General features: G+C 46.9%; 2 protein-coding genes and 1 pseudogene across 2 annotated transcripts in view; 2 read left to right on the top strand and 1 right to left on the bottom strand.

The window, feature by feature from the left end:
- Positions 1 to 14,329: 14,329 nt before the first annotated feature.
- On the top strand, positions 14,330 to 30,062 carry Def8 (differentially expressed in FDCP 8 homolog). The gene is made up of 12 exons (XM_059262494.1): positions 14,330 to 14,523; positions 16,409 to 16,542; positions 17,509 to 17,606; positions 20,389 to 20,538; positions 21,690 to 21,831; positions 22,961 to 23,125; positions 23,830 to 23,957; positions 24,069 to 24,182; positions 25,966 to 26,046; positions 26,772 to 26,912; positions 27,068 to 27,177; positions 28,242 to 30,062. The coding sequence occupies exons 1-12, from the start codon at positions 14,516 to 14,518 to the stop codon at positions 28,342 to 28,344; spliced, it is 1,374 nt and encodes a 457-aa protein (XP_059118477.1). The 5' UTR covers positions 14,330 to 14,515; the 3' UTR covers positions 28,345 to 30,062.
- Positions 30,063 to 37,200: 7,138 nt separating this feature from the next.
- LOC131911610 (AFG3-like protein 1) overlaps positions 37,201 to 60,948 on the top strand; it is a 30,308-nt gene continuing 6,560 nt past the window's right edge. The window contains exons 1-12 of the mRNA XM_059263844.1: positions 37,201 to 37,535; positions 42,182 to 42,290; positions 43,115 to 43,189; positions 47,102 to 47,187; positions 48,533 to 48,682; positions 50,685 to 50,753; positions 52,029 to 52,153; positions 52,767 to 53,037; positions 55,982 to 56,119; positions 56,328 to 56,481; positions 58,084 to 58,191; positions 59,636 to 59,761. Coding sequence (XP_059119827.1) covers positions 37,419 to 37,535; positions 42,182 to 42,290; positions 43,115 to 43,189; positions 47,102 to 47,187; positions 48,533 to 48,682; positions 50,685 to 50,753; positions 52,029 to 52,153; positions 52,767 to 53,037; positions 55,982 to 56,119; positions 56,328 to 56,481; positions 58,084 to 58,191; positions 59,636 to 59,761 — 1,528 coding nt within the window. The 5' untranslated portion in view covers positions 37,201 to 37,418. The remainder of the gene's footprint in view (positions 37,536 to 42,181; positions 42,291 to 43,114; positions 43,190 to 47,101; positions 47,188 to 48,532; positions 48,683 to 50,684; positions 50,754 to 52,028; positions 52,154 to 52,766; positions 53,038 to 55,981; positions 56,120 to 56,327; positions 56,482 to 58,083; positions 58,192 to 59,635; positions 59,762 to 60,948) is intronic.
- Positions 54,012 to 54,112, bottom strand: LOC131912186 (U6 spliceosomal RNA; annotated as a pseudogene).

Below are 60,948 nucleotides of genomic sequence, written 5' to 3'. Positions count from 1 at the left end.
GGCTGCTTGACCTTGGAGTCCAGTCTGACAGCACTCTTGGTGTTCTTAAGTAAAACGTGGGGCAAGTCTAGAAATCAGCCCAAAGTTCATGTACAACCAGCAAAGGCCAGCAGACACTGCTGCTTTCTCTTCCTGTGGTGAATGTCGTAGAAATAGCAGGTAGCAAATCCTGGCCTGGAGCCTTCCCCATTTATGTCATTTCCAGTGGCAGGGTGATTTAGTGTGGTTAAAGTTAAAAAAAAAAAAAAGCAGTGTGATGATGCATGTCTTTAATTTCAGTACTTTGGAGAGAGAGAGAGAGAGGCAGGAGGATTTCTGTAAATCAAGGTCATCCTGGTCTACCTAGGGAATTCCAGGACATCCAGGAATATACAGACAGACCCTGTCTCAAAAATAAATAAACAAGCAAGCAAACAAACAAACAAACAAATAAAAAAGTTGCTCGTAGGTGCCTTTAATCCCAGCACTCTGAGACCTATCTCAAAAAGAAAAAAAAAAAAGAAAGAAAGAAAGGAAAGAAGAAACAGAAACAAAAGAAAAAGAAAACCAATTAAAGATGTGATTGCCTTCACTGGGCAGCTGCCCATCTGCAATAGGAAGAGCTATATGAGCTGAGGCAAAGGGGCCTAGCAGGAAAGGCTGCAGGAAGCAGAAATGAGCAAGCATCAGATTGGTCTTTGTTTCTGAGACAGAGTCTCACTATGTAGACCAGGCTGGCCTCGAACTCACAGAGATCCACCTGTCTCTGCCTCTCAAGTGCTGGGATCAAAGGTGTGCGCCACTGCTCTTGGCAGAGTGGTCTTTGAACATCCTCATCTTGCCGTGTGACTGGTGCTATAATTGTCCCATTTTGGAAAAACGACCTTTTTTGTGTGTGCATGTGTATATCTGATGGATATGTGCCTGTGTGTGATTGCACATGCATGTGTGGAGGCTAGACGTTGAAGTCAAGTGACTTCCTCCATTTTTTTTTTTTTTTTTTTTTTTTTTAGTGTGCATTGGTGTTTTGCCTGCATGTCTATCTGTATGAGGAAGCCAGACCTCCTGGAGATGGAGTTACAGACAGTTGTGAGCTGCCCTGTGGATGCTGAGAATTGAATCTGGGTCTTCTGGAAGAGCAGCCAGTACTCTTAACCACTGATCCATATCTCCAGCCCCATCTTCCTGCATTCTTTTAAATACATTTTATTTTCTGTGTATAGGTGTTTTGTCTACATGCATGTACATGCACCATGTGTGTGCCCTGTGGCCATGGAAATCCAGAAGAGAGCATTCGATCCCTTGCAACTGGAATTATACACGGTTATAAGCTGCCAGGTAGGTGCCAGGAATTGAACCCAGGTCCTCTGGAAGAGCAGCCAGGGCTCTTAACTGTTGAGCCATCTCTCTCCAGCTTCGGTTCTTTCCCGTTATTTCCTGAGACAGGATCTCTTGCTCAACCTGGGACTCAGTGGATGACTGGCTAGGCTGGCCGACCAGTGACGACTAGGGACCCGCCATCTCAGCAGCCCCAGCACTGGGTTATGAACCCACAGCAATGTCAGCTTTTCATGTGGGTGCTGGGGAGCAGTTCACGTCCTCCCTTTACCCACCGAGCCATCTCCTAGACAGTGGGCAACCAACCTGGTTTTTAGGTTCTGTTGGATTATGTGGTCCTTCACCATTGGCTCTGTTGTGTTCTTGTCTGTAGGAGCTTAGCCCAGAAGAATGTCTTCTTCCATTTGTTTTTTTTTTTTTTTTTGACATAGAGTCTTGCTTTGTTGCCCAGGGTGGTCAAGGGTCTCAGAGTTCCTTCTGTCTCAGCTTTCTCTCTCTCTCTCTCTCTCTCTCTCTCTCTCTCTCTCTCTCTCTCTCTCTCTCTCTCTCTCTCTCTCCAAGACAGGGTTTCTCTGTGTAACAGCTCTGGCTTTCCTGGAACTTGCTCTGTAGACCGAGCTGGCCTCGAACTCACAGAGATCCAACTGCCTCTGCCTCCCAAGTACTGGGATTACAGGTGTGCGCCACCACCCCGTTGTGTCTCAGCTTTCTGATTACTTGCTACTACAGGCAATAATCTCTTTTCAATTACAAAGAAGCAATGCTTTTAGATTTTGGGCCCTAAAGAAATAGACTGAGCTGGGCAGTGGTGGCTCACGACTTTAATCCCAGCATCCAGGAGGCAGAGGCAGGCAGACCTCTGAGTTCAAGGATAGCCAGGGCTACAGAGAGAAACCCTATCTCGAAAACGAAAGAAAGAAAGAAAGAAAGAAAGAAAGAAAGAAAGAAAGAAAGAAAGAAAGAAAGAAAGAAAGAAAGAAGCTGACCACAATTCCTTGATCAAGATAGAAGCTCCAAATAAAACTGGCAAAAAAAAAAAAAGAAAATGCAGCCGGGCAGTAGTGGCGCAAGGCTTTAATCCCAACACGGGAGGCAGAGGCAAGCAGATGTCGGAATTTGAGGCGAGGCTGGTCTACAGAGCGAATTCCAAGACAGCCTAGGCTACACAGAGAAACCCTCTCTGGAACAAACAAACGGGGGGCAGGGGCGGGGAGGAGGGAGGTCGAGAAGGAAGGAAGGACGAGAGCGGGGAAGGGTGAAGAGAAGGAGAGGAGAGAGGAGAGAGAAGAGAGAGAGAGGAGAGGTAAGTAAATTAGTTCCTGCAAGGTTTGCCAGGGCCGAGGTCCGCCCACAGCTTCTGCTCTTACTCAGGATTTGCTCCAGCCTCTACCCTGTAAGCCCGCCCTCGCTGGCTTGGGTCAACCCACTCTGCCGCCTCTGCTGGCCTCTTCCCACCCTAGCACCACCCGCTGGCCTCAGCACTCCGGTCTTTTGATTCGCTTTCCACAGACACGTGTCCAAACCCGGAAGGAGGCCGTTTGATTTGGTCTGCCCTGGGTTGCCTGGTGACCGGCCGCGATGGGTTTGTCTCAGCAGCATCTTTAGGAGTTAAGATGAACTGTAATGCCTTCAAGGGAAGGGGTGGCGCGTCTGTTGGCGCCTACACGCCGGTTCTAAGGGTCACTGGGAGTGCACTGACTGAGGCCAAGGAGGCCAGAGTTGTTGCAACAGAATCAACAGATAATTCCCTTAGAGCTGTGTTTGCACGAACTGAGCAGAATTACCTAGTAGTTTTGGAGAACACTAGTTCAAAGTTGGCGGAGGAGAGTGTCTACACCCAGAGTGACAAACTCCTACGATCTTTGCTAAGCTTCCTTCTAAGTTAAGAACAACCTTTCCACAAGCCTTGCTCCTTGCCAGGTGCTCTCCTTGAGGGCTCTACACATACATCTCATTAATCCTTCGTAACCACATTGCAGACATGTTGTAGAGATTCGCTTGACCTGATCATGGGGGGGACTTAGAAATTCCTTTTGCTAAACAATGGACTCCCAACACTCTGGAGGCAGAGGCAGTGAGATTGCTGAGTTGTTTTGAGAGATCACCCTGGTCTGCACAGTGAGTTCTAGGCTATACATATTGAGGCCCTGTTTCAACAACAAACACCCCCACCCCCACCCCCAGGAGCTCCTCATCTGGACCCATAAAGCAAGTAAGCTAAAGGCCTGGTATTCCTGTCTGATTTTTCACCTGCCTCCTTTGTCTTAAACATTTATGTCAGACATCTGCTTAACCCTTAGGTATCTTAGTCACTCCAGGAATATCTGTCTCCCAAAGGGGTTGGGGGTGTAGTTTAATTGACAGGGTGCTTATCTACTATGCAGGAAACCCTGGGTTCAAACCTAGATGATGCAAAACAAAACAACAACAACAAAAACAAAAACAAAAACAAAAAAACCAGATGTGCTGTACTCTCACTTCCCAGGAAGTGGAGGTAGGAGGATTAGAAATTCAAGGTTAACCTCAGCTACACATTTAGTTAAAGCCCAGCCTGGGCTACTTAAAACTGCATTAAAACAAAGAAAAATTAAAAAGGTGCTTGAAGCTCTCCAGTCATCGCTGCAAACCTGCACATCACCTTGAGCTCCAGCAGCAGCACTTCACGGATGCATCAGCCCAAGAAGAGAGCACCCTACGTAGGAGCCATTATTGCATGGGAACCAGACTGTCTCCTCAAGCAATAATCTTATCCTGCAGACCTAGAATTGGGGCAATGATCACCCAGACTACAGTTTAAGGAAGACCGTTTAGCATATCTCTTATCTCTGTTCCAATTCTTCCTTTGTGTAAACATAAAGCTTATGTCCACATTCCAAAGATGGGCTGAGGTGCTTCTAATTCTCTTACCTGTAGCTAGAGTTTTCCTGCCTTGCCCACAGTCAGGACAAATCTCTCTCACCCGCCAGTCCCACAGCCGCTCAGACCCAACCAAGTAAACACAGAGACTTATATTGCTTACAAACTGTATGGCTGTGGCAGGCTTCTTGCTAACTGTTCTTATAGCTTAAATTAATCCATTTCTATAAATCTATACCTTGCCACGTGGCTCGTGGCTTACCGGTGTCTTCACATGCTGCTTGTCATGGTGGCGGCTGGCAGTGTCTCCCTGACTCAGCCTTCCACTTCCCAGAATTCTCCTCTCTCCTTGTCCCACCTATACTTCCTGCCTGGCCACTAGCCAATCAGTGTTTTATTTATACAGAACGATATCTGGCCAATCAGAGCACATACAGACAATCCCACAGCACTTACCAACACAATTATATTAATTAAAATCCTTACCGCCCTTTTTTATTTAATTTTATTTTTGAGTCATGGTATCATATAGCACAGACTGGCCTTACACTCATGGCAGTCTACCTGTCTCAGCCTTTAGTGCGGGGACTGCAGATGTGAGCCACACAGCAGGAAGAAAGCTTGCTTGCTTATCTATCTATCTATCTATCTATCTATCTATCTATCTATCTATTTGAGAAAGGCTCTCATGATGTAGTCCTGGCTGGCCTGGAATTTGCAGAAATCTGCCTGCCTCTGCCTTCTTGGTGCTGGGATTAAAGGCGTGTATCACGCCTGGGCAAGGAAGACATTTCTGAAAAATGCCATACTCAGGGCAGACATAGTGGAGTGTGCAGCCCATTTGCATATGCTCCCATGCCTCCTGCTGTGCCCTTGACCTTGGGGTAGGGAAACAGAACCCCACTCAAAGCAAACTTCACCAGCAGAGGGTGGTTTTAGCTACAGATGGGTGGGAAGAGCTGGCAGACTCAGCTGGAAGAGGGAAGGGATCTAAGGGGAGTATGAATGGTGAATGGGGCTGGTGAGAAGGTGAGAGGGATCAGAGCCATGGATGTGGAAGCACCTGGCTCCAGGAGAGAAGATATCAATTGACTGTGTCACCTCTTCCCACTTGTCCTCATCCACCTCTGTTGGGTCCTGGAATAGTGCAAATAATGGGGAGCAGAACACCCGAGTCTAAAAATCAGAAGCAACATTTATTCTAAAACACTGCAGGAAAAGGAATTCTGACTAGTCAGGGCTACAGAGATAATTTGACTCTGTATTCCCAAGGAAGGTCTACAAGCTCCTTTTTATAGCCAAAGGTTATACACAGGGCAGAGAATACATATTGAGATTTATGGCATTTTGGGGGTATTGGTGTCCCGAGACTTGAGCTAGAACTTGGGCACCTCTGAGATCTCTGAGATAGGAGTGGGGATCCAGGATTTATGACCTCTGATTACAGGGTGTTAGTTTAAAATGTTTACATAATTGTGGGTTTATTTAAATTGCCTTTCCCCTGCCTGGGAGAATGCAGAGCAAAGCGTCAAAGCCACTCTCAGTCCTAATACACTCAGAAATACGTGTATAGGCTACAAGCGTACAATTTTTTTCATATTCCTGGGCTGCTTACTTCCACACTGCATCAGAGGGCTCTTTTGACAACAAAATCATAGTCAGACAAGATGGTTCACATGTCTGATCCCAGTATTTGGGAGGCTGAGACAGCCTGGGTTTGATAGTGAGTTCCAGACTAGCCTAGGCTACAGAGTGAGCCTCTGTCTCAAAAAACCAAACCAATCCAAATTCCAAACCAAAAAAAGATGTCTTACTCAGTCAGGTGGTGGTGGCACACATATTTTTTAATCCCAGCACTAGGGAGGCAGAAGTAGGAGGATCTCTGTGAGTTCGAGGCCAGCCTGATCTACAAAGCTAGTTCTAGGACAGCCAAGGCTGTACAGAGAAACTCTGGTTTGAAAAACGAAACAAGATGTTCAAAAGACAATGATACACCCAGTGATGTTTACACTAAGGGGTCACTGAATGCTAAAACTTTATGTGGTGGTTTGAATGAGAAAGACCCCCATAGGCTCACATATTTCAATGTTTGGTCCCAGTTAGTGGAATTGTTTGGGAAGAATTAGAAGGTGTGGCCTTGTTGGAGGAGGTGTGTCCCTGCATGTGAGCGTTGAGGTTTCAAAAGCCTAACCAGGCCCCATCTCACTCTGTGCCTGCAGCTTGTGGACCAGATGTGTGAGCTCTCAGCTACTGCTCCAGGGCCATGCCTGCCTGCCTGCCACTGTTCTACCCACCCTGATGGTCATAGATTGAAACTTTGAAACTGTAAGCAAGCCCCTCAATTTAATACTTTTTTTTTTTTTAATTCTAGACAAGGTTTCTCTGTGTAACTCTGGCTGTCCTGGAACTCACTCTGTAGACCAGGCTGGCCTTGAACTCACAGAAATCCACATGCCTCTGCCTCCTGAGTACTGGGATTAAAGATGTGAGTTGCCAACGCCAGACTAAGTGCTTTCTTTTATAAGTTGCCTTGGTCATGGTGTTTTATCACAGCAATAGAAAAGTAACTAAGACACCCTATCAGTAAGAATGTGAACTGACACAACACCATTTGTAAATAATAATAATAATAACAACAGTTTTCTAGAAAGTTAAACACAAGTTTACAATATGAGCTACCTGTTCTGCTGAGCGTTTGTCAGGAGAAATAAAAGCATGTCTCCACACGAAGGCGTGCACATAGACATTACAGCAGGTTTGTTTGTAATAACAAACACTGGAAACAGCCCAGACTGTGGTGGTATTGTGTTCCCCAAAATATTGTGTACCTTAATAAACTTATCTGGGGTCAGAGAACAGACAGCCACTAGATACAGAGGCTAGAAAATGGTGGTACTCACGCCTTTAATCCTAGCATTCCAGAGACAGAAATCCCTCTGGATCTCTGAGTTCAAGGCCACATTGGAAACAGCCAGGCATGGTGACTCAGGCCTTTAATCCCAGAAAGCAGCCTTTAATCCAAGGGAGTGGTGGTAGAAAGCAGAAAGGTTTATAAGGCGTGAGGACCAGAAATTAGGGGCATTTGGCTGGTTAAGCATTTGGCTGGTTAAGCTTTCAGGCTTTCTAGCAGCAGTTCAGCTGAGAGCCATTTGGTTATGAGGACACAGAGGCTTCCAGTCTGAGGAAACAAGACCAGCCGAGAAGTTGGCCAGGTGAGGTAGCTGTGGCTTGTTCTGTCTCTCTGATCTACCAGCATTGACCCCAATAACTGGCCTCAGGTTTGATTTTATTAGTAAGACTCTTTAAGATTCATGCTACACCAGATGTTCAACAGGTGAGTGCTATAGCTACACCATGAACTTGACAATAAAGAGCAAAGCTGGCCTAGCAAGTGCAAGGCCCTGGGTTCAATCCTCAGCTCTGGAAAAAAAAGAAAGGAAGGAAGAAGGGAGGGAAGGGAGGAAGGAAGGGGGGAGGGAAGAAGGAAGGAAGGGAGGAAGAAAGGGAGGGAGGGAGGGGAGGAAAGGAAGGGAGGGAGGGAGGGAAGGGAAGGAAGGGAGGGAGGGAGGGAGGGAGGGAGGGAGGGAGGGAGGAAAGCATTGCTACCTGTTACCATTTCAGACCCACTTCTAGGAATCCTGGCCAATAAGCAGATAATACCCCGGCCTGCCCAGCATCCTGACATCATCCTATGTTCCGTTCCCTTTAATAAAGGACTCCTTCCCCTTCACTCTCTCTCTTCCCCCTCTCGCCATGAGGTAGCCCGCCACCTCCCTCCCTATCTCTCTCTTCTCTTTCCCTCTCCCCTGTCTCTTCCCCCCACAAAATAAAACTCTCCACTGAGTGCTGTCTGCATGGTGTCTCTCACCCGCTGTGGGACACCTTGGCTCCACCCGCCAAATCCTCTCACAACACCACCTGCTATGATGTAGATGAGTGTCAATTATGTGGAGTGAAAGAAGGTGGAAAAATGAGTGCATACTACATGAATCCCTTTTTATAACCTTATAGACAGTCCAGCCTAATGGCCCGGATCGGTGGTTTTCTGGAGGCAGAGGGAAAGATGAGGGGAACTGGAAGATGGCATGATGAAGCATTAGAGGATGATGGATGGGTCTACTGTATTAATTACGGTTTTCTCATGTCTACACATATGTCAGCATTTGTCAAACTGCATACTTCAAGGATAATTTATTGTATGCCTATAGTATCTCAACAAAAAGTGTGAAGATAAAGAAAAGTTCTCATTTTACCACAATCGAAGTCAGCGTGGTTACAACTGGACCACAGTTCTCTACTTTCACATCTGTTTTTACCTCACCTTGGACCTAACTTTTAATTCTGTGGGTCAAATCCTCGAGGCCTCTGTGGAGTCTAACTTATTTCTTTCTTTTTATTTCTATCTTAGTCAGTGTTGTATTGCTGCAAAGAGACACTGTGGTGATTTGAATGAAAATGGCCCCCATAGACTCATATGGAGCAGCATTATTAGAGGTGTGGCCTGGTTAGAGTAGATTTGGCCTTGTTGAAGGAAATGTGTCTCTGGGAGCGGGCTTTGAGGTTTCAGGTGCTCAAGCCAGGCCCAGTGACTTTCTCTGCCTGTTGCCTGCGAATCTGGACGCAGAACTATCAGCTACTCTCCAGCACCATGTCTACCTGCATGCCGCCATGCTTCCTGCCCTGATGATGATGGACTAAACCTCTGAACTGTAAGCCAGCCCCCAGTGAAATATTTTCCTTTATAAAAGTTGCCGTGGCCACAGTGTCTCTTCACAGCAACAGAAACCCTGACTAAGACAGACACCATGACCATGGCAACTCATATAAAAGAAAGCATATTATGAGGCCTTACTTACAGTTTCAGAGGTTTAGTCCATTGTCATCATGGTGGGGAGCATGGTGGCACGCAGGTAGACATGGTGCTGGAGAGGTAGCTGAGAGTTCTACATTTGGATCCACAGGCAGCAGGAAGGGAGAGTGAGACGCTGGGCCTGGCTTGGGCTTTTGCAACCCCAAAGTCCACCCTCTGTGACACTTCCTCCAACAAGGCCACACCTCCTAATCCCTCTCAAGTAGTGCCATTTCCTGATGACCACGCATTCAATTTTATGAGTCTGGGGGGGCATTCTTATTCAAACCACCACAATTTTCCTTTTTTTCTCCCCTGAGACAGGGTCTCATGCACTCCAGAGTGGCCTTGAACTCTCATGTAACTAAGCCTAGCCTTGAACTTCCACTACTTCTACCACTACCTTCTGATCGTTGGGGTTACGGGCCTTACTGCCTGTGGTGGTTTGAATGAGAATGGCCCACAGGTTCATATATTTGAATTCCTAGACCCTGGATCATAGAACTTGTTTTGGGAAGAATTAGAAGGTTTTTGTCACTTGGGGTGTTTTTTGTGGTTTCAAAACCCCATGCCAGGCTCAGGCTGTCCATCTTTCTGTCTGTCTCTCTCTTCGTCTCTTCCTTTCTCCCTCTTTCCCTCTCTCTTGTCTCCAACTGTGAATCAGGGTGTAAGCTTTTTAGCTACTGCTCCAGCACTAAGCTTGCTTCTGAAACTGCAAGCAAGCAGCTTTCTTTTGTAAGCAAGAGCTGTCTTGGTCATGGTGTCTCTTCGCAGCAATAGCAAAATAACTATGACGCTGTCATCCCCTAAATCTCATTTTTTTAGATTATTTTATTTTATGTATATGAGTGCTCTATCTGCATCTATGCCTTTATGACAGAAGAGGGTATCAGAACCCACTACAGATGGCTGTGAGCCACTTTGTAGTTGCTGGGAATCGAACTCAGGACCTGTGGAAGAGCAGCCATGCTCTTAACTGCTGAGCCATCTCTCCAGCCCCCAAATCTCATTTTTTAAGGTGTTTCTCATGTTCTTTCCTTTCAAACCTGAAGTCAAACATCCAGCCTCCTCTGCAATCACAGGTACCACTTTATGAGGCTGTGTTTCCTTCTTGGTGCTCCACACTCACCTGACTGATTTACTTCTCTTATTTGTCTGTCTGGTCCCTGGGTGCTGCAACCTCATCGAGGCTTCTCTGTATCATTTTCTGGTGTTTTGCAAAAGCATGAGATGCATGGCATATAGTTGGTGCTCAATAAAAATGCTATTGAATCAATGGAGGAATAGTCAGCATCTATGGTAATTGAGAAGGAGGCAGACCTAGGTCCATCCTTGACTCTCTTTGAAGGAGAGGGATAGGTTCCACTGCCAGTGTGGACACTGGTTCATATCAGTAACTGTTACTAACTGGCTATGGAGTAGTCCACCTGCTAAGGAGACCATTTTCCACTCAGACCATCCTCGTTTGCGGATTCAATTGTTCCTGGGCCTGTGTGACTGGCACCTTTGGGTCCAAGCAGTGGTCTCGGCTTCCAGCACTGGAGAAGGAGTACAGAGTGCTTGCCTTTAGCTCTTAGCTTTGGGGATGAGGAACAGACAGAAAGTACAAATGTCAGAGGAGGGATTTCAGACAGTGATGAGTATGCTAGGGAAAGGGCCTTACCTTTCAGAGACCTCTGCTGACAACTGAGGATGGAGGCATTAGGGGAGACATTTGGCTGTCATTAGGAGAGAATGTTTCATAGAGACTGATCTGGACAGGGCCCCAAGTATGGACTTGGCCAGTTAGGGGCGAGGAAGGAGTCTAATGAGAGAGCCAGGAGAGCGAAGTCTGAGGCAGACTTCTTCCCCAGGACACTTCCAGTTGCTGGGCTGAGACTTGAAGGGAGCTGAGCATGGGGAGGCTACCATGGCTGTGGTGGTTACCATGGAGTGGGAGAGGACTGGCTAGTCCTGGGCATTGGCGGAAGTCAGGCCTGACAAAACATCTGGGGAATATGGTCAGGAATGCACTGAAGTTTGGCCTCAGGTGGGAATGATTCACCTGATATCAAAGAGAGGCTTGTGTGTGTGTGTGTGTGTGTGTGTGTGTGTGTGTGTGTGTGTGTGTGTGTATGTGTGTGTGTGTGTGGTGGTGGTGGTGTTGTTTTCTCAGAATTTTGGAGCTTGAGATGCACCTTAGGTGTCTACATGGTGGTGTCCTGGGGACAGTTGATTGTCAGAGTTGGAGTTGTGGGGACCTTGAGGGGTTGCTACTGTGGTTGCTCGAATGCAATTACTAGGAGAAGAAAATTTCTCAGAAGCGAGAAAAGACCCATGGCAAAGGCAAAGCACCCATGACCCTGAGGCGGAAGACTTGGAGGCACTCTAGTGAACCAGAGGGGCAACCGGTGTCATGAACCTCCTGGCCGGAGGCGGCAGCAGCGGGCGGCGGAGCCGGTACAATGTAGCAGCGACTACGGAGTACAGTGTAGCCAGCCGGTCCGGTACAATGTAGCGGCAGCCAGGTAAGCGGCGGAGCGACCTCCCCAGGCGACCCGTGGGTCTGGTGGGGAAGCAGGAGAGGGTACAGATCTCGGCACGCAATCGCCACTGGCCGGACTCCAGGATCCGGTTTCTGTCGCGCGCACCCAGGGCGCAGAACTGGCAGAGGCCTCCAGCAAGACGTCCAGCTCCCGGCTGCCGCCTGCTGGCTCTCCGCTGTGCGCAAGGCCTTGGTGACCTCATTGGTCCCCGCATTACGTGGGACAGAGCTTAGCATGCACAGATGGGGACCCCCGCCCCTCCAGCCCCCGGGTGGCAGTCAGAGGCTGTGTATGGGACTTCCGACATAAGGACCACAGGGCTGTCCGCCCTCTTGCCATGTTGGGCTTTTTTGAGCCTTCGGTTTCACAGTTCATGAAGTAAGTGAGGAGTGTCATACAGACCTGCCCCAGTGAGGACAGGAGCATCCTCACAATGAATTCGTATTGTAGTGGGTAGAAGTGTGAGCCGCGCTTCTGGGGTGGTTTCGCTGCTCCTGCTTGGGTAGTTGAGAATGGTTAACACTGGCCCTGATTAGCCCGTATTTCCCATCCATCCCTGCTACAGATAGGATGTACCTTGTACCTTCTCAGGCCCTCCTGTGGCCCTTGGACTAGCACTTTTTGGTGACTGAACCCACAGTAATACATGGGAGGCAGGCTCTTGATATCAGAAACACGTTCTGAACTCCCACCTAGTACCTCCATCTTTCCTCAGAGAGGGCTCTGCAGGGGCTTGATAGAATAGAGTTTTGTTTTTCCCCTTTCTTGAATCTTTTTTCTTGAGGCCAGCCATGAATTCTGGGTGCAGACCTCTGTGAGGTGGGTGGGGAAATAGGAGATGGTGTCATACTCAAAGCCCGCTGTTGCTTCCAGCAGCCTGTGCTGGGATGTTGTCTGTTTGTTCCCAGTTGTCAGGGCAATATGATTCTCCAAACTGGTTCCAGACAAACTAGGCTGACAGGTCAAATGGCTCCGTTGCTTAATTCATCCCCTGCTTTTGTTCCAGATCAGGTGATGGCAGTGTCACTCAGGAGATGGCTAAGGGAACCATTTTCTTGGAAAGGTAGCCCAGAGGAGAGTTGCTGGCTAGTATTCTTGCCAAGGTCTTTGGACCCCTCTGACTATGTTCTAAAACATCAGGAGATTTCCAGGGAAGGCTTCTGGGAGTGGCTCCTGCACCCTTTGAGATTGGGCTGGTCACCATAGGATGTCAGTGGCTGCTGAGCAGCAACTCCGGTTTCTGGTGTCACCAAACTACACAGTCATCCTTCCCTTCTACCTCAGACTACTCTCTTGACTTTAAGGCAAGAGAATAGTATAAAATAAATTTTATTTATTATTATTATTATTAATTATTTTGGTTTTTCAAGACAGGGCTTCTCTGTGTAACAGCTCTAGCTGTCTTGGAACTCACTTTGTAGACCAGGCTGCCTGCCTCTGCCTCCAGAGTGCTGGAATTGAAGGTATGCGCCACTGCTGCCCAGCTTGGAACTCTGTGTAGCTTTGCGCCTCTCCTGGAACTCACTTGGTAGCCCAGGCTGGCCTCGAACTCACAGAGATCTACCTGGCTCTGCCTCCCGAGTGCTGGGATTAAAGGTGTGCGCCACCACCGCCCGGTGGACCTTTTTATTAATGAATTTAATCATTACAACAATCCTGATGCTAGACCCCATGGATATTGTCTCGGTGGTTATGGAAATGAAACCAGCCTGTGTGTGAACTCTTAGGCAGAAGTTTTAATTGTAAAAGAGAGAATTTGAGAGAAAGGGAAGAGCTGGTTTTGAGAAGTTCATGCTGCCAACAGAGAAAAATGAAGGCATTTTATTGTTTTTGTTTGTTGGGGAAGGTAGGTTTATTAGTCATGAGACTTCCTTCTTTTTTAAACAGGGCCTCACCATGTTTCTCTGGCTGGCCTGCAACTTGTTATGTAGTATAGGTTGGCCTTGAACTCACAGAGCTCCATCTGCCTCCACTTCTTAAGAATATAATTTTATGCCAGGCGGTGGTGGCGCACTCCTTTAATCCCAGCACTCGGGAGGCAGAGCCAGGTGGATCTCTGTGAGTTCGAGGCCAGCCTGGGCTACAGAGCGAGTTCCAGGACAGGCCCAAAGCTACACAGAGAAACCCTGTCTTGAAAAAACAAAAAACAACAACAAAAAAGGTTGCCTCCCTAGTGCTGGGATTAAAGGCTTGTGCCACCACCGCCCGGAGTCTTTCTCATTGTTGAAGGGAATTTTCCCATGTAAGATAGAGATAGAGATGGAGATGGATGACTAGTTTGTTCTTGGAGACAGCCTGTCATTATTCTATGCCTGGTGGAATTTTGCAATAAGAGCATGGGCAATGGGCACATCCATAGAGTGCTAACAAGAGGGGGAGGAACTGGGTGAATAACAGGCTTTATAGATTAAGGGTACGAGGGTCTGTGTCGTTCACCCCCTCCCCCCGTGTTTATCCCTGTTACTGTTTAACCCTGCGTGGTACTATTACAATTCCTCTTTTGAGACATGAGAAATTGGGAGCAGAGAAAGGCTGTGAGGCTGGCGGAGCTCGCACTCAGGTTGAGGTTGTTCGTTTTGTCACCATGAGGTGACTGGAGTGGTCTATTAGAGTGTATTTTGACTGCAAGAAACAACTCTCCCTTCCAATAGCAGTAGAGTAAACAAGTTTGTTTCTGCCTTACGTGACTGAAACCTAGTGGTGAGCAGCTCTAGGCTTGGTGGGATTGCTTTTGATCTTGTTACTTGGCAGTCCTCATTTGTGGCTTCTGTCATAGCTCAAGGTGGTTCTGACAGCTTCCCCCCATGACATCTGCATTCCAGACAGAGGAGGAAGGGCGGAAGAAGGATTCTGAGAAGTCCCGAATGATCTTTCTGCTCCCGTTCTATTGATCGGAACAGTCATATTACCATGCCTAGGTGTAGGGAAGACTGGGCAATCGTGCGGCAATGATGACTCCTCACTCAGGATGAAAGGGTGAGTGAACACGGGCATAGTTTAATCTCTCCTGCACTCTGGCTAGTCCTTAGGATGCTTGGGAGGTGCTGGGCACTAGTCAGGGACCCCTGACTTTAGTACGCTGTGTGACTTAGCCAAAGTCATCAGCTCAGGGAACCTGCATCCCCTTAGGCAGTGGTTCTCAACTTTCCTGATACACTGGCTCTTTAATATAGTTCCTCCTGTTGTGATAACCCCCAACCAGAAAATCACTTTTGTTGCTACTTCATAACTGCAATTTTGCTGCTGTTATGAATCATAATGTAAATATCTGATATGTGACCCCTGTGAAAGGGTCATTCAACCCAACCCCAGAAGGGGACGAGACCCACAGGTTGAGAACCACTGCCTTGCACCTTCTGTTAGCAGCTGGTAGTTCTTATCAGACTATGGCCTTCTCCCTCAACAGAGGCAAAGCCAGCAGGATGAGGCCTCTAGGTATTCGGAGTCCCTGGCTCTAGAGAGGGCCCCTGCAGGTGTTGAGAGGAGCCATCAGTACAGGTTCCCACTCCAGAGTGAGGACTGAGCAGGGTCAGCCACTCTGGACTTAGTGCCTCTATTTTTCTTTTCTGTGAAAGAGCGGGGAAGGAGTCACAGATTGTCTCCTTTCTTTTTTTCATTTTTGTCTTTGTTTTATTTTGTTTTTTGAAACAGGGTTTCTCTGTGTAGTTTTGGTGCCTGTCCTAGAACTCACTCTGTAGCCCAGGCTGACCTTGAACTCACAGAGATCCGCCTGGCTTTGCCTCCCGAGTGCTGGGATTAAAGGCGTGTGCCACCACCGCCGGCCATTTTTGTCTTTTTTCACGACAAGGTTCCTTTGTGTACCCTGGCTATCCTGGCACTCACTTTGTAGACCAGGCTAGCCTGAACTCACAGAGATCCACCTGCCTCTGCCTCCCAAGCCCTGGGATCAAAGGTGTGCACCACCACACCTGTTTTGCTAAGTGTCTAGAACTAGTTTCACCAACCAGTGCCCCACCTCTGGGTGAGGAAACAGAGGCAGAGAGAAGCTATGGAATGTGGCCCAACTAGATAAGTGGAGAACTGCATTCCAACCGCTTTTGTTTCATTCAGATACAGCCCTTCCCTTTTTGCCAGGGGCCACCAGCTTTGTATTCCCAGTGTGGGCTGAGCTCTAGGGAGGGGAAAGAGTGCCTAGTGATCTTGACACTAAACACTTCCTGCTACATGGGATCCCAGGGCAGGAAGCTATAGGAATAACTCAGACCATGTGGTTCTGAAGCAGGACTGGAATGCAGGCTCAAGAGGTACGAGCCCACACTAGAACCTAGATGCATTGTTGGGGCCAGGGAAGAGTGCCTAGGTCCCCCTGCCGGGAGCAGGACAAGGATGGGCCTTGGATTTGGCTCCACCGGTGAACAGGGATGGTATTTTTGGGTGCTCTGCTTTATATGGAACACCCCAAGTAAGGGGACAGGAAGGAAGATCCAGTTCCAAGAGGTGTGTCTTGTAAGAACAGGCTAGCAGCAGGGGCCTGGCTGGCCTGGGGCCAAGTGAGAAACTTGCCATTTGAGGCCCATCAAAGAGCCAGTAGCCCCAGGGCTAGAGCCCTACGGCATCTGGGGTCAGAGGAGCTCCTGCACAGGAGCAGGCACCCTGGAATAAGCCTGTACCCCGGGCTAGCCCTCCTCACTGGGGGTTCTTCTGAGACAACACTGCCTGTGGAGCCTGGTTAGAGGTAGCTGAGGTGGCCTGTGGGAAGGAGAAGGATGCCCTTTGTGGAGTTGCCCTGCACTATCTCCCAGCCTCTGGGAAGTGAAAGAGACAGGGGACTGGAGAAAAGGGATGAGCCATGATGAGCTTGGGACTTGGCCACTCATCTCAGCCTTGCTGGGCCTTGCAGGTGGGATGCTATGGAATATGATGAGAAGCTGGCTCGGTTCCGGCAGGCCCACCTCAACCCTTTCAACAAGCCGCTTGGACCAAGACAACATGAACAGGAACCCAGTGAGAAGTCCCAAGAAGTCACTTCTGAAGGTGAGCCCTGCAGGGCGAGGGCTGTATAGACAGACAGACGGACACCTTACACCAGGCTCACCACTCTTTCTGCCTGTGGCCCTTCCCGTGGGGTGGGCATAGTCACTTTCTGCCTGACCAGAATGAACACTCTGGAGGGCAGGGATCTGAGTCTGGAGAATCACTGTTGAGTCCCAGGGCCTCACACGTATGTGCTTAGTGAACACTTGGAGAAAACTCAGAGCCAAGATCTAGGGAGAAGAGTCGAGTGAATGAAATGTCTGTGGAGAGACCTTCACCTTCTTGGGATCAGAAAGGGAGGAGGGCAGTCATTTTGGATAAGATAATTAGAGTCTTGGGACCAGAGTGGTTGTTTGGGTGGCCTGAAGTTCACACAGGACTTCATGAATTGTGTGATGTAGACAGTGAGTGGTTTTTCTTCAGTCACACAGGAAGCATCTGCCTTAGAAAGTGGGACAGTTTGTTTGTTTGTTTATTTGGAGACTGGGTCTCTATATAGGCAAGGTTGGTCTGAAACTGAAACTAGTGATTCTATTTCAGCTTCCCAAAGGCTGGCATTGCAGGCATGTATGGCCACACCCAGTTTGGGATGTTTCTATAATGCTACCTGTGGACCTCCCTGGGCACTACCAGTATTGGTTCACAAGTTTTTATTGTTGTTATTGTTGTTGTTTTAGCAAAGCACAAGAGTCAGACTTCCTACAAGGGGATCAGGACCTGGAATCTTTCACTTGTAACTTTGATTAGTGCTTTCTGGTTTTCACAATGAGACAAAGTCACTTACAAATGCCAACCGGACAGAAGCAGACAGCTGAGTGGTGCCTAGCTTTCCCCAGTACCCCCTTTCTGTGGGCTCCCCAACACCTCTGGCTCGATTCTATCCACCCCAGCTACCTTCCCAGGGAATGAGGAGAAAGAGCAGCAGGCAGACCTTTGCCACCGTTCATGCCTGTTTTCTTACTCCAGAGACTCTGCCTGAGCTGCCCACTGGGGAGCCCGAGTTCCACTACTCTGAGCGCGTGATGGATCTTGGCCTGTCTGAAGACCACTTTTCCCGCCCTGTGGTAAGGTTTGGAGTCTAGACCCTTACGTAGGTGTTATCCACATCACAGCACTTCCAGGTGGCTAGCGGTTCAGACACTCTCATGAGCTGGGGTGCAGTTTCCTTTCTAGATAGCCACTACTGTTGGGTTCAGTGGCTCCCAAGTCAGCCAAGTCTCCTGGGTTTCGAATCTGAAACATACATGGTACCTGACCCTCATCTTCAAAGTCTGAGGGTCTAGAGACAGCTTGGGGAAGGGAGGTGGAGCTCCTCATTCATTCATTCATTCATTCATCCATCCATGTATGTATGTATGTATGTATGTATGTATGTATGTATGTTAATTTTTATTTGAGACAGAGTCACACTGTATTACTCTGGCTGGCCTGGAATTCACTATGTAGACCAGGCTGGCCTTGAACTTAAAGAGATCTGCCTGCCTTTGCCTCCTGAGTGCTGGGATCAAAGGTGTGTGCTACCACGCTTAGCTCGTGTATGTATATAATTTTTATGTGTGTGTCTGTACACTAGAGATTAGACTCAGAGCCTCAGGAATGCTCAGGAATACAACTGAGCTGTATCCCCAGCCTCAAACCCCTCTTTTAAAAAAGATTTATTTATTTTTATTTTGTGTGTTTATGTGAGTGGCTGCATGTATGTATGTACACCACATGTGTGCCTGTGGGGCCAGAAGAGGGTATTTATCCCTCGGAGCTGGAATTATAGGCATCTGAGAACCACTTTGTGGGTACTGGGAACTGATTACTATCTCTGCAAGAGGAACAAGTGCTTTTTTTGGGGGGGGGTTTAAGACAGCATTTCTCTGTGTAGCCCTATCCTGGAACTTGCTCTGTAGACCAGGCTGGCCTCGAACTCACAGAGATCCACCTGCTTCTGCCTCCCAAGTGCTGGGACTAAAGGTGTGTGCTGTACCACCCAGGTAGGAGCAAGTGCTCTTAACTACTGAGCTGTCACTCCAGCCCTCATTTTTTAACTTTTTATTTTGAAATTAATTCTTCCTAAGTTTCTACGGCTAGCCTGAAACTTGCTTTGTAGCCCAGGCAGGTCTTGGATTTTTTAATGCCTCAGACTCTCAACTAGTTAGATTACATGCCCATGCCATCAGGCCCAGGGTGTTTTCTATCTTTTATAACATGTCTCACACTTCCTCTTAGCCTCAAAATGAGCTCCAAAGAGGAAGGAAGGGCACCACTACCTTTCTGCCTGGGTCTTTTGAAAGCCCGTCGTGTGGAAGGAGGAGCATGTCTCTTGAGGGCAGAGTCAGCTGACCCCCACCCCCACCCCCCACCCCCACATGCTCTGAGGTCTGAACCTGGAAGCAGAGCATTCTAGGTCTGGAGCCTTAGCTAGGCTCTGAGCTTCTGGGGCAGTAGAGGAGAGAGCACTCGGAAGTACTGAGTCTGGGGTGAGTGCACCTTCCGGCTGCTTCACTAGCTTCTTAGCCTTTAGGCCAGAGACCTCTTCCTCATTTTCTCAGCTTTCTTTTTAGAAATGAAACAGCATGGCTAAAAGGGCTACTGGATTTGGATTTCTAAAGAGGAAGTGTGTGTGTGTGTGTGTGTGTGTGTGTGTGTGTGTGTGTGTGTAATGTTGGGGGCCTCTGGCGTGTTAGATAAGCACTCTACTACTGACTAACACTCCCAGCTCTTAGACGTCATCCCCACTCCCCACCCCCATGAGACAGTGTTTCTCTCTAGATAACTTTGGCTGTTCTGGAACTGGCTCTGTAGACCAGCCTGGCCTGGAACTCAGAAATCCACCTTCTTCTGCCTCCCGAGTGCTGGATTAAAGGCCTGTGCCACCACGGCCTGGCATTTTTAAAAACATTTTCTTAATTGTGTGTTTGGTATATATGTCTGTACATGAGTACATGATATTTATTTATTTGTTTGTTTGTTTGGTTGGTTGGTTGTTTGAGATAGGGTCTCGCTATGTAGCCCTGCTGGCCTGGCATTCGCTAAGTAGATCAGACCGGCTTCTAATTCACAGAGATCCACCTGCCTCTGCCTCACCTGCTCCACCTTGTTTATCTATTTTGAGACAGAGTCTCACTGAACCTGGAGCTCACTTATTCAGCCAGCCCAGCTGACCAAGGAACACCGGGGATCATCCTGTTTCCATTTCCCCAGCACTAGGATTATAGACTTGTTCTGCCATACGCAGCATTTTATCTGTGTGCTGGGGTCCCCACTCAGGTCCTCATACTTGAATGGCAAGCACCTCACTGATTGTCCCCTTTCCAGCCCCTTGTTTTGTCTTTAGGACAGGTCCTCAAGTAGCCCAGGTTGGCCTCAAACTTGTTATGTAATTGCTCTGTAACTGAAGATGACTTTAACCCTTTTTTTTTTCTTTTCCCTGTTTTTGAGACAAGTCTCTAGCCCTGTCTGTCCTCCAATTTGTTATGTTTAACTCCTGATCTTCCTGCCTCCACCTCCTGTTTGGATTACAGACCAAGGGAGGTTTATTTGGTGCTGGGGACCGAACCCAGGACCTCGTGTATGCTAGGCAAGCACTTCATCAACCGAGCCAGCTGTGGAAGTTGTCTTTTGGAAAGTCTCCCGAATTAAATGTTTAGAGGCCCGTGGGTAGATCGTCCCAGCTAGGAGCAGGGAGCACGAGTGGATTCTTAAGTGTTGCTAACTCTCCTGGGCCTTGAGCAAGTCTTCACCTGGGTGAAGGAGCTGAGGTCTGCTATGTGCCTAAGTACTCATGAGGACAGGCCTACCTTCCATGGGGAGGGACTTCCAGGTGGTCATCTGACTGTGGCCTTCCAACCTGGGTAGGGTCTTTTCCTGGCCTCTGATGTCCAGCAGCTGCGGCAGGCAATTGAGGAGTGCAAGCAGGTGATTCTGGAGCTGCCAGAGCAGTCAGAGAAGCAGAAGGATGCTGTGGTGAGACTCATTCACCTCCGGCTGAAGCTCCAGGAGCTGCAGGTGGGTACGGACCTGCTCTGCCACAGACGTGCCTGGAGCATGGCTGGAACTGTGGGAGGCAGGAGGACAGGGTGCCCTTGGCTCCTTCCAGGGGGTGGGGAGAGAAAAGCAGGGTGAAAGTGTAGGCTAGTCACTTCCCTGGAGGGACTGAAAGCCAATCCTAAGGTGCTTAGAGCAAAGGGAAGAAAGATTGTTTGATTAACCATTTGCGGGGAGGGCAGCTCCTAACAACGGCAGGAGTCCTGTACTCTTTTGATCTACCTTGTGTTGAATCGGCCTTCAGGTAGGCGCTCGGAGGTGGCAGGGATGACCTCAGCAACTGAAACCTGTCTTTCCACAAGTTTACCTTTCTCAGTGTGGGCAGGAGGTCAGTGATGACTGATTAGCCAGGCCTAGGTCACAAGCTTAGGGACATTCACAGTAATTGATTAGACTTGGATTATGTATGTGCTTATCCCGGAAACACCACAGCCGTTGGTGAGTTTTGTGACCGCCCACTGAAGCAAGTGTGATGACAGCTCTTTGAGTTGTGTGGACCTGGGAGGGAGTGATGACCTGAAGGTGTGTGTCAGCAGGAGGTGACGACAGTGCATCATAGAATCCACCCCAGGTTTTAGTCCCAAGCCTGTGTTTTTTTTGGCTTGGTGGTCTGTTGTATCCCTTGTACTGACTCTGAAACTCTGGGAGTTTAAAGTGGAATATTCGTTAGGGAATAGGTAAGGATAGATATGGTAGCAAGCATATGCCAGGAGCAGTGGTTGTTTTCCTCATGAAAGAAAACCACTCAGTCGGTCCAGGCAACAGCCAGAAATATTAGAGCCCTAGGTCATCCTTTCTGTTACTCTGCCAGATCCTGAAGGGAGTCTGAGGTCACCCTACCACAGCAAACAGAAGGGCCGAGGCAACATCCCTCCTGCTTACAGGCCCTCGGGACTGTACAGACCTGGATGCAAAGAGGCCGGGGAAAGCTGGGTGTGTTCTTGAGGGTTGGTACCCAGCTACAGTTGTGTTGCTAAGGAGAGAAGGGCAAGATGTGTTTGGGCAGAAACTCAGCATCTCTGCTACAGGCAGTTCCTGGAAGGCATTTGCTGACCTTCTGGAGTGAAGGGAAGGAGCTACAGCTTCGCTCACCTATGACTGTTCCCCTTCAGGATCCCAATGAGGAGGAACCCAACATCCGGGTTCTCCTAGAGCATCGCTTCTACAAGGAGAAGAGCAAGAGTGTCAAGCAAACTTGTGATAAGTGCAACACCATCATCTGGGGCCTCATCCAGACCTGGTACACCTGTACAGGTAGGCCAAGACCAGGACCCACTCCTGTAGACGCTCTGCTCCCAGACGGGGGTCACGTTCAAGTGACTTGTCCAGGGTGTACAGATGACCACGCATTGCTGTGCGCTGGAGAGGAGCAGAGGAGACCAGCGTGCCTGCCTTCACTGGCCGTGATTCTAGATCCGAGCTGTTTGGTATAGTGCTGATGAGTCACAGAAGGTTTTTGAAATTAAAATTCACCTGAGTTGAATATGTAGATTAGTTTTATTATCTACTTTGCAAATGCTCGGTAGCCACATGAGGCTGGTGGTTACCATATTGGATAGTGCAGAGAGAGTGTTGCAGAATGATGGTACTGTTCTGTATGAGAAGCCAGATTAGGAAATGGCATGCTATGTCAGACAGCGCTAGGAAGGAAAACTGAAAGGGGATAATATTTATAGGGGGTGCAGCGGGTACTATTTTTGGTAAACTGAAAAGACTCATATGACAGTTTAAGCAAGCACTTGGAGGTCAGAGTGCAAGCCAGGAGTATTATCTAAGGAGGAAGGATGTGGTATGGGGGAGTCTTATATGCAAAGGCCCTGTGGTTGATGTGTGTCTATTACCAATGAGGATAAGTACCATGTCTAAGGGGAGGTGTAGTGAGGACTATACATGGGTGCTGAATACTTAGACTCTGGTTGCTACGTTGAGCTGGAAGGAAGAGAGGGTCATCTCTGATGAAGGTTGAGTGTTGTGTGAGGAGTGGGTGAGGTCAGTGCTGGCTGCAGAAATAAGTGAGGAGTCAGGATGACTCATGCTGTAGTCTCAACCCCAGAAGGATAGAGTCGCTGAAACCTGAGATAGATGAAGACAGTTGAGATGTAAGAGAGGAAACTTCATTGGAAAGCTTGGGTTTGATGGATGCTAATGGCAGATTGACTCTAGATGTGTGTCATGGTTAAGAGACAAAGCTCGGCGTCCAGAGACATGAGGATCTTTGAGATGCTGAGCTACTCAGTAGTGCAAGGAGAAAGCCTTGCGTTGATGTGGACACTGGAGGGGCACGGATGGGGTATGTGTGTGGAGCAGTCCAGCTGAAGGTCATCCTAGGCTGTGGCGATCCACACCACAACTTTTGAGAGATATGGGTATTTTCCCACTGCAGGTTGTTATTACCGCTGTCACAGCAAGTGCCTGAACCTCATCTCCAAACCCTGTGTCAGCTCCAAGGTTAGTCACCAGGCTGAGTATGAGCTGAACATCTGCCCTGAGACTGGGCTGGACAGCCAGGACTACCGATGTGCTGAGTGCCGGGCTCCCATCTCTCTGCGTGAGTGAACGATGGGGTCCTCTTCGAAGTTGGGGGAGAATAGTGGCAGAGCTGATCCAGGAAGGGCACCTGGTTGCTGTGTGAGAAAGATGTACTACAACAGCTGAATGAGGGCCTGGGGCCAGCACAGTCCGTGTGCCTTGTTTTGGGGATGTCACAAAGGGAAGTTATTGTCATTCCTTCAGTCCCCATGGGAATAGTCAGTTTCTGGCTGTTTCCTGACTTGTCCGAGTCTCTCCAGGGCTGATCTCTGATCTCTGACGATAGTGCCTTTGTGTTCCCACCGTCACAGAGAGCCCACAAAGGCAAGGGCTAGGGGAAAACAAATGATGCTGCACTGGGGATGTGCCTGCTTAGCATATATAAGGCTCTCGGTTTCATGCCAAGTGTGCAGAAGAAAGGAAAATGAAAACATTCTAGAGATGGAAATATTAACTACTATGAACTTGTGGGGTCCCTTCAGGGGTTCTTTCTGTCTTCCTACTCTGTTGTCTCATTTTGCCGAGACACTGGGATGGCCAAGGGCCTCCTGGATGAGAATGGGTAAGTCAAGTCTGGGGGGATACAGGGGACCTCTAACTTAGCTCACACTTTACTGCAGCCTTGGTGAGGGAGGATAGACCACATGGTGTGAGTCCTTGGACAGGGAAGGCAGACCGTAATCCCTCATAGCTGTCTGACCTCGGAACAACCCGGCCCCGCAGGAGGTGTGCCTAGCGAGGCCCGGCAGTGCGACTACACTGGCCAGTACTACTGCAGCCACTGCCACTGGAATGACCTGGCTGTGATCCCCGCTCGAGTGGTGCGCAACTGGGACTTTGAGCCACGCAAGGTTGGTGCTGGAGATACGGTGCTTGTGGGGGTGGGGAGGGAGAGCAGGGCGAAGGTGGGCGTGGCCCCACCAGTCCTCGCTCTGCAAGCTGGTCACTCAGCTACCCTGCAGGTGTCCCGCTGCAGCATGCGCTACCTGGCATTGATGGTGTCTCGGCCAGTGCTTCGGCTCCGGGAGATTAACCCTCTGCTGTTTAACTACGTGGAAGAGCTGGTGGAGATCCGGGTGAGGCTGGGCCCTGCTTAGAGTTGGGATGGACTTGTCTCCCCATGGGAGGCTCTGGGCAGAGGAGGTGGGCTACAACCAGCTGGGCAGCGGTGGCGCACACCTTTAATCTCAGCACTAAAGAAGGGCATGCCTTTAATCTCAGCACTAAGGAGGCAGAGGCAGGTTCTAGGCGAGCCTGGTCTACAGAGTGAGATCCGGGACAGGCACCAAAACTACACAGAGAAACCCTGTCTCACAAAACAAAACAAAACAAAACAAAACAAAATAAGACAAAAAGTTACAACCATAAACACAATGTTAAATTCTCTAATAATCTCATTGAAAAAGCGGAACCTAGGGTGGTGGCTCATCCCTGTGATGTTAGCATTAGGGGCCTGGGTAGGAGGATCACTAGTGTGAGGTCAGCCTGAGCTAGATAGTCAGAGAGCGTGTCAGAAAGTGTGTGTGTGTGTGTGTGTGTGTGTGTGTGTGTGTGAGAGAGAGAGAGAGAGAGAGAGAGAGAGAGAAGGGAGGAGAGGGAGAGAGAGAAGGCGAAATACAATTTTAATTCTATCCATCTGTCAATCAACTGTCTACCTATTTACCTACCTGGCTGGGGATGTAGTTCAGATGAATGAAACTCAGATGCAGGAAGCACTGGGTTCAGTTCCCAGCATTGCATAAATCTGCATGGTAGCACATGTAGCTCAAGCTGACCTTGAATTTGATGTATAGCTGAGGTTGGTCTTGAACCCTGATCCTCCTGTCTCTACCTCCCAAGTGTGGGTATACAGCAGGTTTGTGCTTCTACACCTATCTAGTAGTATATTTTCTTCAGCCCAATAGAATAAAAATATTATTATAATACATAATCAACATACAAAATTGTCAAGCTATTTTATTCTCTTTTTATGTGTACTATAACTTTGAATTCTAGTGTGTACCCTATACTTACAGCAATCCAAGTGAATACTAGACATTTTCAGCAGCTCTATATGGCTTTTGGCCACTTGTAGCCGGAAGAGTCGGAGCTGAGGTCAGAAGGTGCTGTAGTTCAGGCAGGGGTTGATGATGTCCTGGGCGAGTTAGTAGAAAGGACTTAGATTCCATGTTTTAGGGGAGGGGTCTGAGTCAGAGCAAGGTGAGTGGTCAAGGCCAAGGCATTGATGAGCAGCATGGGATCTGCCTAGGATTTTGGTTTTTTTTTGTTTTTTGTTTTTGTTTGTTTGTTTGTTTTTGTTTGTGTGTTTTTGTTTTTTGTTTTTTTTCGAGACAGGGTTTCTCTGTGTAGCTTTGCGCCTTTCCTGGAACTCACTTGGTAGCCCAGGCTGGCCTCGAACTCACAGAGATCCGCCTGCCCCTGCCTCCCGAGTGCTGGGATTAAAGGTGTGCGCCCCCACCTCCCAGCTTGCCTAGGATTTTGGCTCGCTGTGTTGGATATGACTTAGTTCTGACCTGAGGCGGTGGGATGGGCCCACAGCTTGTCTCTAGGACTGAGCTAAGTGACATGAATGGAAGATCTCAAGAAGCATGTTTAATGAACCTCAAGATCCTATGTAGCTCAGAAACTGTGATTTGCATTTGAGGTTGGATAGACCATTCAAATGTACAACCATCTTGTGGAATTTGAGGGCACCTTCCCCAGTCCCTGCTGACCTTGCTGTTACCCACAGTATGAGGAGAAGCCACCCTGTGCGCATGGCCCCTGTAAAGCCAGTACGAAACCAGCCCCTTAGCCTTACAGAAACAGTACCACCAGTGTGCCGTGGGTGAGATGTCCACCTGTTGTCTGTGTCTGCAGAAGCTGCGCCAGGACATCCTGCTAATGAAGCCATACTTCATCACCTGCAAGGAGGCCATGGAGGCACGCTTGCTGCTGCAGGTCAGACTGCTAGAGGGACAGGTCTCAGAGAGCCGGGGTGATCGGATGCTTCCTGCTCAGATTCTTCAGAATACGCAGTAGCCAGACAGGTTATGCTTCTAGCAGCCTTCCAAACTTTTTATTCTGGGAATGTCATTGAAAACAAACTGTCAAATATTCTACACATAACTGTTCTCTGATGATCTGTTTTGACCTTAGCCTCCTCGGGCAGGTTGAACAAAACCCGAGTTTTAAGACTCACCCACTGCTTTGCTCAATAAGTAATCTCAGAGACTGTTCTGAATTATGGGAACAGTGAGCAAGACAGGCCCTTGGAGAGTGGCCGATGGGTCCGGAAGGCAAGGGAAATAGGCAGTCTGTCGGGGTGCGAGCACTGTGCATAGAAGCAAGCAGGGTAAGGGGTAGGAAGAACTGGAAGGTGCTAAACAGAGACCAGGAGCAGGAAGAGGCGTGGATGGCAGGGGAAAGCTGTTGTGAAGGGTGAGGAGCACTGAAGGGTGAGGAGGGGCGTTTTAGGTGTGTTCAATGGGGCGTATAGATCAGGAAATGTTGCCCTGGCCATATCGGCCCTTTGCCTTCTCCAGGCTCTTGAGGTCCCTATACAGACACCCTATGAACTTGTGGTTTCCTCAAGAACCCTGGGCCCTAACAACAGGAGTGGTCATGGGTGGGGGATGGGGAACCCTTTCTCTGCATTTAGGATAACACCTGCTGGGTCTTGGCAGCTCCAGGACCGACAGCATTTTGTGGAGAACGATGAGATGTACTCTATCCAGGACCTCTTGGAGGTGCACATGGGCCGCCTCAGCTGCTCGCTCACTGAGATCCACACGCTCTTTGCCAAGCACATCAAGCTGGACTGTGAGGTGAGTTTCCTCGTCCCCTCCGTGATCATGGCCCTGTCTAGAGGAGACTCTTAGCTGTTCTGTCCACCAGCCCTCAGGGTCAGGATTGCCCAGTGTATTCCTGGCCTGAGTTGGCATTACTTGCCAGTCATTAATACTGATTCCCTTTCCAACAGCGGTGCCAAGCCAAGGGGTTCGTGTGTGAACTCTGCAAAGAAGGTGACGTGCTGTTCCCATTTGACAGCCATACCTCTGTGTGCACCGACTGTTCAGCTGTCTTCCACAGGTGAGTGTGGCTGTAGCTCACTCTCAGGCTAGGTATCTGGCTCCCTGCCTTCTAAGCAGAATGCCTTCCCTTGTCCCTGGCTGCAGCTGGTCCTGTGAAGCCTGCTGCCCAGGAGAGAGGAGGTAGACATTTGGGCTTTTGCTGTCTGGTGTTCAGAGCCCTTTGCTGGAGTTAGGCCCTGATATGTCCATCCAAATTAAAAGTTCCATTAAGGGGCTAGGAATGTAGCCTAGCATGCATGAAACCTTGGGTTTGATTTCCCGTGCAGACTAGAGCTAGGCGTGGTAGTACACGTCTGTCATCTTAGCCTGAAGAGAAAAGTTTAAAAACCAAAATAACAAAGGAGTCTGCTGAGTGAACCCTATCATACTTTGACACAGAGTTTGGGAACCAGGGGTAGAAGCTGCATTAGCGTTAATAAATGATGGAGATGGCCGAATAAGAGCTCAGAGGGCTGACTAGATAGCTCAGTAGGTAAAGGAGCTTGCTGCCAAGCCTAGTTACTTGAGTTTGATCCCTGAAACCCATACGGTGGGAAGAGAACCACCTCCTGCAAGTTGTTCCTGTCTTCCACAAGTGTATCATGACATGTGTGTGCCTACCTTCACATGTACAGGTACACATACAACAAATAAAAAAAGCTTAGAGGGGCTGGAGAGATGGCTCAGAGGTTAAGAGCACTGCCTGTTCTTCCAGAGGTCCTGAGTTCAATTCCCAGCAACCACATGGTGGCTCACAACCATCTATAATGTGATCTGGTGCCCTCTTCTGGCATGCAGGCATGCATGCAGATACAACACTGTATACATAAATAAATAAATCTTAAAAAAAAAAAAAAAAAAAGCTTAGAGCCTGGGGATGATTGCTGGAAGCCTGACTCTCCAGTAGAGGCTAGCACCTATGTACCAGGCTTTGTGGTAAATCATACTTGGATGCAGATTCTGCTTCTGCTCTAGGTCTGTGAGCATCTCTGAGCTTGATTGCCTATTTGTAGGAAGATACTGAGAGCTAGCCCGGGATGTAAAATTTTCTGTGCAGAACCCAGCCTATCTTTCTAACCTCAGGGACTGCTATTATGACAACTCAACCACGTGCCCCAAGTGTGCCCGGCTCAACTTGAGGAAGCAGTCACTGTTCCAGGAACCTGGTCTGGATGTGGATGCCTAGAACACTGGAGGAGACACCAGGCACCATATCCTCCCCTCTGGCTGTCAACCTGCTGGCATTGCCAGCCAGGTGTTCATTCTCCTCTGGAGACCCCGAGTGCATTCTCTGGGCCTCTTCATCTCTTTGGGGCCAGAAGGAAGTGACTGGTAGCCACAAGGACTCTCGTTCCCCAGGTGCTTGCTGAGACTTGGGAGTTCTATGCCTGGCTGTTTATTGGGTGTGCTGCTAAAAGGGGTCAGAATGCTGCTTCTGCCCCACTGTAGGACTCCTTAGGCAGGGGAGCCTGGGTGTGACTCTCCAGGAAAGTGGGGAGTCACTCTATTATGGCACAGAGCCCTCCAGTCCTTTACAACCAATCCTTCTGGGCCTTAGAGAGGGCCCTGCTCCTGTCTACACTACCCTGACAACTGGTCAGAAACTCCAGAGGCCTGTCCAGGGAGACCAGAGGAAGCCTCCTGACTGAGTTTTATCTTTGCTGTAGATAATTTAGGTTCTACTTAGAGGCTTCTGTCCCTCTTAGCACCTTGTCTCCTTAGGGCTCCAGGTTTTCTCTGACTGGGGCTGTTCACAGTGATGTCCCACGGACTGTCTCAGCATCCTGAGAGTCCTCCTCCTCCTCCTCAGTCTGTCAGTCCTGTGTGTTTCCCTGCCCTGTTTGTACAATAGGGAGGGAGGGGTCTGTGGAGCTTTTCTTGGCAGATACACCTGCTAAGCCTGCCGTAGCCTAGTCCACTTCATCCTGGTGCTCTGAGCTGGGCAGCGGGACTCATCTGAAGGAAGATATCGCAGTCTCCAGTTACATAGGTGGGACTGTGTCCCGGGAACAGGTTCAAGGTCAGGTTAGCTGGTCAGTTGTTGTTGGCCAGTGTGGCATTTGGGGGACCAAATTTTCCCACAGAAGTCTGCCCTGTTGCTGCAGGGCTCTGCTTAAAGATGATCAGTTACTGAGTTTTGATTTAGAAGCCTGAGGCCAAGAGCTAGGAATATTTGCTTGAGAGAGACCCAAGCAGGAGCTCTGTGGCCCATGCAGGAAAGTCTAGGCTTTGAAGGTAGGCATGACCTACAGCTTTCCAGTGAGGCACATTCCACCTCCATGCACACACCCCATAAATCTTAGGGTTGAAGGTGTGTAGAGTCAAGGGGCTCTCAGAATCTGGCTTCTGTCTTTCTTCCCTAGGAAGCAGGAATCATTTGCACCTGCCCCTTTACTCCCTGCCTGTGAATTGCCTTTGACACACACAGGTGGTGGGCAGAGGCCAAGGAGTGTCACAACTTGGATTTCCCTCACCTTTAATGAGGCATAAGAAGGGACGCCTCAACTAGCAGGATGAAGCTTAGCTTGCTGGCCGGTCTGAGGGGTGGATGGACATACTGCCACCTCTTTCTTGCTCCTCTGTACCATCAGGTAGCTTTACTCTTGCTATCTTTTCTGTTTCAATTTTCCCATCTGGAAAATAGGGAAAGTGGAGTTGACCTACCTCAGGGTGGAAGAATAAGGATTCCTTTGCTTGTGATGTGGGTCAGCAGCAGGTCCCTGTCCTGCTTCCTCTTTGGTGTTAAAGAGGGTCTTAAAACCAAATGCCATTTTCCCACACTCCCGAATCTTTGTGTTTCTTACCATTGTATCACATTTCTGTCCTATGCTATTGGCCCTTCCTGAACCTCCTGTGTAATCAGCATCACATGTTCCCAGCTATAAATCATAGTGTCTAAAGAAATGTTACTAGTCTGGTGTTGGTTGAACAAAGTGTGGGGCCCCCTCTTACAATACACTCCAAACCTCCTTCCTCAATACCTCTTTTCTACCTTCGACTTCAGGATGATGTAGATTTTCGTGGGTCCCTCTGTGAGTCTACAACTTGGTAAGAAGAGTAGCCAGCCAAGTGGCAACAGTAGTGATGCATGCCTTTAATCCCAGCACTCAGGAGGCAAAGGCAGGCAGATCTCCGAGTTCAAGGCCAGCTTGGTCTACAGAGAGAGTTACAGGACAGCCAGGGCTACATATAGAAACCCTGTGTTAAAAAAACAAAAAAAACAAAAAAAAAAAAGAAAGAAAAAACAAAATAATAATAACAATAATAATAATAATAAAAATAATAATCTAGCCAGGAGCAAAAGCCCATTTGCATGGATAACACTTATGGAAGAGTACACCCAGTGATATCTAGTATGGAACCAGGGAGGCCCTGTCATGACCATGCCATTTTCTCAGTCTCATTGAATATGGGATATCTGGACTGGTGTATTATGAATCTTGGATAAAGCAGAGTTCAGACACACAAGCCAATTACAGATTTAGGGAAACATCTTGGCCTTCCCTATTTCGTGGGTTTCAGTATATTTGAGGATAAATAATATTTAGGGGTTCATTGGGAGAAACATTTATAATGGTGTCAGACAAGGCCTGAGCCTTTTCTGACAATGTGTAGAGAAATTTCCCAATTTTTCTTGGTCTTCATTTGGGTGAGATGGGATGCCCACACGTGGGGTTTAGGTTCCAGGAATTTCACATATTTTACCATTTCTCATGTACTTGGCATGCAAGGAATGCTCTGTAATAGGAACTTTGTTTCTCTGAAGTCCTCGATTGTCTTGTTTACTTAAGTATGAGACCATCTGATTGTATAATCATGACACACTCAGCAAGAGCTCTACTTGAGCTCCTGGAAACATCACTCATCTCTGTAAGCCAGATGCAAGAAAAGTGCCATGATTGCAGTTCAAGGCCGTGACCTTTGCCCTTAAATAATGTTTTCAATGCATTGGCTTCAGAGGAACTACAAACACTCTTTCAGTATGTCCCAGCATGGTGGTGTACCCCCAAAGTCTGAACACTTGAAAGAGGGGAATATCCAGAGTCAGAGGTCAGCTTGGGACATAGAGTGGGATAATGTTTTATGATTTCCCCCAAATAGGACACCCTCAAACAATTCAATCTTCATAGGCTAAATTGCTGTTACCCTATGCCAGAGAGAAGCCCACACACCCACAGAAGACTCTGGGTTGAGATGCCTCCAACCACAGGTTGGGGACTGTAGCTGCACTTTGGATGTCCTCCACTAGGAATGTACAGCTCCCTTTTAGGTTTCAAGTGTTAGTTTTCTTTTGATGCTTTTATTTTAAAATAGGCAAAACTTCCTATTTGCCCATTTTCTGGATTCCCTAAATGTTAACATTTTGCCCTGTTCATTTTATTTTTATTTTCTGCATGTACACTTGTGAGCATGTTTGTGCATGTATGTGTGTGTGTGTGTAATCATTTGTTATTAATTTTTAGATATTGCCCTTTCTAAATTCACATTTATATTCCTCTAGAATATTTTTTTGGGAGGCTGGGGAATTGGCTTAGTAGTTAAGAGCACTAGCTGCTCTTGCAGAGGACCTGGGTTCATTCCTAGCACCCACATGGCAGCTCAAAACCATATGTAACTCTAGTCCCATAGGATCTTATGCCCTCTTTTGACTTTTGTAGGCACCAGGCACGAATGTGGTACACATACATACATGTAGGCAAAATACTCGTACACATAAAATAAAATAGATAAATTAAAAAAAATTTTTTTCAGCCAGGCATCGTGGTGCACACCTTATTCCCAGCACTTGGGAATCAGAGGCAGGTTGATCTCTAAATTCAAGGCCAGCCTGGTCTACAAGTTCCAGGACAACCAGGGCCACACAGAGAAACTCTATCTCTAAAAACAAACAAACAAAACAAAACAAAAAAACAAAACCCCAATAAATAAGGAAGTAAGTAAGTAAATAAATAGTATTTCATGTCTTTAATTCACCTATCAAAGTTAAGATTTTATTCACAGGACTGGGTGTGGTGGTGCACACACCTTTAATCCCAGCATTCAGGAAGCAGAGGCAGGTGGATGTCTGTGAGTTTGAGGTCAGCCTGGTCTACATAGAGAGTTCCAGGCCAGTCAGGGCTATGTAGAGAGACCCTGCATCAATAAAACAAAAAACAAAGCAGAAAGATCAGTTCATACTGGAGTGCAGCTAAACTGGAAAAGAGCATGTCTAGCATGCATGCAGCCTTGGGCTTGATCTCTAGCATAAACTGGGCACGGTGGCACAGAAGCCAGTACTCTCTGGAGGTAGAGGGAGGAATACCAGGAGTTCACAATGACCTTTGAGTGCATAAATATGTCTGAGGGCAGCTTAGACTATATGAGGCGCTGTCAAAACAAACCAACTCAGGAGGCAGAGGCAGGGGGACCTCTGTGAGTTTGAGGCCAGCCTGGTCTACAGAGTGAGTTCCAGGTCAGCCAGAGCTCCACACAGAAACCCTGTTTCAAAAAATAAAAAAACAAGGCCAGTTGGTGGTAGTGCATGCCTTTAATCCCTGCACTTGGGAGGCAGAAGCAGGTGGATCTCTGAATTCAAGAAACCAACTCAGGATGCAGAGCCAGGCAGATCTCTGAGTCTGAGGCTAGCCTGGTCTACAGAGCAAGATCCAGGACAGGCACCAAAACCACCAGAGAAGCCCTGTCTCAAAAAACCAAAAAAAATGCCAAGAGGTGGTTGGCGCATGCCTTTAATCCCAGCACTGGGGAGGCAGAGCCAGGCGGATCTCTGTGAGTTTGAGGCCAGCCTGGGCTACCAAGTGAGTCTCAGGAAAGGCGCAAAGCTACACAGAGAAACCCTGTCTCGAAAAACCAAAAATAAATAAATAAACAAACAAACAAAAAACCCCAAACAAAACAAAATACAACCTAAGTTGCCTTTGCTCCTGCAAGGTCAAATATTTGAATGTTTGACAAGTTGGTGGAACTGTTTGGGGAAGATTAGGAGATGTGGCCTTGTTGTGGAAGATGTGTCACTAGGAGTGAGCTTTGAGGTTTAATCAGGCCCAGTTTCTCTCTGCCTCCCGCCTGGGCATCAGGATATAAGCTCTCACCTACTGCTCAGCACCAGGACTGCCTGCCTCCACACTCCCTGCCATGGTGGTCATGGACTCACCTTCTGAAACTGGTGTTTTATCACAGCAATAGAACAATAACCAAGACACCTGGCTAAGGTGGCATACTAGTTACTTTTTCATTGCTGTGCCAATACTTGATAGAGCAACTTTAGCTGGGCATGGTGGTGCACACCTTTAATCTCACCATTTGGGAGGCAGAAGCAGGTGGATCTTTGAGTTCAAGGCCAGCATGGTGTACATAGTGACTTCCAGGACAGCCAAGAATCCACAGAGAAACCCTGTCTTAAAAAAAAAAAAAAAAAAAAAAAAGAACTTAAAAGAAGGCAAGATTTAGGCTCATGGTTTCTTCAGTCCACGTCCTTGACTCCACTGATTCTGGATAATATGATAATATGATAAGGGAAAACACTGTGGTGGGAGAATGTGTACGAGGCTGTGTATTCCATGGCAGAGAACCAGGACCACATGCCTTCAAAAGCATGCCATCAATGACCTACTTCCTTATGCTAGACTCCGGTTCCTAAAGTTTCCACCACTTGCAGAAACAGCATCACTACCTGAGGACTGAGTGTTTAACACATGAACTTGTGGGGACTTTGCATATTCAAACCCTCACAGGTGTGTGCCAGCTTTCCCCATTAGATTACTGTTTATGTCTTTGTCAATAGTATCAAATGTGGAGATATTTTGAGACTCTATGGAATTATCTATCCAGTTCCTGTTGTAACTTCTATCAATTCTAGCATCCACTGAATTATTGCTTAACTTGGAGTATAATAATTGTGAAATGGTGATTGATTCTATCTGCATATATGAGTGAGGTTTTAGTATAGAGGTATCCAACCTTCTGACTTCTCTGGGCCGCACTGGATGAAGAATTGCATTGGATCACATATTAAATATACAAATACTAGTGAAATGTGGAGCCCTGTTTGGAAAGTCTTAAAATCAATGAGCAGGCTGGGCGGTGGGGCGCATGCCTTTAATCCCAGCACTCGGGAGGCAGAGCCAGGCGGATCTTTGTGAGTTTGAGGCCAGCCTGGTCTCCAAAGTGAGTCCCAGGAAAGGCGCAAAGCTACACAGAGAAACCCTGTCTCAAAAGAAAAAAAAAAAAAAAATCAATGAGCAGGTCCCAAGTTTGTGATCACTGATAAATGAATGTATCTAAGTAATATAACTTTATTGGTTAAAAACCAAATTTTTTAATAATAAATTTAAGAGGGGGCTGGTAAGATGGCTCAATAGTTAGGAGCACTGGCTGCTCTTCCAGAGGTCCTGAGTTCAATTCCCAGCAACTACAATGGTGGCTCACAACCATCTATAATGGGATCTGATGCCCTCTTATGGCACAAAGGTATACATGAAGACAGAGCACTCATAAAAAATAAATTTAAAAAACAAATACAAACTTTAAAAAAATAAATGTAAGAAAAGGGACACATAAAACTAGTTAGGCCGGGCGGTGGTGGCGCACGCCTTTAATCCCAGCACTCGGGAGGCAGAGCCAGGTGGATCTCTGTGAGTTCGAGGCCAGCCCGGGCTACCAAGTGAGTTCCAGGAAAAGGCGCAAAGCTACACAGAGAAACCCTGTCTCGAAAAACCAAAAAAAAAAAAAAAAAAAAAAAAAAAAAAACTAGTTAGATGTTTCACATTGTATTTGATAAATCAGTTCATCAATATCTGATTTGAATGCCAGTGGGATGGTTCAGAAGGAAGGGTGCTTGCTGCCCAGCCCTGGGACCACGTGTTGGGAAGAGAGCTGACTCCTGACCATCACTGCATCCCAAGGCACAATGTGCACCCACCGCTGCTTTGGTAAGAGAACAAAAACATAAGATGTCTGGTGTGATGGAACTAGTTGAAATTACGTGAGTTCTGAAATGTCAGATGTTTTTGTTCTAATTTTACTGTTTCATCCTTGAAAATAGTTGCTCACAAATATAAGTACTTTTAAGAAGCAATGGCATGAATAAGGCATGATTATGAAGCCTAGAGCATTTGTTCCTGGGAAGATTCCATCTGAAAATTAGTAGGGGTCTACGAGGCTGGCACGATGGCTCAGTGGGTAAGGGTTCTTCCTGCCAAGGCTGACCACCTGAGTTCCAGCCCGCAGAAGGGTAGGAGAGAACTGACTCCCACAGGCTGACTTCCAGCTCCCGCACTCCTCCACTCAAAGAATAAGAGAATAAAAACAAAACAAAATGGCAGGTAACATGTTCCTGGAAACTGAAAATAGGACAAAATATTGCTTTCCCAGAAACCTTGAAATTTGTTTTCAAATTCCTGTATCAAACTGAAAAGCAAAGCTACATATTTTTGTTATTCACAGGGCTTTGCCTAGATAGTATATAGACATCCATTAAATGGTGTGCCTTAACTTGATCTTGCTATCATTTCATGATTATGATTGGAAACATTGTATCAATAAATTGGATTTCACCTTGAAGACACATGTTTAACTCTGGAACTTGCTTTATAGACTAGGCTGGCCTTGAACTCACAGTGATCCACCTGCCTCTGCCTCCCAAGTGTTGGGATAAAAAGCCTGCAGCACCACACCTGGCTAACACTGTCCATTTTATTTTTAAGTTCTGGCACTTTTTAAATTTATTTTTTATCTTTTGTTTTTTTTTTGAGACAAGGATTATCTGTGTAGATTTGGAGCCTGTCTTGGAACTCACTCTGTAGACCAGGCTGGCCTCGAACTCACAAGAGATCTGCCTGCCTCTGCCTCTGGAGTGCTGGGATTAAAGGCCTGTGCTACCACTGCCCAGCCGGCTACTTTTTTTTTTTTTTGAGATGGGGGTCTCTCTAAATAGGACTGACTGTCCTGGAACTTGCTCTGTAGACCAGGCTGGCCTCAACTCAGAAACCCACCTGCTTCTGCCTCCTGAGAGCTGAGATTAAAGGTGTGCATTGCCACACCTGGCAAGTTTTTAAAAGTTACATTTTAAAACTCTGTGTGTGAGTAGTTTGCCTGCGTGTATGTATGTGCGCCGTGTCTGTGCCTGGTGTCCACAGCGGTCAGAAGCGGGTAACAGGTCCACTTGAACTGCAGTTACAGATGCTTGTGAGCTGTCACGTGGGTGCTGGGAACCAAATCTAGGTCCTCGGCTAGAGATTTTAACTGCTGAGCCATCTCTCCAGCTCCCAAGAATTTTGTTTTTGATATTATAAACTACTTTATAACATGACACAAATCATAAAAATCTTTTCAACATTTGGTCTTGACTAAGCCATTTACTCCAAAAAGTAAATGATGTCACCATAGGCAGCATAGACACATTGAAGAAATTCTTGGGCCTGACAATGTAGCCCTGGCTGGCTTGGAATTGGCTTATCACTTCTAATTTGATGTCGAGGATAATTACTTCCTTTCCTTTTGGCATTACGGGTGACAATGGCATCCAGGGGCCTTTTCCCAGGCATTTCCACCTTTGAAACATAGCAGCCTCCGTGCTTTTAGAATGTTGTCGTTACCCTGTACTACCCTGAAGAACTCGGGTGCAGCAGATACCCACGAAGGAGCACAACAGGGGTTGTCCAGCCCCACTGTCCAGAAACTGGTTCATTCTGCACTCCCAGGAGCCAGACGCGCCTCCCTAGTTCCGAGCCCACATTTCTGGTCAGCAGAACTGCAGGCGACTTAAAACTGACGTGGATGCATATACCAACCAGCTAACCTATCAAAACTAAACAAAGGTCTCTGAGGGGTAACAATCACGCAAGACGTGTACCAAACAGCTCCTTTGTTCACGAGAGGTCGAAGCACGTCTAGGCTAGATGCGAAATACCGGGAAACACCTCTAACCCGTACACCCACGGAAGGAGCAGGCTCTAAGAGTTCAGTCAGGTGACCCGCCCAAACCACTGGTGTCATTGACAATGACACATTTAAAATACGTCTAAATGCCTTTGGTGCCTAGGTCAAGTTGGCTGCGGGTCACCAGTCATCAGCCATCAGGCCGCGCAAAGCGACACTCCTGGTCAGGATCTTAAAAAGTAAGGCTGCGAATTGGCTGCCTAGAAAGAGGGTCCGAGCCAATGCTGTGGCCTGCTGCGCACGCGCGCGCACCGGGGCGTGGCGCACTATGACCCGTCTGCTGCGCGTGCGCGCGCCTAGGCGGCGCGAGGTTAGGGCCGGGGGATGTTACTCCGGCTGGTGGGGGCGGCGGGCAGTCGGGCCCTGCCCTGGCGTTTTTCCAAGTTGTGGCGATGTGGCGGCTGCGCAGGAAGCGGCGTGGCGGTCTGGAGCAGCGTGAGGGTCGGTGGCATTGCTCGGCAGGTGAGCAGGGAAGCGCCTTCCACAGGTTTCAGGCGGCGTGGTGGGGGCTTCACCGGACGTCGCAGTGACGTCATCCGCCGGCGGCTGGGTCGGGAGCAGCGGCTTCCGGATTTCTGCTTCAGTCTCCACCAGTGTCTACCTACCGCTGATCCTAGCACTTGAGGGTTTGCAATATATCTTTCAGCTATTTTTTGGGGGGGGGGGAGTGCCCCCATTTAAGAGGTGGAATTCATTCATTAAAGAGGTGTAGCTCTTAATACTAAGCAGAAAAAGATGGCCACCGTAGGATTCGTGCCATGGATGCTTCGCTCTTAGTTCAACCTTATTACATATTTTACCATCCGTCACATAGAGCGTGCATCTGCTACTACAGTAAGGAGACTCACTGTCCTATACCTCAGAGAAAGGTAGCTATATTGGAATTACCCATGCGGATTCTCCGTCTTTAAATAGATCAGTCTGTGTTATCACTCGTCACAGGAGCCATACAGCTGTTCTTCCTCAACTCGTCTTTGCTTCTGTTGCTCCTTTTTTTTTGGTTTTTCGAGACAGGTTTCTCTGTGTAACTGCCCGAGCTGTCCAGGACTGTTGTTACCTCTTTTTTTTTTTTTTTTTAAAGATTTATTTATTTATGTATACAGTGTTCTATCTGCATGCATGCCTGCACGCCAGAAGGCACCAGATCACATTATAGATGGTTGTGAGCCACCATGTGGTGGCTGGGAATTGAACTCAGGACCTCTGGAAGAACAGGCAGTGCTCTTAACCTCTGAGCCATCTCTCTCCAGCCCCCTGTTGTTACCTCTTAATATGCTATAGTGTTGTGTAACTTTGGATGAGCAAATGTCCATTAACCTCAGGGCACTCAAGACAGGTCAAAGAAATGATTCCATCTCTCTAGCTTTGTGAACCAGTGAGTTCATTGGAATTAATTACGGGGGCAACTGGGGAAGAATTACTTTCAGGAATGAGTCAGTCAAAAGCAAGTTTATCATTAAAAGTCACACACATAGGCAACATCCCAGGGAAAATGCATTCCTGGAGCTCCCTGCAAAACCTACAGTCAGTGCCACTACAGAGGGTCTCATCTCCACAGCAGTTGTTTACTGCCTGCATAACTTTGTGGATGGGCCTTGTGAACCTTGTAATTTCCTGAGCATAAGGTTTATGAGTGTCTTGAGTTTTAAGAGCGTCCCTCCTTCCTCCAGGGTCGGATCTTGGGATTTGGAGAAAATAGCGTCACAATCAGGTCAGGAAAATGCTCACAGGTTTGTGTCTGGCACTGTCCAGTTGCCGAGTTGTTTTGTGTTCGGTGTTACAGATCCTGTTCTTACCAGAACAGAATTAACCTGTTGAAGATCAGTCATATAGTGAGTGTTATAGGTTATTATAGCACAGACAGTCAGTCACTGAACTGCTGTGGACCTGTATCTTTGTGAAAGAAGTAAGTTGAATGGTCTTTGAGTTAATTGTGTCCTTTTCTGTGGGTGAATAAATGTCTGTTCACCCTAGACAGGGAGCACTGGCCACAGACTAAAGAAATGATGTTGTGTGACACTTGTCCTTGGAGACGTGAATGAGCATCTGCCCACCCCAGATAGGGAACTGACAACAGACCAAAGTTATGGGTAGCATCGAAGTCCAACTTGGTGAACCAATAAATGGAGTTACTTACAGGAACAGAAATGACTCAGAGACAGATGCATCACCAAAGGCCACCCAAGCATGAGAGACAGCTCACAAAAGCTAGAAACCCGGAGCACACTGCACAAATTTCAGGTAGTTCAGCGGGTTGGAGAGTGTCCATTTCTAATGGCTCGGTTGATCTGAGTCTCTTCCAGGCATCTCAGCTGTCTGAGAGTCTTCTAGGCAGCTTGGACGGCCTCTGCTTCATCCATGTTGCTAGGCTACTCTGCTTCTTCCAGGCAGTCTATCTTTATTGTGGTTTGTCTTGTCTGAGAGTGAGTCTCAGCAATCTTTGCTGATGGTCATTTTGGGAAGGGAAGGGCCTAATGAGTCTTGTTAACTATGGGACTCATGCCACTGAAGTTAGTCAGACAGATTTTGTCTAGAACATCCTCAGTTAGTTAGCTTGAATTTCTAAGTGAAACTTCATCATTCTTAGATCAACAAAGCTCACTTCAAACACACAACCCTTGAGGCCGTAAGATACAGTTTTGGTTCTTAAGGTATTTTCTCTCTTGGGCAGGCTCCCTTCTCTGTATGCAGCTCTCCTTGGCAGGTATCATGGTTGTAGCATCTCTACCCTCTTGCTATCTCTAACACGATCCAGGCGTCACTTTCCCTGCTTCACAGAATGGCCTCTCAGGGTTTCTGGACTTCTCCGGCCTTCATGTAGGCACTTGGGGTGAGCTTTGGCCCCCTCAAATCACATTTTCAGCTTGCTTGATGTATTTTCCCTTGCTAGGATCGGGAAATCTTTCACAAGTTGGAAGTTTAGCTGGTTGGAGTCTTTCCCTCCCTTTATTCCAATGCAAATCAGGACACACACACACACACACACACACACACACACACACACCCAGCTCCTTCTCTCTGTCAGCACAAGCCTTGGCTCCAATGTTACATTTCCTGGTGATCTTTTTCTTTTCAAGTTGTACATGTGTATTTCTTTTTTGCCCTACTTAGCTGCAAGTTGCAGGAAAATGTAATGGAATTCAGCTACAATCACAAAAGCTACTACTTGGAAAAGTCAAGGACTTCTCCAAAGGTCAAGCCATGGCTTAAGAAGTCTTGGTGATATTTTAGCTTTTGTATACATATGTATTAGCTGGTTCCTAAAATTATTTTCTTGCGTGCTTCCAAGAACTCCTAACAGTGTATTTATCTAAATGCCTATCAAGCATACAAGGCCATACAAAACAACACCTGTCTCCTAGGTCAGGTGGATAGCTTTATTTCTTGTGCAATTTAGGGTGAGACCCTCCTTTCTTATACAACCTTACTAATAGGCCCCTAACTTCTTACCTAACCACTTCTAGGAATGTAGACTGAGGACATAGATCCACTTTTTGATAAACTAATCAGTCATTAGCACTCAGTTGACCTCCTCTTTTTTTTTTTTTTTTTTGGTTTTTTTCGAGACAGGGTTTCTCTGTGTAGCTTTGCGCCTTTCCTGGAACTCACTTGGTAGTCCAGGCTGGCCTCGAACTCAGAGAGATCCGCCTGCCTCTGCCTCCCGAGTGCTGGGATTAAAGGCGTGTTCCACCAGCACCCAGCCAAGTTGACCTCCTATTTTACCACTCCCATTTTGGATTGTAAAAGAAAGCCTGACAGTCTACCTGAGGAAAATTCTTACATACCTTTATGACCCCATAGAATTCAAGCCTGGTGACCTTGCTTGACCAGGGCCTTGCTATTGCTTGGGTTTTTAACTGGATTCCTAGGAGACTTAGGAGGAACGTTGAGAACTGAGAGACAGAGAATGGAGAGGGATAAAGAGGATTTTGACCAGAGAGAACGTGTGGACGAGATGGAAGATGAGGAAGAGTCAGATGGGGAAGTACGAGCTGGGTGAGAATGAGATGAAAAGGACCTAGATGAGGCAGAACTAAGATGAAAGAATTAAGATAGAACTTAGAGGGGACAGCAGATTAATGTAGGGAGAAATCAAGCAAGAAAGGAGCTAGATATGAGAGCAGAATAGAAGCTGTGTAGAGAGAACTGACTCAGAAGAATAAAGTGTATGGACTAAGTTTCGTGTACATAGATTCATTTCTTTTCATCAAAGATTAATTCTCAGCTGGTTGTAGATTCTTCCCGGACCCTGGTAGGGGACTATCGAGGGGCTGGACCCCCATAGTCCTCGATACTACTTATTTTCTTTCATTGTAGACTTGCATAAGGGTGATTTTTAATAACCATCTGGCAAATCAGTATTAGGCTGTCTTGAAAACTCCTCCACCAAAGAAAATAGTCCATTACTTTCTAATTTAGATGAAGGCAGAAGGTAGCCACATTCTTGACCAAGTACCACAGGCATGCCTCGAGTCCAGTGCTGTTAAGTCCTCCCTCCCCTCTGAAGCCTCTTGAGCTAGGCTTCCACATGGCTTTCGGCACCACTGTCTTCCAGACTCCTACTAGGATGGAAACATTCAACCACTTTCTAGTCCACAGTACCAAAGTCTTCCATGTCCCTCAACAGCAACGACAAAAAACAAAACAGAGGAAACAACCACACAGTCAGTTCTGTCACAGCAATAGCCCACTTCCTGGCACCAACTTCTGTCTTAGTTAGATTTCTATTCTGCAATAAAACACCATGACCAAGTCAACTTACTAAAAAAAGCACCTGCTTTCGAGACGGGGTTTCTCTTTAGCTCTGGCTGTCCTGGAACTCAATTCTAGACCAGGCTGACCTCAAACTCAGATCCGCCTGCCTCTGACTCCTGAGTCCTGGGATAAAGGCGCGCACCACCACTGCCTGGCTGGATATTATAACTATAAAAAATCCTTTGTGAGTTTTTACAGTGAATTTAGTTCATATTTATTCTGTTTGAATATCTAAGTGGGCAAACAATAAGCCCACACCTCAGTCCGAATTCTGTCCCTTGCGTCCTGTCCTGGCCGCTTTGAGAGGATACTGTGTCGCATTGCAGAAACAGCCTACTGGTCTCTCTCTTCAGAGTCATCAGGGGACATGCTTGCAGCAGCAGGCTCTGCAGGGAAGACTGACTTCGTTCCCCCCAAGGCTGTGTTCAAAACCCCCCAAAGGTATGGTACCTCTTTCACTTTCTGCCTTCCCTAGCGGCACGAGCTTTGTGGGACTAGTGTGGCTTGCTCAGGGTGTCTCCCATAGTGACTGAGCAGGTGGAAAGGGGGCACGACAGCTCGCATGCTCCCGTTCTTCCCTGTCTAGTCTCCACCCTGAGCCTCACGGTAGCACCTGCATGCCTTTGTCGCTTTGATACATCACTGACACTGGCAAAAGTGAAATGTCTCAGCAGAATGTTACTGGGTGAAGCTTTTGGGAGGCGTGGGAATTCATGTGTGTTTCTGCGTCGTTGATTCTGAGGATCCAGCCTCAGGTTTGGAAAGTAAAACAGGTAGACTAGTTACCTGGAGCACAGTGGTCTATTGGAGCCCTTCAGAGTAAGCATGGACCTGTGGTAAGTGTTCTGAGCAAAGGGACTGTATTCATAGAAGTGTTTGAAGACCTCTATCTCCAGAGAGTAGAAGAAATATTCCTTAGTCCATATGTCTGTGTGTGGACCTGGGGCTACATGTTGTTTGATCAGGAAGAAAGGCAGGAAGGAGAGCTAGCTTTCTTACTTTGTCAGCCAGATTTGACTGTATTCCTGTTTTTCTGAGAGTGTGTGTGTGTGTGTTCCTTTTAAAAATACCACAACCCGGGCGGTGGTGGCGCACGCCTTTAATCCCAGCACTCGGGAGGCAGAGCCAGGCGGATCTCTGTGAGTTCGAGGCCAGCCTGGGCTACCAAGTGAGTTCCAGGAAAGGCGCAAAGCTACACAGAGAAACCCTGTCTCGAAAAACCAAAAAAAAAAAAAACCCCACAACCTCTCCCTTTTGTCCCTAAGGGTTTGAGAAATATTTTAAGAATAAGAAGAATGGAAGAAGTACAGACCCAGGAAATTCAGTAACTCCAAAAAAAGGTAAGAAGGCCAGTTTGATAAGTCAGACTGTCAAGTTCTACGTTTGATGATTTTAGTTTATTTTTATTTTAAATGCTTGAGTGTTTTGCCTGCATGTGTGTTTGTGTACCACATGCGTGCCTGGTGCCCAGAGAGGCCCGAAAGATCCCCTGGAACTGGAGCTACAGACAGTTTTGAGCTGCCAAGTGGGAGCTAGGAATCAAACCTGGGTTCTGTCTAAGTATCCAGTGCCCTTAACCACTGAGCTCTCCAGCCTCTATGAGTCATTTTTAAGTTGCATCGCAGTTTGGTGATTCAGATGGGTTTAACAGGTGTGTTCCAACTGCTTAGGTACCTAGGAGCATTAAATAGTAAGAAACATACAAGGGCTGGACAGATGGCTCAGAGGTTAAGAGCATTGACTGCTCTTCCAGAGGTCCTGAGTTCAATTCCCAGCAACCACATGGTAGCTCACAACCATCTGTAATGAGATCTGGTGCCCTCTTCTGGCCTGTAGTCATACATGCTGTATACATAATAAATAAATAAATTTAAAAAAAAAAAGAAAGAAAGAAACACATACAAGCTAATTGGGAGGTATGGTGGTACATCTTGCTACCGGTTCTTCTTTTTTCTTTCTTTTTTTTTTTTTTTTTTGGTTTTTCAAGACAGGGTTTCTCTGTGTAGCTTTGGAGCCTGTTCTGGAACTAACTCTGTAGCCCAGGCTGGCCTTGAACTCACAGAGATCCACCTGCCTCTGCCTCCTGAGTGTTGAGATTAAAGGCGTGCGCCACTACCACCCGGCCCTAATTGGTCTTAATAATAAAAACCCGGAGCCAGATATCGCGGTAAATGCTGAAAGATCAGAGAGGTAAAGGAGACGGCCACTGGAGAGACTCCTTACCTTTCCCGAAGCCTCAGACTGAAAGGGGGGGCTGAGCTCCTGTCTCCTCCCGCCGTATAGTCCTCTCTCTGCCCAGCCATGTCACTTCCTGTCTTCACCTCCCTAGTGCTGGGATAAAAGGTGTGTGACTCCCGAGTACTGGGATCAAAGGCAGGAGATCCCAAGTGCTGGGAATAAAGGCATGAGCCTCCACTGATCTTCCTACTTCCTCCTCCTAGTGCTGGGATTAAAGGTGTGCCACCACTGCCTGGCCTCTATGGTTAACTAGTGGCTAGCTCTGCCCTCTGATCTTCAGGCAAGCTTTATTTATTAGAGCACAAACAAAATATCACCACAGTCATTCATTCATGTTGCCATTTCTGGTGTCATTGTAGCCTTTTCTGGACTTGCATGATACTGTTTTAGGGTTGTTGGAGTGGTGATATATAGAGAAGGACTGGTTCTGACCTAGAACTTGTATGAATATTGCAGAAAGAGGCTCAGGGGACTCTACTTCGTTATTGGCCATAAGTCAAAAGTGTACACATGGGCTGGACATAGTGGCGCACGCCTTTAATCCCAGCACTCAGGAGGCAGAGGCAGGCAGATCTCTGTGAGTTCGAGGCCAGCCTGGTCTATGTAACAAGTTCCAAGACAACCAGAGCTGCATAGTGAGACCCTGACTCAAAAAGAAGGAAAAAAAATGCACATGGCAGGTTTTTCTGCATACGGATACACTGTTCTTGATTGCAGGCGACATGCGTCTTGAGTCTCTCGAGAAGGGATAGGCCTGTGTCAGCCTGCTTCTTTTTTTCCTCCCAGCGATTTTTAGCTTAAAAAAAAAGAAAAGAAAAGAAAAATCTTGCGGGCCGCAGGAATATATCATAGAGATTGAGCTGTGTATTAAAGCTGAACTTTGACTGGCCAAAGGTCTGTCAGAAGGCAAAGCCATTTATTATGAATATTTGGTGCTACCCAGCCTTTAATATTCCAGCTGTCTTCTGCTATGAAATCCTTGTGTGCCCAGACCAATTGGTAAACAGTTCAGCTCCCCAGACCTGCTGAACCTACTAAGTTACTAACTGCCTTGCTGAGTTTAGGAGACAAGCTGGTGGGCGCCGCCTAGCTTTGTTTCCTGTGCTAATGAAGCTCAGACCATCCCCTGGCCTTGAGGAGGCCTAGTGGTTCTCCAGAGCACTTTGAAAACAAAAGAGGTTTTTACATATCAAGGTGAGAGATAAAACAACATTCCTGAGAAGGCAGGGAACCATGTGCCCAGGAAAAGAAAAGGCAGGTATTTTCTGTAGACAAAGAGAGAACAGCATGGGAGAAGAGAAAAGAGAATGGAAGAACTAGATGGGTAAGAACTTGAGAGGAACAAACTGAGATGGGGAAGAACTAGATTGAAGGGCTAGAAGAGAGGACTAGAGGAATGAGATGGAAGATGAGGAAGAGCCAGATGGGGAAGTACTAGCTGGGTAAGAACAAGCGGAAAAGGACCTAGATGAGGCAGAATTAAGACGAGAGAATTAAGATAGAACTTAGAGGGAGCAATAGATAAGTAGAGAGAAATCAGGCAAGAAAGGAGCTAGGCACGAGAACAGAACTGAAGCTGTGTATATAGGATGTTATGCCAGAGGAATTAAAGCAAGTGTACTATAGAGCTCGGTGTGCTGAGATTCTATTTCCCGAAAATAGTCCTCGCCTTTAGTAGTTCTCTCTCCTGAGCCCCTGGGATGTATAATACTAAGACTGATCTCTTATACAAGAGTAAAAGAAAGATTGCTGTTAAAATTTAGGCCTGCCTGGTATTGTGATACATATCTGTAATCATAAGAAGCTGAGGCAGGAGGATTGCAAGTTCCGAATTAGCCTGGGCTGCATAATGGAGCCTTGTCTCAAAAAAATAAAAACAAACAGGTAATGTTTGAAGCACACTAAGTAAAATTTAAGTGATTTTTATATGTATCTGAAGCTGCTTTTCAGCAATATCTCCCAGCTGCTTCTTTTTTTTTTTGGTGTGCCTATTTGTATGTACGTGACAAATATATGTGCATGTGTTTGTAGGCTAGAGGTAGATATTGGGTGTCTTCCTTAATCACTCTCCACTTTATTTTTAATTTTTTACACTGAGAGAGTGAGAGAGAGCGTGTGTGTGTGTGTGTGTGTGTGTGTGTGTGTGTGTGTGTACAAGTACGTGTGTAAGCACGCATGTGTGTTAGTTATTTGGCGGCTCTCTTACCCTGTGAGGAAATGTCATGAAACATGACAGAATCCACTAACGAGTTTTATTAAGATAAGAGAGAGAGACGTGACAGGCCTGCGAGAAAGACACGTGCATAAAGAGAGAAGCCGAGAAGCCAGCCGGGAATATGACGCTGGCTTATAAAGGCTGGGCCGTGCCACACAGGCTCATGTGGCTACTCCATACATGCGCATAGATCACATGGTTGCTCTGCGCACTTTATGCAACCATGCAAAGCCACGGGGTCCTGGTCACACGAGCCGTTTTGACCCAGTAATGGCTAGGCGGAAGTATCTAGGTCTGCCGGGCATGCCCAACCTGGAGGCATGTTGTGAATCTATCAATGTGTACCACTGAGCAAATGTGGAGGTCAGAGGACAACTTGTGAGACTTGTCACGAGTTTCAGGGGTGGAACTCAGGCTGTCTTGCTTGGTGGCAAATAGCTTTGCCCGATGAACCATCTCACCAGCTCTCCGCCTTGTTTTTTGAAGCGAGGTCTCTTTCTGAACCTGGAACTTGCTGGGTGGGCTAGACTTGCTTTACCAGACCCTCAGGGATCCTCTTGTCTCTGCTGCCGTAGCACTGAGTCTACAGGAGCGCATGCCACTGCGGCCGGCTTTGAACATGGTGCTGGAGACCTGACCTCAGATCCCTGTGTCTGCACAGCAAGCACAGGACTGAACCAGCTCTCTGGCTCGTTCTCTGTTCTCTGAATTCTCTTTCTCTGGAAAATGATACATCCTCCTTTTTCTGTTGTAATAGAAGACTTTTCTTTCTTTTTTTTTTAAATCTCATAAACTGTAGAACCAAAGAACGCTGGGCCTGGAGGAGATGGAGGCAAGAGAGGAGGGAAGCAAGATGACTTTGCCTGGTGGAGACGGATGCAGAAGGTTTGTGTGCATCTAAAGACCAGAAGCAGCCATGTGCCACTTCCCCAGAGAGTGTGGTTGCTACAGAATGCAGGCTTTGTGGGGTCTTTGTCTTATTTTGTTCCTGCTCTTAGACAAAATTGCTGGATAGTTTGGTTGATTTCTTGTTTGTTTTGGCTCTTTTGAGACATGGTTTCCTATGTAAACTTGGCTGGCCTAGAACTCACTGTGTAGCCTAGGCTTGTGGTGAACCTCCTGTCTCTGCTTCTGAGTGCTGAAGTTACAGATGTGCATCGCTGTGCCCCTTAGACTGTTTAATTTGTAAATAGCGTGTATTTATTCACAGTTGAAGAGGCTGGAAAATGCATGGTCAGAGTGCTGGTGTGTCCAGGGTTTGTAGAGGCTTTGGTCTCTGTTTTCAAGGCTCCATTCATGGGGTCTTATATACTGCTTTGTTCATAGAGGAGCAATAGTGTATCCTTATATGACAAGAAGGAACAAAATCCATCCTTCAAGACCTTTAATGTTAGCATACAAATTCCCTACGTGAAGATGGAGTGCACATGACTTAGTCATTTCTGAAAGGTCCCTCTTTAATGCTTTCACTGTTGGTGTTGATTTCCAGGATGGGTTTTTGAGGGTCCTAGACAGTTCAGAGTTAAGAAATTTATTAAAATGTGTCAGGACTTAGAGTCCAAGATAAGAGAGAACCTTCTTCAGGGCATGGTGGCACATGCCTTTAATCCTAATGTATTTTAAAAAACAACAGGAAGGAGTCAGCCATACCACAGGCCCACATGGGAGGTTTATTGCGGGGAGGGGAGAGAAGGGGGCAGAGACCCGTTCCTGGGGACAAGAGCGAAGGAAAAGGGAGAGAAAGAGACAGGAGGTGGGCAAGGCCACCTTTTATAAGGAAAGTTAGTGAATGCACACAGTGGGTGCTCTTAGTGGCTGCAGCTGAGGATGTATCCTGTCAGGACCCTAAGGGCAGGCCAGTACAGATTCCTGAATGCTCACACCTAATACTCCAGAGGCAGAGACAGGCAGAGCTCTGTGACATTGAGGCTAGACTGGCCTTCATAGTAAGTTCCAGGCCAACCAGGGCTATACATACTGAAAAGAGAAAATTGTCATTTTCATAGAGAAATTGTCATTTTCATGCTGTTCAGAGGATACAAGTTTGGCTTACATCTGCCTATAGCTCCAGTTCAATGGAAACTCCCTCTTTAGGCCGTGGGCACCCCCTTTCCTGGATACACACACATACATGTAAATAAAAATTAAAGAGAAAAAAAAATTTTAAGCAAAAAATGAAACCACCCTATTTGTTATTTAACTAGAAAACGTGTTTTCTTTTCTTCCATAGGGAGAGTTTCCTTGGGATGAGAAGGATTTCCGGAGTCTGGCTGTTTTGGGGGCAGGCGTGGCTGCAGGATTTTTATATTTCTATTTCCGAAATCCTGGAAAAGAGGTCACCTGGAAGTACTTTGTACAGTATTACCTAGCCAGAGGCCTGGTGAGGAGACTTATAGACTGTCTTCTTGGGAAGAGGGTGCCTTGCAGGAGGTCTACAATACCCTGAAGGAGCTGTGAGCTCTGGGAGGGGCTGAGAGTCAGGCTACTGTGTGATGGAGTTCTGAGCAGCCCACCTGGGGACAGGAACAGCTCAAGCAGAACAGACCAGTGTCAGTCCTGCTTTCTGGTTGGGTAGAAGGTGCGTTAATACCATGTCCTGGCATTATCAAAAGATAAAACATGAGCTTGTCTTTTAAAATTTGGCTCTATCCATTACTCTTTGAATTTCAGTCTCTTGTCCGATTGAGAACTTTTTTTTTCTCTTCGCTGTACTCCTGGCCCCTGCTGGCCAGCCCTAGGCTTGTGAGATCTGTCTTGTGAGAGGTGCTTGGTAGCTCCGCTAACAGTAGTGGGAGACGGAGCTGCTACAGCCCTTCCCTGCCTACGGACCTGCTGTCTGTGGGCTTGCTCAGGAGAGAGAGACAGGTATGCTGAGTGCAGAACAGAACCTGCAGGCAGGTTCCAGAGTGTCCCGAACTCAGGCAGATAACCTGCTGTTTTACTGTGTTCGGGAGGATCTTTATCAAAGAGCAAGTTTACATTAGCCATTTATTTTGTAGTGGTTCAAAATTGTTTGATGATGGGCTGAAAAGATGGCTCAGCAGTTAAGAGCACTTGATTCTCTTCCAGAGAACTTGAATATCCATATCAGGCAGCTCACAACAGCCTGGAACTCTACCCCTGGGGTGTCTGATGTCTTCTTCTGGACTATATGGGCACCTGTACATATATAGTAGATACACAGACATATACACATAAATAAAAACAAATTGAGCAAGAGGAGCAATACTGTGTCATCATAGTTACAAGGTGGATTGTATCAAGTTGTGGTTTCCTTTCTGGTTGTTTTTGAGGCAAGGTTGTCCTCTGCAGCCCAGTCTGGCCTTGAATGTGCAGCAATGCTCCTGCTTCTCGAGTCCTGGGATGTAGGTGTGCCTATTTTCTTTTCTCTTTTCTCTTTTTCTGTTTCTCAGAGGCATATCAGTCAGTTGTACAACTGCTGGTAGCTCACGAGCCTCTGGGACTGCTTTTATTCTTACTGACGTTGTTTTTGTTTGTTTTTTTTGTGGTGGGCAGAATGTTTCTGAATCAGGTCTATACTCAAGATTTTACTGTATTGTGTATGAGAGATGGCTTGTGGGTGTAGACACTTTCAGAGCAAGCATGAGGATTTTAGTTTAAATCCCCAGAACCCACATGAAAGCTGGGTGCCTAGTAAGGATGTCTGAGATCCTTATGTACCTATTGGGAGATGGGAAATGGAGAGAGGAGAATCCCTGGAAGCTTGTGGGCTGGATAGCCTGGACTATGCAATGGGAAAACAGAGACACTGTCTAGAAAAGGTTGGAGGTGAGGGCTGGCACCTGAAGTTGGAGTTGTCCTCTCCTGTCCACACATGGTGGCATGTGCATCCAAGGTCATACACGTCATACACTAACAGGTTTTAATCTGTTGTAGTCATTTAGGGTTTCAAGTAGTCGAGTATGGAGCTCAGATGTTCTAAATTTGAGAGGCATCCTGAATTTAATAATTTCTTTATTAAAATGAGGTAGATTCGGGCTGGAGAGATGGCTCAGAGGTTAAGAGCACTGACTGCTCTTCCAGAGGTCCTGAGTTCAATTCCCAGCAACCACATGGTGGCTCACAACCATCTGTAATGAGATTTGGTGCCCTCTTCTGGCCTACAGGGATACATGCTGTATACATAATAAATAAATAAATCTTTTAAAAAAAAAAAAAAAAAAAAAAAATGAGGTAGATTCATGCCCCAAGCTTACAGATCCAAGGGAACAAGAAACTAAAACTTACTTAGACTGGGCTGTGGATGGTAGGGAGGATTTGTTGTCTTTAGGATGTAGGTGTGCCTGTGACTACACTGCTTATGGTTGGCCTGAAAGTCCTTACTGCCTTGGCTGTTACGACTGCTTTTCTCTTTTTCCAAGGTGGAGCGGCTGGAGGTTGTGAACAAGCAGTTTGTTCGAGTTATTCCTGTTCCTGGGACGACATCTGAGGTGAGGGGCCGATGTGAGGCCAAGTGTCCTGGATACCTTTTGTTTGTTGTTTGTTGTTTGAGACTGCCATACTCTGTAGCTCTGGATATCCTGGAACTCATTATGTAGGCCAGGCTGGCCTCGAACTCACAGAGATCTGCCTGCCTCTGTCTCCCGAGTGCTGGGATTAAAGGCGTGCACCACCACACCAGATCACTTTTTTTAAGAGTTGATTTTTATTGTTTTTAAATGTGTGTCTGTGTGTCTGTGTGGGTATGTGCATGTGAGTATAGGTGGCGGCTGAGGCCAGAGGTATGCGATCCCCTTGGAGTTGGAGTTATGAACCTCCTGACGTGGTCCTCTGCAAGAGCGGTACTGCTCTTACTGCTGAGCCATCTCCAGCCCCAGGATAGGTTATTTTTAAAAACTGTAAGCTATAGTTGTCTGTTCAGTAAAGTACCTTCCCAGTTGTCCCTCGGTCCGTGTTGTTTGTGATGGTTTGGGCTAGAGAGATGGCTCAGTGGTTAAACAAGCACTGGCTGTACTTTCAGAGGACCCGGGTTCGATGTCAAGCACCCATGGGGTGGCTCAGAAGCATTCATTACTTCAGTTCCAGGAATCTGCTGCTTTCTTCTGGCCTGCACAGGGAACAGGCATGCATAGAGTGAACAGACATCATGCAGGCAAATGTCCATGCACAAAAAATAATTTTTTTGTTGTTTTGTTTTTTTGAGACAGGGTTTCTCTGGGTAGCTCTGGCAGTCCTGGAACTCACTCTGTTGACCAGACTGGCCTTAAACTCACAGAGATCCGCCTGCTCCTGCCTACCAATTAAAGGCCTGCACCACTCCTGTCTGGCCACAAAAAAATAAAAATAAAAATAATTTAAAAATTTATCTTGATAATTATGGTTTATCTCATTGTCTTAAATAGATAATGGCTAGTGCAGGAAGCCTTTAAGACTACTATAATTAATTTTTGTCAAGTAATATGTAAGAACCACTTGCCAAAATTTCTGAGGAAAGGTAGAAAAAGACAAAGGGAGACTTCGGCTATTGTGGCAGCATTTTATATTTTGTCTAGAACTTAAAACCTTGAAGTTTCATGTACCAGAACTGAATGAGCTGCTGTTTGCCTACTTACCCTTGGAACTAGGTCCAGGAAGGGATTTGTCCCTATCTGTCTGTCAGAGCTAGGGGAAAGAGGCTTTTCTGGGAGAACACAGATGTGGATGAGTGTGTCAGCAATCCCTGTGGGACACAGTGGTGAGCCTAAACTTCCTCTTGGTCTCTGCAGAAGTTCGTGTGGTTTAACATTGGTAGTGTTGACACCTTTGAGCGGAACCTCGAGTCTGCTCAGTGGGAGCTGGGGATTGAGCCCACCAACCAGGCTGCGGTAGTCTATACTACGGAGAGTGATGGGTGAGTTCTAGGGATGTGGAGGTCCTTGGGAGACTCCAGTGTAGGGCATCTGATTCTGAACACAAAACAAAAATTCATTGTTTAACCTGTTTTGGGGTGTGCTTGTTTTTTTAAAACATATTATAGGCATCTGCTAATATTTACAGTATCCATACTTAAAGAATATTTTGATCTATTTTTATTTTTAAAATTTTTTGTTTTAAAATGGCCTCACTCAGCCATCTAAGTCTCAATGCCTGGGTTTAAGCCTCCCAGGTATATACCATGGCACTGGCTGTGTCTGTTCATTGCAAAGAGAATGCCAGGAGGCCTTTAAAAAGTGTATAGGAAAGTATATAGGAAAAATAAAAATAAACGTATTAGGTATTGATACCTTTGCTGAACCAGAGTCTTCTGAAGAAAGCATATGGCTAAGGGTCTGTCAGACCTGTTTGGTCAAAGGCTAAGCCCTCTGCTGTGGGTCAGGGCAGAAGCAGTGCTGTTAGGACCTTTTAGAAACTGCCCCTTTTGTACAATGAAAATCTTAGAATGGCTTGCTCTTTCTGGGTAACAGTGGGACTTCCGACCTTTCTCTTAAGTGAATGTAACAAGTGGTTTTCTTGGTTTTTTGCAGCTCTCTTCTCCGGAGCCTGGTACCCACCCTGTTCCTGGTTAGCATCCTCCTCTATACTATGAGGAGGGGTCCAATGGGGACTGGTCGTGGTGGCCGAGGAGGAGGCCTCTTCAGTGTTGGTGAGACAACAGCCAAGATCTTAAAAAACAACATTGATGTGCGATTTGCAGATGTGGCTGGCTGTGAAGAGGCCAAGTTGGAAATTATGGAGTTTGTGAATTTCCTGAAGAACCCAAAGCAATATCAGGACTTAGGAGCCAAAATTCCAAAGGTAGTGATTTTAGGAAACAGTGATACAATCCAGGCTGCAAGTTGAAGTACAGATTGCTGTTATTTAGAGGAGATAAATATTTAACAAAGTTTTTTCTTCCTTACGTTTGTATTTCTGTTAACCACAGTAGAGGATGGAAATTGTGCCTGTAGTGTAGAACATTAAAGTCCTCCTGTTTGATTGGTGAGATGGCTTAATCCTATAGTTCTGGCCCTTGGTTGGTCAAGGTTGGAGGGCTCATGAGAGTTCAGAGCTGGTCTAGGCCACATCGTGAGTCCATGGCCAGCCTATGCTGTAGACTAAAGACACTCTCTCAAAAAAGCCCACGTTTGCTTTTTGCCTGTTTTTAATGTTATGCTCTCATCTACGAACTCTACATACAAGCTCTGTTGTTGGGACAGGGTCTCTTTGTAGCCTTGGATGGCCTGAGACACTGTGAGGACCAGGCTGCTTTCCTCACAGAGATCTCCTGCCTCTGCCTCCCCAGTGCTGGCGTTAAAGGCGTGAGCCACCATGCCCAGCAGAAACAGGGTCTTGATCTTTTTTAAGGGGCCAGTGAGATGGCTCTGCTGGTAAAAGCATTTACCACCAGCCTGATGAGCCAGGTTTGATCCCTGAGATCCACATAATAGAAAGAGAGAACAACCTTCTGTGAGTTGTCCTCTGACCTCCGCATATGTGCAGTGGTGAGTGTGGGCACACATGCACATTCAAGAAGAGTAAGCTGGGTGTGGTGGTAAAGGAGCTTTGCCTTCAAACCTGACAGCCTGAGTCCCCGTCTCCCCCCCCCCCCCCCCCCCAACAGAGACAGGGTTTCGCTGTGTAGCCCTGGCTGGCCTGGAACTAGCTCCATAGACCACATTGGCCTTGAACTCTCAGATATCCATGTACCTCTGCCCCTCTGCCTCTAGGTGCTGGGTTTGAAGGTATGACCTACCACCACCTGGAGACAGCCCAAATTCTTTTTTTTTTTTTTAAATATGGAACGCTTCATGAATTTGCGTTCCATCCTTGCGAAGGGGCCATGCTAATCTTCTCTGTATCGTTCCAATTTTAGTATATGTGAAGTGAGCACAGACAGTCCAAATCCTAATTCCTGGGCCCACGTGCCTTTTTTGCATGGTGGAAGGAGAGAACTGACTCTTGCAAGCTGTTCTCTGACTTCCTCATATATACCATGGCATGGCAACCCCCCAAACACAACTAAATAAATGTAATCACTTTTTTAAGAAGTCCTTTTAATTTTCAGTCATAATAGTTCATAAAAATGAAAATGAAGGTGTTATACAGATGTGAATTGGTGATCTTGTTTTTTTTTCCTCCAGATGTGTGCTCATATGTGTGAGTGTAGGCATGTACGTGTGTCTTAGTGTAGTTTCTATTGCTGTGATGAACACCATGACCTAAAGCAGCCTGTAAGAGATTTGTTTCTTCTTGGACTCCAAGTAATAGTTAGTGAAGGATGTCAGGGCAGAGCTCAAGCAGGGCAGGTACTTGGAGGCAGAAGCCACGGAGGAATGCTACTTACTGGCTTGCTCCCCACGGCTTACTCAGCTTGCTTCTTCTTTTTTGTTTGTTTGTTTTGTTTCTGTTTTTCTGTGATTTTGAGACAAGGTTCTCTGTGTAATAGCACTGGTTGTCCTGGAACTCACTTTGTAGACCAGGCTGGCCTCGAACTCACAGAGATCTGCCTGCCTTTGTCTCCTGTGTGCTGGGACTAAAGGTATGCGCCACCACTGCCTGATTCTCAGCTTGCTTCTTTATATAACCCAGGGTCATTTGCCCAGAGGTAGCATCACCCACAGTGGGCTAGGCCCTTCCACCCCAATCCTCCATCAGGGAAACACCCCACACTCTTGTCTACAGGCCGGTTTAATGGGAACATTTTTGCAATTGAGGATCCCTCTTTCCTGAAGATTCTTTTGTGTCGAGTTGACAAAACTAAGCAACACAGCGTACCATAGCACGTGTGTGAAGGTCATAGGACAAGCTCACTTTCCGCCTTGTTTGAGACAGACTGTCTTGCTGTTTGCTGCTGTGTATGCCAGGCTACAGTTCTGGGGATTCTCCTGTCGCTGGCTGCTGTCTTAGGTAGGAGCATGGCTATTGTGCCTGGCTTTACATGGATTCTGGGGATTCACACTCAGGTCCTAGGTGCCTGCCTGAACAACTGATGGAGCCCCCCAAAATGAGTTGTGTCCACCCTTCAAACCAGCTGTGAAGCTGGACATGCTTCCTGGCTAGATTTCAACAGGCAATTGTGTTTCACTCCTGGGAGGCCGTGCAAAATGGTACTGCTGTTTTAGAGAGCAATTTGGCAATAATCATTAAGGAAAGCATTCTGAGCTAGAAGATGGTGGCACATGTCTTTATTCCCATCACTTGGGAGGTAGAGGCAGGCAGATCTCTGTGAATTTGAGGATAGCCTGGCCTACAGAGTGAGTTCCAGGACAGCCTGGGCCAGAGAAACCCTGTCTTGAAAAACCAAAAAGAAAAGAAAAAAAAAGCACTCTAGTTCTTTGAACCAGTAGACTGCTAGACTTATTCCTGCAGAAGACAACTTTTCCAAGTGAGGGTCTGGATCTGGGAGTTTTCTATTTATTTATTTATTTATTTATTTATTTATTTATTTTAGTTTTTCGAGACAGGGTTTCTGTGTATAGTTTTGGTGCTTATTCTGGATCTCACTCTGTAGACCAGGCTGGCCTCGAACTCACAGAGATCCGCCTGGCTCTGCCTCCCGAGTACTGGGATTTAAGGCGTGCGCTCGGTGTGTATTAATTCTTTAAGGAAAAAAGATTTTCTAAAAACTCGAGGCTCTAAAAGTGGTAGATTTAAGGTTCTTTTTAGCCCTAGAAGTTGCCTATATGTATTAGGAAACCGGGCTTGTTCCCAGTATTCTGTCTGTCCTTCTGGAGAACTAGGTGTCCCTTTTCTCTTACAGGGAGCAATGCTCACTGGCCCACCTGGAACTGGCAAGACACTTCTTGCAAAAGCAACTGCTGGGGAGGCCAATGTGCCCTTCATCGCTGTGAATGGGTCAGAGTTCCTGGAAATGTTTGTTGGTGTTGGGCCGGCACGGGTAGGTGGATGGGTAACCAGCTAGAGAAGGTGCCAACACCTTCTTGTCCAGGATTGGTCATTTTGTGTAGCTCTAGGCTTTGTGTGGGACAAGCGCTGAGTGCACCCCATCAGGGAGGTACTGATGTATCAAAGGGAGGGCTGAGGGTGAACTGTTCTCCTGTGTGATAGGAATGGGAACAACAAAACGGTCTGCATTCCTTTTCCAGGTGCGTGATATGTTTGCGATGGCCCGGAAAAATGCTCCTTGTATTTTATTCATTGACGAGATTGACGCAATTGGCAGGAAGCGAGGCCGGGGTCACCTGGGAGGCCAGAGTGAGCAGGAGAACACTTTAAACCAGATGCTCGTGGAGATGGATGGTGAGTGGACACTGTAGCAGGTCTGCAGGGACTCAGTTCCCACAGGAATATATATATATATATATATATTCATTCTTCTCTCTGTTTAACCTGACTTAGAGGTCTGATTCTTCCTGCCTCCGTCTCCTGAGGGCTGGGATTACAGGCATGTGCCCACTGTGTCTGGCTGATGCATTCTGATTTTAAAAAAGAACGTTCTCAAGCAAACATAAATAAGAAATCAGTGTTTGATCCACATAGAGCTCCTCACTGCACAATGGGAGATTTGTTTCCTACCTGCCAGGCGGTGGGAATTAGCTGGGATGAGGGCACCTGCTTCTCTTGGGAGGTGAACATGTATATGAGCATGAGTGTCCCTGTTGGTGCACATAGGTTAGAGGGACTCAGCCACACACCTTTGGCTCTGGGCCTTGTTCTGCTGATCTCAGAGGGATTCTAGCCAGGGTGTACCTCTGGAATACTTGTGGTCATTATCCCACTTTTGAGTTTGGTAAAGCTTCCACCGGATCTTTGGCAGATTTTGTCTTCATTTTGGCTTAGTGTCAAGTTGAGGTCCCTAAGTCCTCTCTGGGTTTGGTATTTTACCAGGGAGTCACAGAATCAGCTGTACTCAGGTATGATCCAACACAAAGGAAGGACACACAGCAACATCAGCCAAAAAGGAAGGCATAGGGAATGGTCCATTAATCAGGTGCAGCTTCTAGAATCTTCTCCAGGAACACACTGTGATGGCATGTAGGAATTGCCTTGATCCCTGCTGTTTTCATTGGGTGTTGGTCAGGTGCCTTCTGCTTAGCATGTACCAAGATTCCAGACTTCTGGGAGGAAGGCAGGTATTGTGCCTAAATAACATGGTTTGCACTAGTAGTTTGGGCACCAGGAACCATTGTCAGAGAAGGTGGCAACCACTCATGTGGTCCTTAAGACAGCCAAGCCAGTTATATGCACTTCTGTACATACCAAAGTTGTTTCTGGAATCCTGTACTAAATCTTTAGTACCCAAAGGTGAGTGAAATAGGTTGTTACTGTGCTTTCCTCTGGTGGGAACTGAGTGGAGACGATAAAGGAGAGGAAACGCATGTGCACGCCTAACCGTCATCCTCATGGGCTCGCCTTGGATGAGTGTTCCTTGCTTGCCATCACCTGGTTGTACTTGATGAATCCTTCAAGCCCACAAGGACTTAGGTGGAAGGAGGCATGAGCCCTGACAAGATGGTGTCAGGGTAGCAGGAGTCAGAAATACGAAGAGACTCCCCATGTTCCAGGCTTTATCCTTTATCCTTGTCTCAAATTATAGAGTTCCCTGTTTGCTGAGAAAAGATCTGCTTTCCCACCAGCAGAACTGTACCTTACTCACAGCAGAAGGTAATAGTGAGAGCTTAGAGCCAAAGGCCAAGTCTTTGTGTATTGTCTTTCCTAGAATGGGGCAAGCCTGGGCCCCTGGGGCAACTGGGCAGGGCCTCATGCCCGTTTCTTGGCTCTTACGGAAGGATGTAGGGAAAGCAGCAGGGAGAGCCAGCATGGTGCCTGACTTGGAGTGGTCATGCAGATTCTGGTATTGCCTGGGCCTTCCTCAGATTAACCAGCATTTCTTGTGTTTAGGGTTCAACTCTGCAACTAATGTGGTAGTGCTAGCTGGCACCAATCGCCCTGATATCCTTGACCCAGCCCTAACACGGCCTGGCCGGTTTGACCGCCAGATCTACATTGGTGAGTGCCTGTCATGTAGGTACTTGGGTTTGGACCTCAGCCCATGAGGTTAAAGGTTTGGCTAACTCACTTCCTGTGCTTTTGGAGATGTTGATGCTGGGTCCCATCTGGGAATAATAGGCATGGTTTGGCTGTCCACATGTCCTTGTACTGAATACAGGTAAGAGTGGTATAGCATGTTTCTATCTATTCTCCAGATTTTATTTTCATACATTTTTGTAAAACCTTGATACTTTAGGAAAAAAGGATTTATCCCTTGTCCTTCTCTGTAGCTATAAGTTTCTCCGGTCCTGCCCGGCTCTGATGTCCCACAGCCGCTTATAAAATAATTACTCAGAGGCTTAATATTATTTACAAACGGTATGGTCTACGGCAGGCCTCTTGTTAGCTAGCTCTTATATCTTTTTTTTTTTTTAAAGATTTATTTATTTATTATGTATACAGTGTTCTGTCTGCACATATCCCTGCAGGCCAGAAGAGGGCACCAGATCTCATTATGGATGGTTGTGAGCCACCATGTGGTTGCTGGGAATTGAACTCAGGACCTTTGGAAGAGCAAGCAGTGCTCTTAACCTCTGAGCCATCTCTCCAGCCCTCTTATATCTTTTGGTTTGTTTGATTGTTTTGTTTTTCAAGACAGGGTTTCTCTGTGTAGCTTTGGTGCCCTTCCTGGAACTCACTCTGTAGCCCAGGCTGGCCTTGATCTCACAGAGATTTGCCTGCCTCTGCCTCCCGAGTGCTGGGATTAAAGGTGTGCGCTGCCACGACCTGTCCTTAGCTTTTATATCTTAAATTAACCTATTTCTATTAACCTGTGTTTTGCCATGTGTTCCATGGCTTACTGATCTGCTGGCATGTTGTTCCTTGGGCAGCAGGCTGGAGTACCCCTAGACTCCGCCTTTCTCTTTCCCGTCTCTCTCCTTGGATTTCCCTCCTGCCTCTAGGCTGCCTTGCCATAGACCAAAGCAACTTATTAACCAATGGGAACAGCATATATTCACAGCATACAGAAAGACATCCCCCAGCACTTCGCCCCAATGGTCAAGGATAGTCACCTTCCCTTGACGTTTCCCAAATAGAGCACATTGATCTTGGGTAGATATTACCTATGTCCGGGACAGTTTCTATTGGGTCACATGGCCTTGGGGAATAGATTTAATATTGATTAAGAAGGTAGGTATGCGCATGTTGGTTGTGTGTGTGTTAGTGATGATTGAACCAGGGCCTTGTTCATGCCAATTCTACCAGTGAGCTACATACCTAGACCAAGAAGCTGTTTTAATGTATGGCATTGCCCAGTACAAGTACACTTTGGGCTTGTTTACCATTTCCACCTTGATGCAGGCAGCTGATACAGGCAGGGAGTTCTGCTGACTGTCCTTGAAGTTTTGCAAAATAGTTAGCTTTGAGAACATAATTTTGTATGTCTCATTTTCTTCATTAGGTCCCCCTGATATCAAAGGCAGGTCCTCTATTTTCAAGGTCCACTTGCGTCCACTCAAGCTAGACCAACGCCTCACCAAAGATGCTCTTTCGAGGAAACTAGCGGCTCTCACTCCGGGCTTCACTGGTAAGTATTGTTGCTTAGCCATTCGTCGTACAGGGCCAAGGGCATTAGTCTGTATTGACTGGTGGGTGTCACACCTGCCTATTTGGTCCTGGCAAATGGTCACCCTGGTCTATAGAACTTCGAACCTCCTGAAACATTTCAAAGGCTTCAGGTCTTCTTGACCTAAAACCTGTTGGTACCCATTTGAGTTTGTGGATTTCTATTTAGAAATTTACTACAGAGATGAAAAAAATATCTGAGGAGGATCATCTGAAGAGATGAATCATGTCACACTGTGATCTTGGCTTGAACTCCCATCTGGAGTGATTGTTTGGCTTTTCCTTTTTCAAAACCTCATCTCTGGTGCTAGGATTCTTGTTTTCCTACCAGAGTGGTTTGAACCCCAGAAATGGGTGGGAACCTGCAGAATGGGTTTTCTGACCTCTTTGCCTTTCCATAGCAGCCCTTGGAAGACCACAGTAGGAATAAACACAGGCCCCCACACAGTAAGACTCATAAATCTAGTATGAAAACCAAAGGTACGAGAGACTCTTGAAAGTATCAGAAAAGAGGCACATACAGTTCGGGGGTTCCTCAGTGATGAGCACCTCGCTTTTGTTTAGAAACTAGAGTCCCAGAGGCACTGCTGAGCTGCTGAGGAAACTGTCAGTTTAGTGTGTTGAGACCGCCAACACTATCGTTTAAAGTGAGGAAAAATCAGATTATGAAGGACAGAGGACTGTTTCATAGTAGATCTGCCCTGCAAGAGATGAAGGAAGCCCTTCAGGCTGAAGCAATAGGGTGGTAGATAAGAACTTGAGGCCATAAAGAAAAACACAGTTACAAAGGTGACTCTGTAGGTACATGTTTTGGTTTGTAACTTTAAAAAACAAGGACATAAAACCAGTTATAGATCTGTGTTAAAGGGCACAGTGTAGAACAATGTTTTCATGCCTACAGATTCCACAAGGAGGAGGAAGGAGGTGAAATGAAAGCCAGAAATGGAAACACTGATTTCTAAAATTCAAGTGGACCTAGCTGCAAGGGCCCCTAATAACCAAAGCAGTCTTGTAAAGGTTGAAGGACTCACACTTTGCTGTTTCAGAACTTCCCACAGAGGCACTGTAAGCAAATAGTGTGGTCCTGGCAAAGGAGAAAAACAGTGGCCAATGGGAGAGAGACGAAAGTCCAGATAGAAGCTTTACGTC

Source organism: Peromyscus eremicus, chromosome 5 (genome assembly GCF_949786415.1).
Source record: "Peromyscus eremicus chromosome 5, PerEre_H2_v1, whole genome shotgun sequence".
NCBI lineage: Eukaryota > Metazoa > Chordata > Mammalia > Rodentia > Cricetidae > Peromyscus > Peromyscus eremicus.
The sequence above is the reverse complement of the archived record's forward strand: the minus strand, read 5'-3'. Positions and strand labels throughout refer to the sequence as shown.

What these genes read in the sequence shown, in the direction of transcription:
- Def8 (XM_059262494.1), top strand. An exon ending in TGAAGCTCCAGGAGCTGCAG is followed by an intron (nt 20,539 to 21,689) that starts GTGGGTACGGAC and finishes GTTCCCCTTCAG; the next exon opens with GATCCCAATGAGGAGGAACC. An exon ending in GGGACTTTGAGCCACGCAAG is followed by an intron (nt 23,958 to 24,068) that starts GTTGGTGCTGGA and finishes GCTACCCTGCAG; the next exon opens with GTGTCCCGCTGCAGCATGCG.